General features: G+C 32.2%; 7 protein-coding genes across 14 annotated transcripts; 5 read left to right on the top strand and 2 right to left on the bottom strand.

Moving 5' to 3' along the window:
• The first annotated feature begins 17324 nt into the window (after window positions 1-17324).
• LOC137826049 (uncharacterized) lies at window positions 17325-22611 on the top strand. 4 transcript variants are annotated; one of them, XM_068631891.2, is made up of 7 exons: window positions 17325-18104; window positions 18199-18348; window positions 19720-19875; window positions 19968-20099; window positions 20188-20352; window positions 21151-21620; window positions 21742-22611. In XM_068631891.2, exons 1-7 carry the CDS (start codon window positions 17522-17524, stop codon window positions 22348-22350), a joined length of 2265 nt encoding a protein of 754 aa, XP_068487992.2. In that variant the 5' UTR covers window positions 17325-17521; the 3' UTR covers window positions 22351-22611. The 4 variants fall into 4 exon arrangements, 2 of the variants coding, with proteins under 2 accessions (XP_068487992.2, XP_090150681.1); XR_016515187.1 differs by having other exon boundaries at window positions 17415-18104; window positions 20196-20352; XR_016515188.1 differs by having other exon boundaries at window positions 17415-18104; window positions 20196-20352; window positions 21699-22611.
• A 2365-nt stretch (window positions 22612-24976) lies between these two features.
• On the top strand, window positions 24977-29479 carry LOC137826060 (uncharacterized). The gene is made up of 7 exons (XM_068631904.2): window positions 24977-25578; window positions 25986-26135; window positions 26405-26560; window positions 27242-27409; window positions 27520-27684; window positions 27922-28382; window positions 28630-29479. Exons 1-7 carry the CDS (start codon window positions 25032-25034, stop codon window positions 29236-29238), a joined length of 2256 nt encoding a protein of 751 aa, XP_068488005.1. The 5' UTR covers window positions 24977-25031; the 3' UTR covers window positions 29239-29479.
• A 1481-nt stretch (window positions 29480-30960) lies between these two features.
• LOC137826059 (1-aminocyclopropane-1-carboxylate oxidase) lies at window positions 30961-32665 on the bottom strand. Its single transcript, XM_068631903.2, has 4 exons — window positions 32322-32665; window positions 31964-32190; window positions 31505-31838; window positions 30961-31404 (listed from the first exon to the last, which is right to left on the bottom strand). Exons 1-4 carry the CDS (start codon window positions 32424-32426, stop codon window positions 31153-31155), a joined length of 918 nt encoding a protein of 305 aa, XP_068488004.1. The 5' UTR covers window positions 32427-32665; the 3' UTR covers window positions 30961-31152.
• Window positions 32666-39678: 7013 nt separating this feature from the next.
• LOC137826058 (1-aminocyclopropane-1-carboxylate oxidase 4) lies at window positions 39679-41174 on the bottom strand. The gene is made up of 4 exons (XM_068631902.2): window positions 40988-41174; window positions 40660-40886; window positions 40203-40536; window positions 39679-40110 (listed from the first exon to the last, which is right to left on the bottom strand). The coding sequence occupies exons 1-4, from the start codon at window positions 41090-41092 to the stop codon at window positions 39859-39861; spliced, it is 918 nt and encodes a 305-aa protein (XP_068488003.1). The 5' UTR covers window positions 41093-41174; the 3' UTR covers window positions 39679-39858.
• A 5420-nt stretch (window positions 41175-46594) lies between these two features.
• Window positions 46595-51137, top strand: MAG1 (Calcineurin-like metallo-phosphoesterase superfamily protein). Of its 3 annotated transcripts, none has more exons than XM_068631900.2 (4): window positions 46595-46724; window positions 48335-48503; window positions 49371-49508; window positions 50545-51137. In XM_068631900.2, the coding sequence occupies exons 2-4, from the start codon at window positions 48372-48374 to the stop codon at window positions 50845-50847; spliced, it is 573 nt and encodes a 190-aa protein (XP_068488001.1). In that variant the 5' UTR covers window positions 46595-46724; window positions 48335-48371; the 3' UTR covers window positions 50848-51137. The 3 variants fall into 3 exon arrangements, with proteins under 3 accessions (XP_068488001.1, XP_068488002.1, XP_090149624.1); XM_068631901.2 differs by having other exon boundaries at window positions 48332-48503; XM_090293498.1 differs by having other exon boundaries at window positions 48208-48503.
• A 582-nt stretch (window positions 51138-51719) lies between these two features.
• On the top strand, window positions 51720-53919 carry LOC137824438 (uncharacterized). The gene is made up of 5 exons (XM_068630085.1): window positions 51720-51943; window positions 52026-52096; window positions 52200-52280; window positions 52407-52450; window positions 53661-53919. Exons 1-5 carry the CDS (start codon window positions 51904-51906, stop codon window positions 53758-53760), a joined length of 336 nt encoding a protein of 111 aa, XP_068486186.1. The 5' UTR covers window positions 51720-51903; the 3' UTR covers window positions 53761-53919.
• Window positions 53920-55462: 1543 nt separating this feature from the next.
• Window positions 55463-57432, top strand: LOC137824242 (small ribosomal subunit protein uS13m). Of its 3 annotated transcripts, none has more exons than XM_068629786.1 (4): window positions 55463-55685; window positions 55778-56011; window positions 56300-56452; window positions 57212-57432. In XM_068629786.1, exons 1-3 carry the CDS (start codon window positions 55626-55628, stop codon window positions 56450-56452), a joined length of 447 nt encoding a protein of 148 aa, XP_068485887.1. In that variant the 5' UTR covers window positions 55463-55625; the 3' UTR covers window positions 57212-57432. The 3 variants fall into 3 exon arrangements, with proteins under 3 accessions (XP_068485887.1, XP_068485885.1, XP_068485886.1); XM_068629785.2 differs by having other exon boundaries at window positions 55597-55685; window positions 56796-57432; XM_068629784.2 differs by lacking the exon at window positions 57212-57432 and having other exon boundaries at window positions 56300-56728.
• Window positions 57433-71134: the final 13702 nt, after the last annotated feature.

Below are 71134 nucleotides of genomic sequence, written 5' to 3'. Positions count from 1 at the left end.
TATTTAATGATTTATAGTATTGATAAATTTTATATTCAATGTTCACACTTTGAATGTTAGGTTATGTTTTTGAAAAATTTAGATGCATGTAGACATTTTTTTTCCATAAAAGAATTAATGAATTAAGAGAGACACTTCATAGGTGTCTCAACCCTTATATAAATACCAAAATCCACCTAACTATTTATTTCTTAATATCATACAAGTTTCCAAAACCTATTTTCAAAAAACCTAGGCTACACAATCTCATCCACCATTTCCCATATAGAACATAATTATGTATCAAAACACTTCCTGTACAAAAATGAATTATGCAATAGTAAAAGCTTAGGCTAACAGATTTATGCATCAAGACCTGCATGCTTATTTAAGGCATGACTTCCTCCAGGGAGTTTTTGTATATTTTAGGATATCTCTATTTGAGTTGGGTATTGTCTAACCACTCATCTTCCCATAATTTAAACTGAGCCATCTCCCACTTGCCAAACCACATTTGAATCAAACCATCTACTTCCCTAATCTGAGAGGCTTGCTTTGGATAAATCATTCCACCATCCAGATTTATACTTATTTCGATCCAGTGTATTTAAGTTTAACATCCTCCAAGATCCATACTTCGATTCTAAGACGTCCTTCCACATGCCAACCTCAGGGGACCTCATTCTCCATAACCATTTTTCCAATAGAGCCTTATTAAATAGGTCAATGCGTCTAATACCAATGTCACCTTCCTCTTTTGGTTTGAATATGTTCTCCCAACTACACAAAGCAATTTCCCTCCCTTCTGTGTCCCATCCCCACAAGAATTTCCTCTGAATCTTTATGATTTCCTTGCACACACCATTTGGGGCTTTAAAAAATGATAAGAATAATGATATATTGTTGATAATTAACTGGTTTTATGAGGCTAACTCTTCTCGCTAAGGATAAGTTTTTACCTTTCCACATGTAGAGTTTCTTTTTTATCTTTGATAACACTAGCTCCCAAAAAGAGCATCTATAAGGGTTACCACCTACAGGTAGGGCTAAGTAGGTAAAGGGTCCATTAGGCTGTAGTAAAGGATTTCAAAGTACATATTGACCAAGTTTTTGTCAACATCAACTGCACCTATTTTACTCTTGTGGAAGTTTACTTTGAGGCCAAAACCTAATTCAAAATATCTTAACATAGCCTTAATAGTCATAATATTTTTGCATACTTGATTCTAAGACAAATAATGTGTGATCAACAAATTAGAGTAGATTCACCTCAACCTTCTTGTTTCCTACTTTAATTCCCAAAAAACGGTTTTTCTGGTCGCTTGGTTTACCAATCCGGATAGGCCTTGAGCCACGATTAGAAACAAGAAAGGTGCAATCGGATCCCGCTATCTTAGGCCTCTAGAGGGTTTGAATTCTTTTGTTGGGCTGCTGTTTACCAGAACGGGGATAGTAACAGATTCTAGACAGACTTTGATCCACTGAATCCATTTCCCATAGAATTCTAATCTTCCCATCATGTAGTACAAAAACTCCCAATTGACCGAGTCATACGCCTTTTCAAAGTCAAGCTTCACAATTACCCTGCTCCTCTTTTTTTCTCTTGTGTTCATCGACAACCTCATTGACAACAAGAACACTATCTAGTAGCCCTCTATTTGATAAAAAAAGTTGATTGTGACACATTTATGACCTTGTCAATGACACATCTATGACTTTGACAAGGTTGCAACCATTCAAAAGAAGTTAAGAACCTATCAAGCCTACTCTTTGCCTTTCAATTATGTTTGTACCGCGTGTATTTTCTTCCAATACTAGGTATATCAACCATCTCCATACTTTCGATGAAGTTGTTGAAGCCTTGGATTTCTCTCTTATTACTTCTGCCACAGTTTACCCCCCTCCTTTCTTATTGAATTAAAATCCCTCAATACGCACCAGGAATTGCAAGCTTTCCTTAGTCTTACAACTTTTAGTTCATCCTACATTTTCATTTTCTCTTGTAATTTACTTCATGAGTACACATTTACAATAACAACAGGTATAATAATCTCTTTAAAGACTCCTATGAACGCTATGGACCATTTTTTGAGGATGTGGTTAATGCACTGGAAAAAATTATTATGCCAAACCGTTAGAATTCCTCCTACCCCATTAAAAGGTTCGTTATATAAATACCCATTATCATTATCCCCCAAAGCTGACAACATTTTTCTTTACTAAAAGTTAGCTATTTAACTTCTTGTAAGCATAACATTTTTATACCTTCACTTCACAGGGTTCCCAAAACCTCTTACATTCATAGATATAATTTTCATAGATTACCCAGATTAACTCCATCGTCCCTTGCTGACTTTAACATCTTATCCCTGTTTTCTAAATCTTCTAAACTAACCAGAAGCTTCCCTTCATCATCCACATGTGGCCCCTAGATTTTTTTCCTAGTTCCCATAATCTAATCATTTCCATACTTTCATGTTTTAACCAAAAATAAATTATTACAATTACTAATGGCAACGTCAAACTTAGAATTACTAATTTGAGATAGAGTGGTGTGTCGTTTTATACAATTTTATATATATATATATATATATATTTTTTTTTTTGTTGTTGAGGATGAAGAACCTCCAAGTCTCTTTTACTCACCACCACAACTCCAAGACGAAACCTCCATTTTTATGTAAAAAATTCTTATAAAAAGAGACAAATCCTTCATTTTTATGTAACAACTTCTTTAAAAAAAACAAAGGTTAGAGTTTCATACATTTCAAATTAAAAATCTTCAAAAACCAAATATTTAATCTTGACAGTGATTAAAGTACATATATGGCTCGAGTTTAACATTTCATTCAAACTGTGTTATGTTCAACTAATGGCATATTTTTTTTCCTAAGAAATTTATACGAAAACAACTTATATAGTAATGGAAAATAAACTTTTTACAATAATTTAGAACTTTTAACAGAGCATGTTATTCTTTCTCACCATATGAACTTGCTTCTTTTAGGGTTTTTTTAAATCCTGACAAAAACAAAACTATCACATTCGGAAAAACTTGCCACGCCACGTTTGGCATGTGAAGTGTTCATTGCCTTCCATGTGCTATTTTGTGGAATGATATTTTTTTTGCATGTGAAGAAAAAAAAAACTTAATTAAAATGTTCTGTTGATGTAATATATTTTCAATTTTTATTTAATTATAAAAACATATTTGATGATAAATTTATGGATATATATTTGGGCGAGTAAAACTCTTGTTAGATGAAATTTCACTACAAGAAAAACATGAAACAGAAACTAATTTTAGAGATAAAAAATAATTAGTTGCTATAGTAATTAAATTAGATACTATTTTAAAAATTAAAAAAATGGTTTCTAAATTAGTTTATATTATTGTTAAATGGTTTCTAAATTGATACCTAATTAGCAACCAAAGTTTTAACTACCAATTATTTAGTTTCTAAATTTGGTAATAAAAACAGTGATTCCTAAATAGATACCAATTTAGAAACCATTTAACAATAATAAAAACTACTCTAGAAATAAAAAAAAAATTAATCTCTAAAATCGTCTTTAATTTAATTAATATAACAATTAATTATTTTTGTTATTAAAAATTAGTTTTTTTTTTATGATTTTTTTGTAGTGATTATTTAATTAAAAGGTGGAGAATTTTGATTATTGGGTGAGTCAATTCTCGTTGGACAAATACTTTGTTTGTCAGGAAACTAAAAGTTGTTGTGTATGTTGGTGCCATTTGCTGAACAAATATGGACTAATTGTAACATGTACTTGGGTGAAAAAATTATGTTGGTTGAGCAAGATACTGTTTTATTACCTCAGTTCATAGTAGACTAATCCTCAGTTCTTGCGTAGTGTAGTAGAACTAGGGTCGAATCTCTTAAATAAGATTTTAGTCTTATAGATAAAAAAAAAAGTGAAGAAAGTAAATTTTGTTAAAAGTGAATCAATTATTGTTAGTTAATGTATAACCCATTATGGGTAGTGTATTAGAAGTAGGGTCGAATATCTTAAATAATATTTTAGTCTAATAAGTAAAAAAAATAGTGAAGAAGGTAAATTTGGTTAAAAGTGAATAAATTATTGTTAGTTAATGTATAAGCCATTAAAATCTGTCTAACAATAAGTTTTTTTTTAATTAAAACTCTGTTCTAGTATCTCCATTGTACATGCACCAAAGATCACGTTAGTGTGGTTGGGTTGTGAAACACATGAATGAAATTAAATATGCTTTTATTTATTTGGGTCCAGAGGAAAAAGGCAGGTGCATGAATGGCTACTAGATTTTGTGTCTAGTATCTTCTTCATTGAGTGCATGGCTTTTGCTACTTTCTGGTGTAATATTTTCGTAAGGCTCACATTTTTTTGCTTTCGGAAAATGGATAAAACTTTCTAAAGTCCACATAACAAAAGTATAATATCCTAAAAAATATAATTTTTTTTAAAATAAAATAAAACAAATGTTCTTTATTCTTTTTTTCAAATTCCTACATGCACCTTCACATATATCTATTCGTGTACTACATAATAGTTATTGCACTTCATACAAAAACAATAAGAAAGTGATTCTGAATCTAATTAATTTTTTCAAAATCGATTTGTGAAGTAAACATTATTTTTATTTATATATTATAAATTTGATATTATTTTAATTAATGTACTCCAACCAAAGCTTAATTGATGCATGTACATCAAACATGGGTACTTTTGTAGTCTAATTGACAATAATTACATTTCACAAAAAGGTTAATTATTATCATAATGAAATGTAAAACCTATAAGTCAAACTTAACAACACGGATTTGAAAGATAGAAGAACATTGCTTATCTTCATCATGACAGCAGTGTCTTAATAAGGAAAGGAGATGAATTTTAGCACAAAATGTGAGAAAAGAAGTTTGAACGATTCATCTTGATTCTTGAAAATATTTTTTTATCAATAAAAAATAAATAAAATAAAATAAAGTATTTAAGATTCTAACCTTGTACAAAACTCAATCCCTATACCAATACAATGCTATCAAAACATCAGCAGCCAATGCTAGATTGATTAGCCTAAACAACATCTAATTTACTATAAGAGGACAACACATTTTAAAGATTAAAATAATTAGTTATTATTTAAATAAATTAAAAAATATTTTATAAATTAAAATAATTATTGGTATTTAAAGTAGTTTCTATTATTAATAAAAATTTATGAAATAGTTTTTAAATTGGTATCTAATTCTTATCTACCAAAGGTTTTAACTACTTACTATTTTATATTCTAAATTATTTTCTATTATTCTTTTAGAAACCAATTTAGAATCTAAAATATTAGTAATTAAAACTTAGATAACTAATTTAGATATCACTTTAGAAACTATTTTATCAAGTTTTATTAATTGGATTATAACTACATATTTGTTTTTGCATATTTTCATTTTTTTTATTGGTTTCTTAATCCGTTGATTCTTTTTCTAAAGTGTCATTGGTGGTTTTGAGTTAACAGCTTTTGATAAACTTTCGGGGTATCTCTTTTGAGAGTAGTTGTTGATCATTTTTGTTTTATTATGTAAAATGATTATATCATCTTTAAAATTGTTCTTATTTTTTTTTATTGATAAAAAATATAAAAAAAAACTTTCAAAATAAGAAAAAAAGTTTAAAATCATTTTTTGGTGAGAAGATTGACCTAGATTTAGACCATGGAGAATACCCCCAACAAATTTCTCCTTGCACCCTATCATTTTTTAAAAATACTATTTTATCCCATGATTTACAAATTTTTTTTTTTGAAGTATTTTCAAAATATATTTTTCAAAATACATTTTATGAATTTTAAGTTTAACATTTCAAAAGTTAAAAAATATATTCCAAAAAAAAAATTAGAATGATTTTTTATTCTATGAATTTTTTATTTTTAAAATATATTTTAATTAAAAATATTTTCTATTTTAAATCATAATATTAAAGATAATTTGAATATTTAAAGAAAATAGGATTAATGCATAAATACGGAAAGAAACAATCGGGAGAATGAGCACAGGCCCAAACTCTTACACACTTAGGCCCTGTTTGGATCCAGGGGAGGTACTGTTGTCGACGACAGAAGTCACAACAACACCTTGTTTGGATCCATGCATGGTTGCGGGTGAGTGTGGAAGGACGAAGAAAGTTGAGTGAATTCGCCTTCTGCTCAAAGATGAAGAGAAAGTTGCACTGTAGAGTGGGAGTGCCAAGTCATCCGAAGGAAGTTACAAAGTTGCCCTTGTTTTTGCTGGAATAAGAGGAACAATGGCCCTGCATGCATGCCACATGAAGCCATGAGATTCCTGACTTGGCTCAGGAATCGTTTGACTCTGTGTGAAACTGTGAAAGGAGAGTGAATGCAGTGGGTGAGGTAGGTGGGCGTGAAGCTGGCTATATAACAACATGAAGGTGGTTCCTCCATTCACAGAAAACCAAAGAAACCGAGCCATTAGAGAGTGCAAGGTAGTGTGGTTGGAGAGATTCCTATAAGCCATCATAGTTTGTGTTAGGATACCTTGTTCATCTCACGTCCTGGGTTGATCTGTGTGATTCATCTGGGTTCGTCTGAGGTGAGAGCTTTTTTTGGAATGGTGCATAATCGATTATGCCTCAATTAGAACCAGTCAGATAATCGATTATGGTGCAGATAATCGATTTTTCAAAGTTAGTAATCAATTATCTGTAAAAATTTACAGGCATAATCGATTATCTGTAGTGTTGAAAAAGGGTCATAATCGATTATTGAGTGCCATAATCGATTATGCTGGATTTTTGCCTACCAGCATAATCGATTATCCATGGATAATCGATTATCCTATGTGTATAACTGAGAGCATAATCGATTATGTTCTAAATTTTTTTGGAATTTTGTGTTTCTTAATTTTTTTTTATGTGATTTTCAGGCACTGTTCTTCATCCTATCAGTCATCCTAAGTCATCCTATTGTGCTGTTCTTGCTTATCTTCAGGTTTTTAATTTTTTTTATGTAAAGTTATTTTTTTTTATTTCTGTTTTATATTTATGTTTGGATGATTATAATTTTGTAATATAATTTGTTTAGAATTTAGTTTAGTTAATTATGTTAAGGAGTTAGTAAATTAATGTTGGTTGTAATATAATTTATTTAGACTTTAGTTTAGTTAATTATGTCAAGGAGTTAGTAAATTAATGTTATTATTTGATTTATTATTTTAATTTTTGTAGATAGTTATAATTTTTGTAAGATTTTAAAAAAATATTTATTTGTATGAAATGAATGATTTCCAGAATGGAAACAAAATTTTTTAAAGTTTAGGTGATTAAAGAGAAGTGAAAAAGTTTAGTTAAATATTGTTTATAAGAGAATAGATTTATTTATTTAAAATGATTGGACAAAAATTATTAATATTATCATTAAAATTATTAAAAAAATTGTTTTAGTTATTTTTGTTATAAGATTTAATTGTTTATAAGAATAAAATTAATGTTTTTAAAATGAATATTTTTACAATTTGAAATAGAATTTTGTAATTCGTAGGTTTTTTAAAAATTAATTGATATTTTTAGAAGTTGTATTTTTAATTGATATTTTAATAATAAATGTACAAAGTTATTATTTATTTAAAAATGAATTGTTTATAAAAAAGATTTACAAAATTTAATTTAGACAGAATAAAATTCAAAATTTTAAAAATATTTTTATAGGGTTTTCATTTTTGTAGATTTAACATTATTTATTAATGTTATAATTAAAAAAATTAAAAAAATGTTGTAGTAATTAAAAAAAACAGTCAAAGTGTTGAGTAAAAATATGATTTTGACTTAATTTTTTTTAATTTGTATTTCACATTAATTATTGGTGTTAGAATTAAATGTTATAAAAAAATGTTATAGTAATTTAAAAAGTCAGAAAAACATTACATAAGAAATATGAATTTTTAATAATAATTTTAGATAGTAATTAGTGTTTCAAAATTAAATTGTTTATAAGAAATAATATTTTTACAGAATGTTGTAGTGATTAAAGAATAAAATTAATGATTAAGGTACAATGAATATTTTTACAATTTGAAATAGAAATTTGTAATTAGTAGGTTTTTTAAAAAGTAATTGATATTTTAGAAGTTGTATTTTTAATTGATATTTTAATAATAAATGTACAAAGTTATTATTTATTTAAAAATGAATTGTTCATAAAAAAAGATTTACAAAATTTAATTTAGACATAATGAAATTAAAAATTTTAAAAATATTTTTATAGGGTTTTCATTTTTGTAGATTTAACATAATTTATTAATGTTATAATTAAAAACATTAAAAAAGATTTTTAGTAATTTAAAAAAACAGTCAAAGTTTTGAGTAAAAATATGATTTTGACTTAATTTTTTTTTAATTTGTATTTCACATTAATTATTGGTGTTAAAATTCGACTGTCTTTGTTAGTAGCTGGACATGTAATATTTGACTGTCTTTCTTAGTTATTGGGCATGTAATATTTGATTGTCTGTGTTAGTTATTGGACATGTAATATTTTGCTCTGTGAACTTCTACTTTCATTAGCAATGTAATATTTTGGTTTTTGAACTTGCATTATTGCTTTATGATATTATGTTAACTTCTGTTTAGTTATTTATTGTAGTAATTGCATTATAAATGACATCATCATCCCACAAACGTAACAGAACCCGTAAGGGTAAATCTCCAGCAGAAGATGTTGACATTCCTTCTCCACCAACGAGGATTCCAGAAGTTCTTGATTATTCAAGATACTTCAGTACTAGGCGTCAAATGGTGGTTTTTGAAAAGAACTTTCACGCAAGAGCAATATTACCACCAAAAGTGATGCATACTCCATTTTTTGCTGGTTCAGGATTTGAATTCCAAAATCTTCTGAATTGGCAATTTTACAACCTTTCCTTGGAATTAATCTTCCGTATTATGAGGATTTGGTAAGAGTATTTTATACAAATGCAAAATTCACACCTGCTGGTCACCTTGCCATTGAGATTTGCGGAAAAATGATACACATTAAAGAAATAGATTGGATGATCATTGCTCATCTACAATATGACGGTCTTAAGTTAACCCCAGGGACGATACCTGAGGAACTGGATTTTGATCGAGGTCTAGCATTATCGTCCATGATTCGTGAAGATGTTGAAGGTCAAAATCTGAAAAATGTCGGTAGTCTGAAAATGAATGACCGATTGTTGCATTACACATGGGTGCATTGCTCATCTACAATATGACGGTCTTAAGTAACCCCAGGGACGATACCTGAGGAACTGGATTTTGATCGAGGTCTAGCATTATCGTTCATGATTCGTGAAGATGTTGAAGGTCAAAATCTGAAAAATGTCGGTAGTCTGAAAATGAATGACCGATTGTTGCATTACACATGGGTGCATATCTTGTGCCCTCGAGGAAGCAACTGTGCACAACTGCTGAATGAAAATATTTTCATGATTGTGGTTAATCAAGAATAAGAATAATGTACGCATTAATTGGCCTCATTACATAATGCAACACATCATCAAATGTCGAGATAACAAGATGTCTCTCCCATATGCAAATTTGATAACGAGGATCTTGCAGGTGTATGGCTTTGATTTGTCCAATGAACAAGCAATAATGCTAGGCTGGAATCATTACTTTGGCAAAAAAGTATGACAAAATTAAATATATTCCAGGTCAATGGCATATGGCAACTTGGTAGACTCCAACATGCAAACGAAGAAGATGATGAAGAGGATGAATTGCCAGCACAAGATGTTGAAGGTGGTCAACCTGAGGAGGAAAACCCCACTCAAAGGGAATTGTTAAATCAAATTTTGTCCGGCATACAAAACATGAATACCCGAATGGACAAAATGGAGGTTACTCTGGCTGACATTCGACGTCATCAAGGTCATTGAGTGTGTTATTATTATGTTATTGTCATTGTTATTTTTATTTCTAAGTTTATGTTGAACATTGATGAATTGTGTTTGTTATTTTTGACGTTGACATTGTTATTGTTAAGGTTTTATACTACTTTTCATGCTACTTATTTACATAATCATATTGTTTTTAATGCAACTTTTTTACCATCTTATTACTTCGACAACATTGGTTAAGTGTCATTAATGTCTGCATATCACAACACGTCGTCATCTAGTTGTACTGGTTAGTGTGCAAAAACGTGGTACTTTTACCCATGCTACTGGGAGCACAAGTGCCTTCGTTGATCCTATTTGTGATTGTGGACAATTTGCTGTTTTGAGAATAGCGACAACACAAAAAAATGCTGGAAATTTTTTTTGGGGTTGTCCCAACTACAAGGTAAAATTTATTCAATTAGGTTTCAAACAAACTTAAGAATGTTATTTTAAACTTATTCATTGTTCAATTTTATTGTTTTCTTCAAAACAGATTAGAAGTGGCATGGTTCTAGGCTGTAATTTTTTCAAATGGTGCATTGAAGACGTTGCCGATGAAAAATATGAAATTATTATCATACAACGGAATAAGATATGTCTTCTAGAAAACCGTTTGAAGGTCTCCAAAAAAAGGATTCAAATGTTATTACTGAGAATGTCTTTTCTTTTTCTAATTAACATTATTATGTTCTTCATGTAATGACTTTATATTATATATTTTGACACTTACTTAATATTCATGTTATATTCTAAATTTCTATTTTCTTTTTAAAATATATTCATTTTGCTATTCATAATAATGAAAATTATTATTAAAATTAATTTTATATATATTTGTATATATATATAACATAACATAATTTATAAAATCATTTATAATATTAAAATTATGTAAATAAATTAACTTAAATAAAAAATAATTCTTAATTAATAAAATGTTAAATAATATATTTATACTTTAATTTTAAATTATAATTAACTAAAATATAAAATAGGATTAATCATTATTTATTCTTTTTTTATATACAAGGGTAAAATTGTAATCTCACAAACTTTACTATTCAAAATAATTTATAATATTCTTACAACTATCACATCACTTACAGTTTTCAATAAACTTTTCTCACACATCCACTCTAACATACCCCAATCCAAACAACCTCAACTTTCTTCACACTTTCTTCACACTTCCACTCCCACTCACCCTTAACTTTCCACTCCCCCACATCCTTTAATCCAAACACATCCTTAAAGAGAATTAACACAATTCTTTTTCTGTCCATATAAATTAAAAATGAAATATTTTAACGACAATGTTTTTAAGAACTTTTTTAAATGAAAGTGTATATAATTTATTTTTCAAAAATGATTTTTACTATTTTAATTTTTTTTATCTCTTTCCATGTAATTTACTTTTATTTTTAAATTGAATTGCATTATTTTTTAGAAGATATTATCAATACTTAAACTAGACTCGTATCACAACATAAATTATTTATCATAAATATAAAATATAGTTCATATGTAAAATATATATTTATTTAGTACAAATTTGAAATATTAAAATATTTATTTATTATAAAATTTTATTATATAAAATAAACATTTATTTTACAATTTCACTAGTTAAAAAAGAAGCCCAAGAAGAATAAGAGAGGAGATAAAACGAACTAAAATATAAATTCTTTAAATGTCTTTATTATTTAAATGTAGAATTTAACATTTTCAAATAGGACATAAAACAAAAATATAGAAAAAGAACAATCGTAATTATCATGTTTATGCTGACCAAAATAAAATTGAAAATAAAACAACAGAATAAATTCTGAGCTAGTAAAAAATAAGACCAAATCAATTATTCACCTTTTTTTTAACTATTCTACTTATAGCAAACTAAAATGCTTTTTTATGCAATAATTAATAATAAAATATTTTAACCTAAAGTTTTCTGCATATTATTACCTAAATCTTTCACTAGGTGGATTTCAGTTTTAAGTGAAAATGGTTAATTTCATGATGTCAAAACAAGTGTGCAGTGGCGAAAATAGTTATTTTTTAAGTTTCATAAAAAATTTCAAAATATGTAAACATATACCAATTCTTTCCTTCATCTCGAGTTTTATTCTAAAATAAAGGAAAAAGGAGAAAGATTATTCCTTGAATTTATACTTTTTGAAGAAGAACTGTGATGCATATACAACATGCATATGAAACACGCCAATATGTAAAAGCTTCCACAGTTATAACAACAAAAAATTGTGATATAACAATTAAAACTAGTAATCATAAAAGGAGTCAAACATTCGAATAAACCTATTGAGGAAAAAGGAAAAATGTATAATAAATAGGAAAAAATATGGAACACTGTTCCTCATTTGGGAAACAATTTGAGATAGTACCATTTTTAAAAAAAAAAACCACTAATACTAAACTTATATTATATTAATATTTTTAAAGGGTTAAGATCTCATTTATAGAAAATGTCACTCAAGAGGATTCATTTGTGAGCATAATTTTTTCCATTAACACTTAAAAGAATGGAATCTTTTTTTGTAAATTAAAATTATTTAGATAGAAGTAAAAAATGTATATTAAAAGAAGTTAATGTGAAAGAATTTTTACAATTTTGGTTATGTTTGGTAAGAAGAAAATGGCAAGTTACATAAAAATTCAAGAAAAGAAAGATAAGAAGATGAAACTTTAGTAAGCATTCTTCTTCAAGAATCCTTCATGCCTCCTTACATCTCTCTCTTTAAAAAGTGCAAAAAGCAAAAAGAAACATAACTGGAGAATTCCAAAAGTGACGAATTAAAGAGGGTGTGTGTTAATTAATTGTTTCTATTTTCATTTTTTTTTTCTATATCTCACTTTATATAAGGTTGCTCTAAATAACTTAAACTCTTCCAACTAGGATTACAAAATAAAATAAACGAATATGAAAATATCTTTTAGTTATTTATAAATTTTTTATTTATTTTAGCACTTATTTATAAAACAATTTCAAAGTTTAATAAATTTTAAATGAGAAATTAATTACTAAAATAACATTAATATGTTAACAAACTATTTTTAAAACAGAAACTTTTGTCAACTAGATCGATATTTTTATGAGTTCAAATTCTCTGTTGATTTTTTGTTGTTGTGATTTAAAGTGTCTTTAAAATAATCTGATTCTAATATATTAAAATAACTTTTAAATTATTTTAAAATATCAAAAATCAATATATTTTAAACACACGGAATAGAAACAACACAAAATATTCACTAGAAAATTCAAATTCTAATTTTACATTATGGCTTTAAATGGAAATTAAAAATATCACCATTCGACATATTAACCTTATATTACTGTGTGCAAGAAAAATGATAAAAAATGTTTTTTTTTTCATATAATTTGCTTTGTCGACTTCAACTTCTTTTCTTTTAATATAGTAGGGTTAATTCCATTATAATTTTTTCTTTACCTTTAAAATAGTTATATATTTTTTTATTCTTGATTTTTTAAGTGAAACGAGAGTTTTTAGTGTATCATAACTAACACTACAAGAAAATAGAAACCAATTTTTAGAGACCAAAATAATTAGTTGCAATAATAACTAAATTAGAGACTATTTTAGAAACTAAAAAAAAAGTTTGGTTTCTAAATTAGTTTCTACTATTGTTAAATAGTTTCTAAATTGGTATCTAATTAGCAACCAAGGTTTTTGCTACCAAATTTAGAAACTAAATAATTGGTAGTTAAAACCTTGGTTGCTAATTAGATACCAATTTAGAAACTACTTAACAATAATAGAAACTAATTTAGAAATCAATTTTCTTTTTTAGTTTCTAAAATGGTCTCTAATTTAGTTACTATTGCAACTAATTATTTTAGTTTCTAAAAATTGGTTTTTATTTCATGATTTTCTTGTAGTGTAATCTTCTAACTCAATGACTAAATATTTTGAGGTACTTGTTTCTAACTTTTTTTGATAAAAACTTTCACTTTAGACATCACTATACAACTTGACATCTCAACTAGACTGGAGCAACAATAATTATCTGTCATCACATGAAAAAATATTATTAAAAAAAATACAAAAATATAGAGAGAATATACCAAAACTCATTGCTAACAAAAACGATATATATATATATATATATATATATATATATATATATATATATCATAAAGAATTCTAATAACTGACTATATGAAAGTCTATTATACCAATGAAATAAATATTCTCTATGAATAATTAAATTAGTCAACTTATGAGTAGATGCATTTTCTTCACAAAAAATATGAGACTTATTTTTAATTGGTTAAGATAAAATTAATATTAATCTTCATATTTAAGTTATTGTTACTTTGAAATTGTAGGGTAAATTCCCTATCTAGCACCATTTACACTTTTATTTTCCTAACTATCACCCTTTTGTTTTTATTTCTCTATCTAGCACCCTTTTGTTTTTATTTCTTTATCTAGCACTCTTTTATTTTTTATTTTCCTATCTAGCACCATTTCATAAATAAATAAATAATAAATTAATTTTTTTTTTATAATTTTAATTTTGAATGCATTAAAATATAAGTATTTTTAATGTTTAAAATAGTTAGAAATATAATTAATGAATAAAGAAATGACTTTTTACAAAATAAAAATAAAAAAATAATAAATTAAAAATTTTTAGTTTAAAATTATTTTTTTAAGAATGAAGAAAATAAGAAATTAAACCCTACAACAACATAAAAGTTGAATCTATAAACATAAATTAGTATTAATTTTATTATTATTGATGATGTAATTATGTTAATTTCAAGTAAAAAATATAGGACATAATTATAGAAAAACCAGAGTCAATTAGTATTAATTAATAGTGGACACACAAATAATATTGAAGTGTCTACCCTAAATGCAAAATCCTAAAAAAAACTAATGCAAATGCTACACTTAATGCTTAAAAATGAGAAGAAAAAAATGCAAAAATAAATAAGTATAGAAAATAAAAACAGCAATAATAAAACAAAAACAAAAAACAAAAATAAATAAACAATAACAGAAAAAAATAATAACTAAAACACATATAAGATATAAAATAAAGACAAAACAAAATAAGATAAATATACAAGATATACAAAAAAGTAAAAATCCAAACAAGATAAAGATAAGAGATATAAGACGATACTAAATAAGTAGATGTTGATCATAAAAAAAAAATGAAAGATGATCATTCATTTAATATTTTCTTTAATGGTACATTAAATAGTTTGTGCGAAATGAAATATAATTAATGACGAGAAGTGCACAATCCAATAATGTTGGGACATGTTCTTTTTGTGTCATGGTGTTTGACAATATGAACATTTGTTTGTTCGATCATGGTATTCTCTTATGTCCATATCAGTCCTTATTCGACTTGACTTAGGTATCCCCTTTGAGGTTATTTTCATGTTGGGACTTTGGCATAGTATTTGACCAGTGTATGCATGTTAATACTCTTCATCTCTTAGGAGTTCCATCAAATAGTCTTTCGTAACATGAAAGATTTGTTTCAATGTTGCTGTTTTTATTTTCTATATTTATTTATTTTTATATTTTTCTTCTTCTCATTTTTAAGCATTAAGTGTAGCAATTGCATTAGTTTTTTTTAGGATTTTGCATTTAGGGTAGATAAACACTTCAATATTATTTGTGCGTTCAATATTAATTAATACTAATTGACTTTGATTTTTTTATAATTTTTTTTAACCAAAGAAGAAGACTAATATATATATATATCAGAAAAGACAAAGAAAAGAGACAAATTACACACTAGGCTTCTAAAAATACACTTATTTTTATAAAAAAAATTATGTCTTGTATTTTTTACTTGAAATTAACATGATTACATCATCAATAATAATAAAAATAAATACTAATTTATGTTTATAGATTCAACTTTTATGTTGTTGTAGAGTTTAATTTTTTATTTTCTTCATTCTTAAAAAAAATTTAAACTAAACATTTTTAATTTATTACTTTTTTTTTATTTTGTAAAATCTCATTTCTTTATTCATTAATTATATTTCTAACTATTTTAAACATTAAAAATACTTAAATTTTAATGTATTCAAAATTAAAATTAAAAAAAATTTATTATTTATTTATTTATTTTTTGAAATGGTGCTAGATAGGGAAATAAAAAATAAAAGGGTGCTAGATAGGGAAATAAAAATAAAAGGGTGCTAGATAGGAAAATAAAAACAAAATGATGCTAGATAGGAAAATAAAAGAGTAAATGGTGCTAGATAGAGAATTGAGTCTGAAATTGTATGCCTCCATATAATGAATTAAAATATAATGAATTAAAAGGAAAAAAAATGTATATTAACTACTATTAACCTCTAACTAGTGTAAAATTTTACCACGCAATATTTCTTTCTTTATCTACACTCAATTTTAAGTTAATAACATTGTCACTCTCCTTTCTTTATCTACACTCAATTTTAAGTTAATAACATTGTCAGTCTCCTCTCATCCCATTTCTTTTTCATTCTATCATAACTTCTCAGGAAATTCCTAACAAAATTCCAAACACATAATTGGTTCCATCAATTTACAATAACAGTTCTCTGCAGCCCATGGAGCAACAACTATTTTTCTGCTTTATTTTTTTTTCCAAATTTTGTTGTTCAGTCACACTGAGAAGTCGAAAAGAATAAAAAACCAAAGGTCATTACAGCTACCATTACTAATAAACAGAAAAATTGAAGAAAAAGAATCAACAGAAAGAACAAAAAATGGAGGTTGTACTTTTTTGTAGTACAAGTAACCCTTTATTTTTCTTTCGAATCCAATAAACTCAGTAGGCCACTCCCAACAATTTGGAGTGGTTCAGTGATAATATTAATTTGAAAAGCGATTTAATAAAAAAAACATTTTTGAGACTGATCTCAAACCAAATAATAATTCTTTTACAATATTATATATATATAAAGTTTGTTTAACAAAGGAAAAAAAATCACTCTACAATTTTATTTTATTATAATAAAATAATAAATTTATTTAAATGTGAAAGGAAGATAATCCAATATCAACTTATTATTACTCTATATATATATTTTTATTTATGAGTTCTCATATGTTCACAATCTAACAACAAATTATTCCATAATATAATTAATAGAAGTAAAAAAAATGAGAAATACTCTTTTATTGTGAAATGTGGACTAATAGAAGATGTAAAACAAAAATGTTGTGAAAGTAATATTTTTTTTTATATTTATCTTCCTTCCTCTTAAATCATACAACTCATACTAAACAAAATGTAAGACTAATAACATTTGTATATTTTTTAATAAATTACTAAAAAAATGTATTTAAAAAAGTGTAACGTAGATTATTTCTTCATCATAACCATATGAATATATGTTTTCTTTTTCTCTTCTTTGGTGTTTGCTACAGTGTCATAAACTCAGAGTGGTCCATTCATGACAGTACTCTCAAATTATACTTCCCGTGTCAAATAGAAAAGTGGTAAAACATGTGAAGTTGAAGCATCAGTGCTACAATGGTCTCCTCCTGCCATGTTAAATAACACTACATACATACAAACATAATTCTCATATTATTTCAAGTTCAAGAAGGATGGATCCTGGAAATTTTGAAAATTTTGAAAATTCTGAAAGTTTTGAAAATTCTGAGGAGGATTTGACGAACTATTCATCAGATAAATTGAGTGACTGTGTGGCAGAGTTCACATTGGAAGGGAAATGGGATAAGGTTGTGGACATGTACAAGCGTGTCCCAGAGTGTCACACGGCAATGATTAACGAATCCGTGGGCACTGCACTGCACGTGGCCGTGGATTTAGACGAAGAAGCTGTGGTTTATGACCTTGTGAATGAAATTACCAGAGACAGACATGAAGAGAAGATCAAGGCACTGGAAACGGTGAACGATCGAGGGGATACTCCTCTGCATGTAGCGGCTTCGAGGGGTTTCACAAAGATATGTAGGTGGATCATAGGAACGAAGGAGGAGAGGATTTACTTGGTGAGTCGAAAGAACAAAAATGGAGAGACACCTCTCTTTGGAGCTGCCATCAACTGGAAGAAACAAGCCTTTGCTTATCTTTCTAACGTTTCCGGCCACAGCGCTCCCTTGCAAGATCTTGTGCGTCACAATGGTGACACTATTCTTCACTGTGCTATCGAGAGAGAGTACTTTGGTATGTTTCTCATACCTATCTTCTTTTAGACCACATTATTACATTATATTAATTCTTTCATTAATGTGTATATGTTTTTATGGATATGGCGCAGATTTGGCTGTCATAATAGTGCATTATTATGATTTCCTTAGCACACATAAGAATAAAGAGGGATTAACCCCTCTCACAGTCCTTGCTACTAGGCCCTCGGCCTTCAGAAGTGCTACCAAACTTTCATGGTGGAAGCGAATCCTCTACCACTGTAAGTATTCTGGAAAATATTATTTTACTGGTTTGTTATCTGTATGTTTTCTACTATATCACCATCCAAGTATTATTATATATCTACGATGTTAATATATCGTATCTATACACCGTATTTCATGAAATGAAGTAATATTTAGATACTTGTATCAGTGTAAACTATCCATTTTACTTAAAAGCTACTATTTTATCAGTTTTAATCAAATAAAAGTTTAAATTCTTTTAACTTTTTATGAGCAATGAATAAATAATAATTAAAAGACAACAATTCGGGTATCTGAATCTTTATACAAATATCTTCAACCTCTGTATGTAACTAACAAGTTCATAATCACTACAAATTCAAAAATACATCATAAAAACAAATCCACACTGCTTCCTACACAAAAACAGCTTAACCAAAGGCTAAAAGTTACATAATTATGCAGTATACAGCACCAAAAACAGAACAAGAGCTGCATAATTATGCAGTATGCAGCACCAAAAACAGGACCAGAAAACTTTCTCCCTTCCAATTGGCATCCGTTTGCTTGGTTCTTGATGACCCTTGTAGCATTAACACCAGTGCCCCCTGCTAGTGCCAAAAGAACTTTTCCTAGATCCCCTTCTGCTTCCTAAAGCATTTAACAACTGCATGACCTCGTGGAGAAAGTCATAGAAACCCCATAATGATGCTCCCATACACACAGAATCTCTCTGTCAGCACCCTTTCCATACCATAGCTGCTTAGCATTACCAACTGCTGCCTCATAGATTAGCTTCATAACCTCTAGACCAGAATCATGAATCCAAAATTGAAGCTTCAAAAGCTGCATACCAACTACCCCCACGCCATTTGCTTCCTCTAGGTGACACCTCTGCATGATACCTCCCCTGCACCTACAGCCGTTAATCCCAACTCTGAGGTTCTACAAAATTGCACCAAATTCTCCCAAGAAATATTTTCCTCACTTTAGCTTTCAATTTCTTGCTGCTCCAGATTCACAGAGCGGAGCTTTTACAGCTGTCAAGTGCTTAAACTCACCCAAAAAACAGCATAATGCCTTTACTTCACCAAACCAAATGATAAATCAATTTGTCCAACAATCATCAAATGTCCATCGTTTTACTAAAATCATGTTCATGTATATAAAATAAAATTAATTTGACAACTTTCAATGGTAAAATAAGAAAAACTTTCTAGTTTCAGATTTAAATCAGGTTAATTACAGGCGTATGCTTTATTTTGTTTAGAAAAGAGAGGATTATTGATCCATTAGCTTGATTAGTGATATATAATTTTTAAAAATGATCACACTTACTAATCGTAAGTACAATAATCTGTAAAATTTCTATGTACATTGCAAATATTTTTTTCTTTTGTCAAAAGGTATGCTTGTGGAACAAGTGGACCCTGAAAAACAAATGAAGAAAATTTTGGAAAAGATGAAGAAGCAACCAGAATCTGAGGAACTGAATTATCCAAAGAACTATGTCACATTATGTGACTTCTTTGCTATATTCAGAGGTCTTGCTGCTCCAATTGGTAACGGGTTCTGATTCTATCTTCTCTTTTTTTCTTTCTTTTCTGGGGGACTAGTTTCTCAATACTCAATGTATTTCTTACACATTTTTCAGAAAAACCATCAAAGAAGAAGCGTAAAATCGTATTTAAAGCTGCCGAGGTTGGATATTTTCCACCAAATTATGAAACCAGTCAACACTTTTTAAGGTCTGCATATGTACATACTCTTGGGCTCTCAGGAGTAGGTATGTGTTCTTGGTGCTAATTTGTTGATCTATTGCTAGCTAATGGTTTAATTAATAGGATTGATCTGGTTTGATGTGCTTTTTTAAGCATTAAAGGAAATAAGGAACACGAAGAAGAGGCATGAATGGAGTGGTCAACTCTTGAAGGCACTATTGAAAAGACCTTATGCAGCATTCACAGGAAGTGGGGGTGTCCCAACTGATATTCAAGTTGAAGCAGATATGTATAATGTTTATAACCAGTATAAACAAGGTATGTACGTATGCAAAAACCAACTCTCTATCTTATGCTAACTATATTACGTGAAATTTATGTGTTTTCTATCACTCTTCTTAGATTAATTATATAGAATCTGAGTTAGGCTTAAATACACTTTTCAATAATTTAAATACACAATTGTTTCGATGTTTTTGAACTAGCACCCAGTGTCTGATGGATGAAGCTCAAGTCAAAATCTATGAAGAAATAGACTTTGTTTAAAGAAATAATTACATAGAATGAATATGAAAGGATTAAGAAATACTAAACCTAAGTAGTTAATAAATAATAGTTAGATACTAATTTAGAAACTACTTTATAAATTTTTATTAATAATAGAAACTATTTTAGATTTCAATAATGTTTTAGTTTATAAAAGATTTTCTAATTTAGTTAATATAACGACTAATTATTTTAATTTTTAAAATTAATTTTTATTTAATAATTTTCTTGAAATGTATATAAACCTAAGTTTATTAGAAATCAGAAAAACTATTATGTAGTGTCTAACACTAGTAAACATCTAGTTCATCGTCCAATAAATAAAGGGTCTAACATGGTACAATCAACAAATGAATAAAAGATGCTGTAAACTTGATACGCTATACGATTTATAGTCATTTCCATACCTTCAAAACTAATTTAAAAAATTGACAATGATGAATAAATTTAAAAAGCAATCTCCTTAAACATGCTTAGAAGTTTTATTAATAAAATTCTTTTGTCTGTAAAATATGTATGTGAAGATAAAGAACAACGTTTACCTTTTCTGGTTTGACTTCATACTGACAGGTGAAGCTAGTGCAGCTAATGAATTGAGATGGTTGGAAAAGGAAGAAAAAGAAATACAGGCTATAGACAAAAGATCTTTAAGCCCAAGTGACACAATTAAGAAAGAAAGTGATAAAGTGGCTGAGAAGAAAATTGACAAAACGGAGACAGCATTTCTGGTTGCAGCAAGAAATGGCATAGTTGAAATGGTGAATGAAATTTTAAACCGAATTCCAAGTGTCATCCATAACACTAATTCACATAAAGAGAATGTGTTGCTGGTGGCAGTGATGAACAGGCAACCCTTTGTTGTTGAGAATTTGAAAATGAAGATGCAGTCAAAACCAGAAGTTTGGAATAATTTAGCTCTGACAGTAGATGAAAATGAGAACACCATATTGCACTGGGCAGCATATGCTCCAGGGGGCGACAAGTCTCCACAGATAGCTGGTTCTGCCTTGCAAATGATGTGGGATATAAAGTGGTTTCAGGTATACACAAACAAATGTTACTTTGAGTTGTCAACACATCAAGATTGTTGTTTTAATGTTTTGTACATTGATTACTAGGGTATTTCATAGAATGAGCCTTTATTGTTTTTCATTGGAGCAGTATATTAAAAGCCTTGTGCCACAACACTTTTACTTTAGAAGCGACAATCGGGGGAAAACTGCAGGGCAAATATTCGAGGAAACACATAAAAGCCTGATACATGAAAGTGGCAATTGGCTGAAGGAAACATCTGAATCTTGTTCTGTTGTGGCTGCACTTGTTGCTGGTGTTTCCTTTGCTACTGCCAGCGCCATCCCCGGTGGCACCGATGAACAAGGTAGGCCTCGTTTAGAAGGCAAGCCTGCATTCGATATATTTGCCGTTGCTTCACTTGTTGGACTTTGCTTCTCTGTCACTGGACTCATAATGTTCCTTACCATTCTCACTTCTCGAAAGCAATCCAAAGATTTTCGCAGATCTTTGCCATTCAAAGTTCTTCTAGGCCTGAGTTCTCTCTTTGTATCCATTGCTGCAATGTTTGTCTCTTTCTGCTCCGGTCATTATTTTCTGCTTAGTCACAGATTCAAGATGGTTCTATACCCCATTTATGCAGCCACTGTTTTACCAGTCATTTTCTATGCTGTGGCACAGTTTCCACTATACTTTGATCTTATCACGGCCATTCTAGCTACGGTGCCATGGACAGCTGATAAAGGAGCCAAGTTATAGGATGTGTTGTGCTGGATTCATCATTCATGCAATTGTCATTCAAATCAATTTTCCCTTTTGATATTTAAGAGTGATTGTGAGCTTGTTTTCCGGGTAAATATCAAGCAAGTTTGGTGTGAATGCATTTTTTTTAGCTATGAAAAATAGCTTTTGAATTGTAGCAAGGTTCTGTTGGTTTCTTGGAAAGTTCCGATTGAGGAGAAAAGTTTCTGAACAGTAATGCTTTAAATAAATTTGAGTTCAACCTTACATTGAGAGAAATGAGAATCACAGCCTGCAAACTGTTTTTCAATTTACATTCTCTTTACCAAGCAGTGATACAAAAACAATTTTTTAATAGACAATTCTTTCTTTTTTTGTGTTGTCTCTCTTATTGTTTTGTCACGTCTTCTGTGAACATATTATTTTTCTGCAAATAATATGTTATCAAGATCCAAAAACTATTTTAATGCTATTCCCTTCCTAATCTTCATATCAACAATGGTGGTCGCCTTCCGACTATACATAGATATTTTACTCTCTTTTTTCTATTTACGTTCAAATAGACTATTATATATGTTCTGCTATGCCCATGTCCTTGTATATAAATTGGGACCTGAAACTTTCACTTCCATCAAACTTTATACTACTATTCCACAAATCACTTTTATTAGTCTTTTTTTCAATAATTTAATTTATGTTTTAATTTAATATTTTATTAAATATATAGTTGATAAATGCAAGCAAGAGAAAATGTAGGTTGTCAAAAGTAAATTTTTCCATACAAATTAGCTTATATGACACACCAACCATGTCATTGCTGATAAGGGACCCTCACAATTAAGTGATGGTTGCTTCTTACTGCACCTCCATAGGTTAGGTTATTGAGTTCCCCTCATAAGTTTTTTTATTCCAAAAATGTTTTTCTGTAAAAAAAATTAAAGTGTAGTTTATATTTTGAATTACATAATTCAGAAGTCTCTTCAAATCAATGATTAACTTCCAAATTACTTAATACATAAGTGTTTTTTCAGATTTGATATTAGTTTCTGAATTATATAATTTAGAAGTTTTGTTCTAGATATGAGATTAGCTTATGGATTATGTAATCCAGCTATTCTCAAATTCAGAAAAAGACTTTCGAATTATGTAATCTATAATATTATTTCTTTTAAAATATATTTTGCATTACATAATCTAGAAACTATTTTCGAAATCGAGATTAGCTTTCTAATTATGTAATCTGAAATATATATTATTTTTTTTAAATTGTTTCTGGATTCTATAAATCTAGAGAAACAATTCCAGATCAAAAAAATATTACAGATTATGTAATCTGGAATGTTTAAAATAAAACAAAAGACACTCAAATCAATGACAAACAAATGCAAGAAAATAGTGTACCGGATAAGTTAAAATGAAAGAAGAAAGAAGATGTAAAAGATGTGTGAAATTTTAAAGATTAATTTATTTTTAACTAAAGAACAAAAATGTATTTTTACATAGTATGGTGCCCACGACCCACCTTAACTGATCATTGACTGTTTCTTCCTGCACTTCCATATGTTCTTCTTCCACTTCCATAAATTTTTGTATTTCCAAAAATATTCCTTTGTAATATTCTGGATTATGTAATCTTTTTTCAAATTCGTAATTAGTTTCCAGATTACATAATCTGGAAGTCTTTTTAAGCTTATGGATTATGTAATCCAGAAGTCTTTTTTCAAATGCGTGTTCGGATTACATAATCTGGAAGCTACTCTATGGGGGTGACACAAGAAGAATAAAAAAGTAATTTCATATTTTGTGTGGAGGTGACAGAAGAATATATGGAGGTGCAGGAAGAAATAGTCCCGATCATTTTCTAGGTTTGGGATCGTCCTGCCAATGGACAATATAGTTTTTTTCAAACCAAAACCCGGCCCATAGAGAAAAGACCTTCCTACAAATATGTTTATTGTACCATTGTGATTGCTTTTATCCTTATTGTGCTTGATGTTTTGGCTAATTCTAATTTGAGGATCAAAACTTTCTAATAGTATTTGATATGCAGAGTTGATGACTTCATTGTCTTGATTGTTCATTCTTTGATTATTCTATCACAGTAATTTTAAAGTAAAATAATTCAGACCACCATATTTTAACACTAGTTAAAGTTATGCACCAAAAATACCATTTTTCAGCACTTTAGTCTATTGAAAAATGGTTAGGTTAACAGCAATTTGTTCAGTAACAGTGAAAAGAGGCTAAAGAAAAAGGGTCCTGACAAATCAGCCGGTCGAAAAAAAAGGAAGAAGTTTATGGAACTTGTACTTTACCAGAGCTACTGAAGTGAAATAAGTAATGTTTGTTTTTTCTTAAGAAACCAATAACACTTATGTGACCCCGCTGGCGAAAAAAAGAGAGAAAAAGAGCCTAAGATGAAGTGTGCGTAGGTTAGAATATTTTCTTTTCTTTCCTCGTTCACAAAAGTCTCATTGAAGATTGGTCCATCCATAACAACCTCCAAGATCTTACTATCTCCAAAAATTATTCTTCCCTTGTCACCTAGAAAAAGTGACATGACATAACATAACATAACATGTGAAGTTGAAGTATCAGAGTCCTTATTTGGTATATATAAGACGCATGCAGAAAATAGTAACGCATTATTTCAGTAGTTGAGACAAACATACATTCTCGTTAATTGAAGTTCAAGAAGCATGGATCCTGGAAATTTTGAGGAGGAGTTGTCTTACAATTCATCAGATGAAGTGAGTGATCAGCTGGCGGAGTACACATTGGAAGGGAAATGGCAGAAGGTTGTGAAGATGTACAACAAAGTCCCAGCATGTCACACGGCAATGATTAACGGTTCCGTGGGCACTGCATTGCACGTGGCCGTGGATTTGGACGAAGAAGATGTGGTTTATGACCTTGTGAATGCAGTTATCGGACACAGACATGAAGTGAAGATCAAGGCACTGGAAATGGTGAACGATCGAGGGGATACTCCTCTGCATGTTGCGGCTTCGAGGGGTTTCGCAAAGATATGTAGGTGGATCATAGGAACGAAGAACGAGAGGATTTACTTGGTGAGTCGAAAGAACAAACATGGAGAGACACCTCTCTTTGGAGCTGCCATCAACTGGAAGAAACAAGCCTTTGCTTATCTTTCTAAAGTTTCCGGCCACAGCGCTCCCTTGCAAGATCTTGTGCGACACAATGGTGACACTATTCTTCACTGTGCTATCAGGAGAGAGTATTTCGGTATGTTTCTCATACCTATCTTCTGTTCCTGCTATATTTTATATCACTATTTCGATATGTTTAGACCACTATGTTATAGTTTTATCCGAACATTATGTAACATATTATCACATTATATTAATTCTTAATAAATGTTGGGGGCTTGTGGATATACTTGGAGGCTATATATTCTCATTACTATATATATATTGTTTTTGTTGGTGGTATTCCAGCGTTGGAACACTTTGTATAGAACAAGAGGAAGATAAATTGAGATTGAATTTGTTGTTGAAATGATGTAGATTAACAACACGATATATTCTTTACTTAGGATTAGCAACTTTACTTAATATGTTGTATTTTTATTTTGAAATAACAGAACGCTCTATATACTGAATAGTATATATGCTTTTATGGATATGGTGCAGATTTGGCAGTGATAATAGTGCATTACTATGATTTCCTTAGCACACATAAGAATAAAGAGGGATTCACTCCTCTCAAACTCCTTGCAACCAGGCCGTCGGCTTTCAAAAGTGCTACCAAACTTTCATGGTGGAAGCGAATCCTGTACCACTGTAAGTAATATTAACATCACGAACTAGGTTGAAAGGGCCATGTTTCCAAGTATAAGTGTATTCTAATTTCAGATTTAAAATGGTGTATGTTTTGTTTAAATATATGTTCACAGTAACTTGAGACCTAACTTGAGACCTCCAATTTATAATACTATAAAAAGTGTTCAAAAAAATTATTACATAAGTTTTTAAAATGTGCATTTTTACTGTCATAAATACGAAGTTCTATCTATATATACATATACTGCTTACTTTTTTGTGTGTGAAAGGTATACTTGTAGAGCCACTGGATCCTGTGAAACAAATGAACGCGAATCTGGGAAAGATATTGGACAATCCCAAGTCTGATAAAGTGGATTATCCAAAGAACTATGCCACACTATATGATTTCTTTGCTCGATCGTTTAGTGTTATTGCTCTATTTGGTATGTGAACACTTTCATTCTGCTATATCGTCTATCTTCTTGTTTTCTTTATGTCATCTAACTTTATTCTTTTCTTTACTAATACTTAATATTTACTCAAACCTACTTTATTACACACGTCTTCAGAGACAGTATAGTTCAGAAAAAGGGCTAGCGGTTTAACTCATACAGAAGGAAGTTTGGTGTGTTTCATAAAACAAATAAATTAGTTTCTGAACTATATTAGAGTAGCTTATTAAAAACTTGTTTTTATTCAAATTGAAAGTTTCTTACTAAAATAACTAATTATAGTGTTTTTTTTTTGTTTTCTATATCTATAGTATTTACGTTTTATAAGTTTTTCACATAATTTATTTTCATTTTATCTTTGCTGCCCTATTATAACTGTTATATTTAAACCTTAAAATTGAGTAACTCATATTATAAGAGTTGGTCTATTATTATTTTTTTATCATCAAAAGTTAATATATTTTGAAATTTATATATATATTCCATTGGTTGGTATGCCTGGCCCTTGAAACAGTGATTTGTACTAGATTATAATTCTTTTAGTGTTTAAATGTTGAGGGAAGATTTTGGAGTGGATCAGTTAGAGTAATACATGTAATTAGTTGGAATATCCTTTTTTTTTACTGGTTTCTCAAAGCTAAATCTATTTCTGACGCATTTTTTTTGGTCAAGGAAAAATGCCCTCGACAAAGAATCAGCATGACTCAGAAAACCCGTCATTTAAAAAGTGTACCATTGAATTGGGAACTCCCCGGGTTGGACTTTTTCCTCCAAATTATGAAACCTCTCAACAATTTATTAGGTCTGCATATGTACATACTCTTGGCCTCTCAGGAGTGGGTATGGATTCTTCATGTTATTTTCTTGATTTATTACTAGCTACTTGCTAAATATTGATCTAGGGCAAGATGGTTTAACTAACACCATTGATAATACACCTGCTTTTTAAGAATTAAAGGAAATAAGAAAGACAAAGAAGAGGCATGTATGGAGTCGTCAACTCTTGAAGGCACTATTGAAAAGACCTTATGCATCATTTACAGGAAGTGGAGGTGTCCCAACCGATATGAAAGTTGAAACAGATATGTATAATGTTTATAGCCAATATAAACAAGGTATATAACTCGGAAAATTATAGCTTCAAATTTAAAGGATTAATGGTTCTTTCTTTATATCAGAACCAAATCCTTTTGTAGAACTTTTTATAATTTCTTGAAGCTTCTTATTTCGTCTTTTTATAAGTTCAAAGGTGAAAACCCTGAATCATTATATTTTATTATATGTATATGTTCAATTTATATAAAGAAGTACAACAAGCTCTACTTTTCCTTGTTTGGCATTGGTACTGACAGGTGAAACCAGTGAGTTAGGATGGTTGGAAGGAGAAAATAAAACAGATGTTGATGACAAAAAGACTGTAGAACGAAGTCAGACCATGAAGAAGGAATCCGATCAACTAGCTGAAGAAGAAAAAATTGACAAAAAGGAGACAGCCTTTTTGGTTGCAGCAAGAAATGGCATAGTTGAAATGGTGAATGAAATGTTATATCGAATTCCAAGTGTCATCCATAACACTAACTCAAAGAAAGAAAATGTGTTGCTTGTGGCTGTGCTGAATAGGCAACCCCTTGTTGTTCAGTGTTTGAAAACGAAGATGCAGTCAAAACCAGAAGTTTGGAATAACTTAATTCTGACAGTAGATGAAGATGAGAGCACCATGTTACACTTGGCAGCATATGCTCCTGGCGGCGATAAACCTTGGCAGATAGCTGGTTCTGCCTTACAAATGGTGTGGGATATAAAGTGGTTTCAGGTATACACAAACACAAAGTCTTTTTACTTAATTTAATTTTACACTTTCTGAGTTTGATCTTTAGATCTAGTTACATTATTTTAAAATAACTTTTCTAGCACACATAATAATACAATGTTATTATAAATGTAGAGTGGCAATATTTAGAGAGAAAAGATTGCATGAAACGGTAGAAAGAGTAGATGAATGAAAGACAATTACTGCAATATTTATGGTAATGTTGATGTTTTGTTTTTCTCTGGAGCAGTATATTAAAGGCCTTGTGCCACAACACTTTTCCTTTAGAAGTGACAAGAAGGGGAAAACCGCAGGGGACATCTTCGAGGAAACACATAAAGAACTGATAGAGGAAAGTGGAGAGTGGCTGAAGGATACGTCTGAATCTTGTTCTGTTGTGGCTGCACTTGTTGCTGGTGTTTCCTTCACTGCAGCCAACAGCATCCCTGGTGGCACCGACGACCAAGGTAGGCCTAATTTAGAAGGCAAGCCTGCATTCGATGTATTTGCCATTGCTTCGCTTGTTGGACTTTGTTTTTCCGTCACTGGTCTCATAATGTTCCTTACCATCCTCACTTCTCGAAAGCAAGCCAAAGATTTTCGCAGAGATTTGCCACTCAAACTTCTTCTTGGCTTGAGTTCTCTTTTCGTATCCATTGCTGCAATGATTGTTTCTTTCTGCACCGGCCATTTTTTTCTGCTTAGTCACGGATACAAGACGGTCCTATACCCCATTTATGCAGCCACTTTTTTTCCTGTCACATTCTATGCTGTGGCACAGTTTCCTCTATACTTTGATCTTCTAACAGCCATTTTAACTACGGTTCCACAATCAAGTGATAAAGGAGATAAGTTGTAGGACCTAACCTAAGCTCTATCATATCATTTCAGTGTGGCATTATGTTTAAATGTCATACAAATCTTTTTTTGTTTGTATCACATCCTTGTTGTCTGGATATCAAAGGTGTGCATTTATATGTAAAATGTGAGCTAGGAAGAAAGTTCTGAATTGTAGCAACGTTTCCAGTTTGCGATTTTGGAGAATTGTTTCTGGACATTCTTAGTGTAATTAATAATACTCAAATAATTTTGATTGCAACTTCAAAGGTAATGTTATGTTCTATGTTTAAGTTTTTTGTCACATTGTCTACCATAGGTAGGTTAAGACTTTCATGTTTAAGTGCGTGGTTGCACTAGAATTTATTTTGACTCTTAAAAGTAAATTTAAGGATTGAAAAAGTTTAAGCAAATGTTGGTATTTTATGATATGATAACATAGCATGTAATTTTTTATCAAAATATTAAAAAAAAAATAGATCACTCATCACTATTAGTCAGTATAGAAGATATACGTGTATATATATACACACGGAAAGATTGTCGTCTTTTTTTATTCTTTTTGGAAAATCAAGGTTCTTACTTCAACTCATTTTACATATTAGAAAGTGTTGGAAAATACGATGGCTTCTAATGGCCTTTAAGACTAACTTGGTTAGAAGAGAGATTCCTCTTGTATGTGTGAAGAAGAATAGGAGACAACAAGACATTTGTTTTTTTACTGTAAAATTGCTTGACTAGTTTAGATCCAGTGTTATATTGATTCTATTTCACATTTCTTGTATTTTAAATTATGCAATGTCCCAGTTTATGTAAATGTCGTTTGGAGAAGTGTTTATGTTGCAGTTATGAGTGAGATTTAGAGGCATAGAAACAAACACATCTTTGAAGATGAGTAATTGATCATTCTGAAATTCTTTCTTTGGTTCAACTAAATGTTTGGTTCTGAATTACAACTAAATTTTCTTCTGCTTATTTTTCTTTTTATGATTAGTGTCTTGATTATGACTTAAATCAAGAGCTTTTGTTAGTTTGTGTAGGTTGATGTTGTGTTGTTTTTCTTTTATTGTCCCCTATTGGTTTGAATTGGCAGCTTTTGGTAAGTTTATAAGATCTCTTTTTCCTTTCGAAAGAAGTATTTGTAAAAGAGTTAAATCATCCTTAAAGTGATTCATATTTATTAATTAAATTCGACAATATTTAACTTTTACTTTGATTCTCTATTGTTAGACATAGAGTGTTCCTTACCATCCTCACTTCTAGAAAGCTACCAGAGATTATCGCACAACATTGTCACTCAAACTTCTTCTCGGCTTAAGTTCTGTTTTCTTATCCATTATTGCATTGCTTGTTTCTTTCTGCACTGGCCATTCTTTTCTGTTCAGTCACAAATACGGGAAGGTCATATTGCCCATTTATGTTGCCACTTGTTTTCCTGTCCCTTTCTTTCCCCTCGATCAGGTGTCACTCAACGTTGATCATCTGGCTGCAATTTTTGTTAGGGTGCCAAAGGCAAGGGATAAAGATGAAAGTTTATAGGAGGACATTCTTCCATATCAGTGTGGTGTTGGATTCATGTCTTATCATATCATAAGCATCGCCAAATATTTTTTATTTCTCGCTTTCTCATGCAACTTTCCTGTTTAAGCATAGAGTGTAACCATTTTGGTAATGACACCCAACTTGAAACTTCCCTTTTTATTTTCCAAAATAATGGAGCAGATAAATAATACTAGAAATCAACTACCAACAAAGAATAATGACTTATATATTATAAAGAAAGTAAACAAATCAGGTGTTGTAAATAAGCATTTGAATAATTATAAAATAAATATTTCTTGCAGCATACTGCGGTCTTTTATCCATTTTTCTATTTAATTGTTCTTGAAGTGTATCGTGTTGGTTGAGACTTGCATGTGATGGAGTTGGAAGTATTCTAAAAAGAGTTGAGAGCCTTGATGGCTTGAAATCTTGGTTCCTTTGGTTGGAATTTGACCGTAGCATAGAGCTTCATGTAATCCTCAAATACAAATGTTGGGTACAAAGGGTCTCTCTCCAACAATGGTGGTGCAGGGTAGATAAGAGCATCACTGCCAGGGTTGTAGAATGAGGCCACCGACATTCTCGTCCCATCACTTCGAGCATTCACACGATGCTCCACACTCTTGTATTTCCCATTACTTATTACCTGTGAAATGTTGCATCACAATTACTATAACTACAACTTAATCAAACAAAAAACCTATATATATATATATATATATATATAGGTAGCATAGCATATATACCTCAATTTGGTCACCAAGGTTAACAACAATGGAATGTCGCATCGGAGGAACATCCACCCATTGGCCATCTTTCAGAAGCTGAAGCCCACTGACCTTGTCGTCTTGCAAGAGAAGGATTATCCCACCCGCATCTGTATGGGCACGAAGACCCTTCACCATTTCTGGCTTTGGGCAAGCAGGGTAGTTTGCCACCTTTGTCCCAAAATTAGGACCTCTCGATCCATAAAACGCCTTCTTCAAGTACCCCTTCTCCAATCCAAGATTTTCACACAGCACCTCTAGCAACTCCTCTGCTAGTTTCTCCAGTTTCTCTGCAAACTCCTTCATTGCATCCCTGCATCATTACCTCCTCCAGTTAAGACATGTCAAGTGCACACAGTGATGCGTGTCACACTATGAACAATATGTCAAGTAGCATGCATGCATATTCATGTATCTCTTAGTTTTCAATTTGTTTACCTGTACTCTTGGGTGAGATCAGGAATTTCAGAGATGTTGGAAGTTGGGAGATGGCGCAAGAAGAAGGTGCTCTCCCAGTCCATGTCCTTGAGTTCATCTTGGACACACTCTAACCCCTTACTTCTCACTGCCTCGTTGAACCTCTTCTCCATGCATTTCCTATAATGCTCTTTTGTTAGCCTTTCCACCCTGTCCAGAAGTTCCTGGGATATTCCGTGATTCACCAACTGCAATCAGGAAAGCATCTTAGTTAGCATAATTCAAATGAACAACATCAACAAAACTTTAGCTTGCAAATGTATGGAGACTTATATGTTAAGAGTGTGAGAAAGCTCTTATGAGCCAGTTCGTGGGGTACCTCAAAAAATCCCCAGTTTTTGCAAGCATCTTCAATCTGCTCTAGGGTAGCCTTCTTCTCCTCACCATTGAGATTCGCCAAGTTGATCACGGGGAAGTTCTCCATCTCTCGCACCTTTTCTTTCTTGTGTTCCAATGAGGAATCTTAATAATGTATGTGTTTGTTTATGCATATTGGGATGCTAGGTGTATGGCTTTTATAGTAATTGAAAGAGTTTAGTGAAGACAACAGGACATATAAAAAATTCTACTGCCTCATGAATCATGAGATGCATGCTTTCTTAATTAGACCAATCAATGCCGCATGGTCATTTTGAATCGTTGAATTGTCCAGTTTTGGTATTGTTGGACTCATCTTGAGGGAGGCGAAACCAATCTTGCATTTTCCTTAAATTACTATGGTGTTTCAGCACGTGGTTTCTTAGAAGATGGAACAAGTAAATGAATCTCTAAAATCTGTTATTATATATCTTTTTATAAAAGCTTGTCAAGTCCTTATTCAGATATCTAACAAATGCTTAATTAACAATAGATCTGTCACGATATTATAAGACGCAATTGAATTTCTACAACTTTTATAACGTGTTATAGTTTTATATCTCAGATGTGATTTTTCAGGCGTTGACTGAGTTACTAGTTATAGTTTCTGCATTTCTACACGATTTCTTAGTTTTCACACACATTTGGGTGCCATTGCTTGAAAATTATAACCGGACAATTAGTTTTTGAAAAAAAATTATTGATGAAAACTAAAAACGGAAGCAAAAGATATCATTTTCTGAACTTCTTGTCTTTCTCTTTTGATTTCAACACTTGACTAATGGGAGCCACCGAACAAGATAAGGTGTTACATCTAACTGATAGGACATTTGTGTTTTGCATTATTTGAAAACTTTGTTTTTAATGGGAAGATGTTTGTTGTAGTCAGAATATGCTAATCGCCATCTTTAGCGTAATTTGTTTGTCTTAGCACATAAAAATTGAATTTAAGTGTCCGAAGTTAAGTCCAAGATGTAAGTTGAATATGGTGTTTTAATTATGTGGAACAAGGAGGCTGCCACGGGTATGCGTACTTTTTACGTTACTGTTTCAGGGGTGGAAAAAAACCTAATCAATAACATAAGTTAGAAAAAAAAAGTGAAAGAAAAACATAATAAATTAATTATTTTTTATTAACTAATATTATTTATTTTTTAAAATTAAAGGTCTTTCATTGAAGATTGATGTAAAAAATAAAAAGTTGTTTAAATTAAGATTTTAATTAACTGAAAAATATTTTTACAATAAAATCATAAAATAAAAAGTAGTTAAACTTCTGCTATATTATAATTTATAATTTTTTCTTATAATTATGCTGATAGAATTTCGTTGAGAATGAGAAATATTAGTATATAAAAGAAAATTTAATGTTCTCTATAGAATTTAGACTAAGTAAAATGCTAGTGAGTAAAGAGAAAGAAACCTTGCTATCATAAAAAAAAATGAGAATGAAATCTTATAAGAAACTATTCTGATGTATAAGTATAAGGGATATAATGTTCTATAGTTTTATTATTCTATGTGCAAGTTCCATATATTTATATATTTAGGGGAAAAAGTATTTAATTCCTCTATTTTTTTATATAAATACAAATTTTAAAAATATTAATTTTATCTTTAAATGTTTTCAAGTAGACAACATTTAAGTTGATTCAAATTAGTCCTTGAATTTATCACTTTTTTGAATTGACACCTTGAACTTTAATTGCATTCTAATAGATTCTTAAGATTTCTTTTGGCAATAGTTATTTTTATCAAATTAGAGAAACATAATTTATTTTCAATATAAATCACATTTAATTCTTTGGTTAAAATTCATGTATTTATATATTAAGATATAATTTCGAAAAACTAAAAGGTCATGAGATAAAAAAAAAAATTATAAAGAGTGGTTTATTTCTAAAATTAACTATGTTTTAATGTAGAAAAATGTGATTGTGAAAAATAAATAAATAAATGACTATGTTTTAGAATAAAACGATTTAGAGTTTAACCCAATTCTATACGAGAGACTATTTAAAAAAGGGGTAAATTTTAAGGATTAATTATGATAAAATTAATTAAGTGACTATTTTCAAAATAAGTAATTAAAGTTTAAAGATCAATATTGGAATAAAATTGAAGTTGATAGTGTTTATTTGGAAACAAGATAAAGTTTAAGGATTAATCAAGAAAATAAAATTTAGATAATTTGTTTTTAAAAATATAGAAGATAAGAAGACTAAACAAAATATATATGAAAATAGCATATCCACCCATATATAATGTCATATATGAAGTTAATAAGATTATCTATTCATTATATTAAAACTATTATCATATAATTAACGTGTTACTAGTTTTAGGGAAGACCAAGGTATGCAATTTTTGAGAGGTCTAAACGATCAGTATAGCAATGTTAAATCCTATGTCCGTTTAATGGAATCCGTCCCACCTATACCAAAAATATTTTCTTTAGCAGCCCAACAAGAATGACAATTGAGTAGCAATGCTTTGATAGCTAATACAAAGAATGCTCAACCCATGGTAAACAAGAGTAATGTGCAGTCTTATGTTGTTTCTTGTTTTTGTGGCAAGAATGGTCATAATGATAGTGTGTGTTTTATGAAACATGGTTTTCCCAATCAGGATGGAAAAAAGGCCAGTCATAATAGTAATAGAAAGGTTTGCACACACTACAATAAAACTGGTCACACTGTTGATACATGCTATAAGAAGCATGGTTATCCACCCGGTTACAAATTCCAAAATGGTAAGACTTATTCTGTCAACAACATTGCCACTCAAGAGGAGTATGATTCTAACAACAATGAGAATGGCGATACTCATTTTACTCATCAGCAATATCAAATCTTAACCAACCTTCTCAAGCAAGCAAACACTTCTGCTGGACAAGCTCAAGTGAATCAGGTTGGATCTTTTGTTGCTGGTACAAGTCAACAAGACAGGGACTCTACCTCTACAGGCAACACACATACCTTAAAGAATCCTTTACTAAATAAATATACTTGGATTTTAGACTCTAGAGCAACAGATTATGTATGTTTTACTTTATATGATTTTTCCACCCAATGGCCACTATGTTACATCAAATTACTCTGGAACTGTTAATCTCAATTACAGAATTAGTCTTACAAATGTTTTATATGTTCTAGCTTTTTCTTTCAATCTTGTCTCTATATCCAAACTTATTTCTTGCCTTCAATGTGATTTAACTTTCTGTTCTAACAAGTGTATCATACAGGACAGTAGAACCAGAGACAGGATTGGTTTAGTTGATTTGATTGGTGGCTTATACTGTTTAGATAAATCCATTACACAACATGTTTCTCCTTTCTTGAATTATGTAACTAAAATTGTTGGTCTTTGGCATCAAAGATTAGGTCATCCTTCTGATGAAAGACTAAAGATTTTACAAACCTATTATCCTGATATATATGTTGAAAAGTCTTATTTTTGTGATGTTTGTCATCAAGCTAAACAAAAGAAACTTCTTTTTTCTCTTAGCACTACTCATTATGCACACATATTTGATTTAATTCATATGGATATATGAGGTCCTTGTTCTGTTATCTCTATGCACGGTCATAGATATTTTCTCACTATAATTGATGATTTTTCCCGCTTTATATGGATTTTTTCTATGCAAAATAAGTCTGAAGTTAGAGCTAATGTTGTGAGTTTTGTTTCTTACATTGAAAACCACTTTCAAACAAAAATCAAATATATTCTTCGTACTGATAATGGTGTTGAATTTGTGATGAAAGATTTTTTTTGCTTCAAAAGGCATTTTACATCAAACTTCTTGCATAGAAACACCCGAGCAAAATGGTATTGTTGAACAAAAGCATCAACACATTTTAAATGTTACAAGATCTCTCATTTTTCAGTCTAAACTCCCTGCTAATTTCTGGAATTTTGTTGTCCAACATGTTGTTTTCTTAATTAATTGTATTCCTACTCCTTTGCTCAATAATGCAACACCATATGAAAAATTGCATAGAAAGTAGTGTGACATTTCTGACTTGCGTATCTTTGGTTGTTTGTGTTATTCTTCTACTTTTGTTGCTCATAGAAAGAAGTTGGACAGTCGTGTTGTTCCTTGTGTCTTTCTTGGTTTTAAACCACACACCAAAGGTTTTATTTTTCTAAACTTAAAAAGTCACAAAATTGAAATTTCCAGGAATCTTATTTTTTATAAAAGTTGTTTTCCATATCTTTTGAAAAATGAAGAAGATCCCAACAGCCTTTCTCTTCCCATTCCACAACACTATGCTCAAACTTATGATGACATAAATATGCATAATGACCATGGTTCTCCTCATAAGAATGATGATGATCTTTGTGTTGATAACAATGATGTTCCTACTGCTACCCTTAGAAGATCTGACCGTAACAGGAGGATACCAATCTATTTGCAAGACTTCCAGACTAGCAGTAATCAGGTTAGTACCAAGTATCCCATACAAACTTTCATTAAATTTAATTCCTTATCCTCTAATTTTAGACATACCATAATGTTTATTTCTTCTCATGATGAGCCTCAAAACTATGAGGTTGTCATTCAGAATCCTCTTTGGGTTCAGGCAACGCAAAATGAATTAGCAGCCCTTGCAGCCAATCAGACCTGGAGTATTACAGATCTTCCCCCTGGAAAATATACCATTGGTTGTAGATGGGTTTACAAGATCAAATATCACTCAAATGGTACCATAGAACAATATAAAGCCAGGCTAGTAGCAAAAGGCTACAACCAAATGGAGGGCTAGACTTCTTCGATACATTTGCACCAATAGCAAAGTTAACCACTTTAAGGCTTCTCCTAGCTCTTGCTGCAGCAAAAAATTGGGATCTTAAGAAATTGGATGTGAACAATGCCTTCCTTCATGGTGACTTAAATGAAAAAGTTTACATGAAGCTTCCCCCTACAACAATAGAAATAAAGTGTGCAAACTTCAAAGGTCTCTTTATGGCCTCAAGCAAGTCGGACGCTAATGGTATGTCAAACTTTCTAATTTCCTCAAATCACATAACTATAATATCTCTACTGTTGACCACTCTCTTTTCTTGAAACATGATGGAGAAAAAATAACTGCATTCCTTGTCTATGTGGATGACATAGTCTTAATTGGGAACAACCTTGCTGAAATTAATCAAATCACAACCTTGCTTCACCGCATCAAGAATTTAGGGAATCTTACATACTTTCTTGGCCTAGAAATTGCAAGGAACAACACTGGTATCCACCTTAGCTGCGAAAATACACCTTAGATCTCCTTACAAAAACTGGTATGCTTGCTTGTGCTCCCTCTCTCACACCCATGGCACATACTTTTTGTCTTACTGCTGATAAAGGAGAAAGGCTCAATGAAGAAGAAGCTACCTCCTATAGAAGACTGGTAGGACGCCTAATTTACCTTACCAATACACGCCCATATATTACCTATGCTGTCAACCACCTCAGTCATTTTGTATTTGCACCTACCAACATTCATTCTCAGGCAACTCTCCATGTTCTCAAATATCTAAAGGCCTCTTCTGGTGCTGGTCTTTTTCTCCCTAACAATACTCCTATACAAATCAAAGCGTATAGCGATTCTCATTGGGCCACTTGCCTCGAGACCAGAAAATCCATCACGGGTTTCTGTATATATTTGGGTGAAACTTTGATCTCCTGTAAATCAAAGAAACAACAAACGATTTTCAAGAAGCTCCTCTGAAGCTGAATATAGAGCATTAGCGGCCACCACCTGCGAAATTCAGTGGCTTGTCTACCTCTTACAAGATCTTCGGATTCCCTTCATTCAGCATGCTCTCTTATATTGTGATAGTCAGTCAGCAATCCAAATTGCTCACAATCAAGTTTTTCACGAACGAACAAAGCATATAGAAATTGATTGTCATGTAGTTCGTGAAAAACTCAATTAAAGATTGGTCAGGTTGCTCCCTATCTCCTTTTCCATGCAAACTGCTGATTTTTTCACGAAGTCCTTTCCGCATAAGATGTTCAAGACCCTATACTCGAAGCTGGGAATGAAAAATATTTACTGTTACTGTTGTATCATTTTGTTAAAATATCATTTTGTTACTGTTGTATTTTAGTTACTGTTGTTATTCTAAGTGCTTTTTCTGTTTTCTGTTTTTGGGCCCTTTGTGGGTCTTTGGACTTTTACTAGTGTCTATATTATTTTTTACTCTTTGTAAGCACAAAATATTGTACATTCATTTTTTGGTTAATGAAACCCTTTTTTACTCATCTTTTCTCTCTCTCGAAGTTTCTTCTTCTGCTTTCTCTAAACTTCTCTATGCTCACGGTTCTTGTTTTGGCACCCTTTCTTTTACTGCAATTGACCATTTTCATGACATGTCTGTCATTTTCATAAGTATTCAAATTTCGCCATGAGTCATTTGAATTCTAAAATATCTTTCAAGCATGGTTTGAACCTCGATTTTGGAAAGGACTTCGTAAACACATACACGAGATTTTCCTTCAAGGTTATCTTCTTAAATTCTGTCCTCCCCGAACTCAACAACGTCTCTTACAAGTGTAGTCTAACATCTATGTGTTTGTCCTCTCGTACTAGATTTGATGATCAACTAAATATATAACATTTTAATTGTAACAATGAATAGTCATACATACAATTTTGTCCAATATACAATTTTTTTACAATATACAATTTTTCAGCCATCCTTTTTTACCACAGTGTTGAAGAAGGTAACACAATGATCATGTATGATAATAACTTAACTATTAATTTTTTTTTTAAGAAAATGAGTCATGCATAAAAATACAAAAACATATTTGACACCAATAAAATAACTACTCCCACTTGATAATTAAATATATTATTATTTTAATCATATTTCTTTTATATTTAAATTTATTAGTATATATTATTGTAGAGGTGTAAAGTGAGAGTATTTTGTTATATAGGTGTCAAACTAGTATTTTTCTTTTCATTTCTAGGAAATATTGCAAAGGAGTGAAGTGATGTGTTTTAAAACCTAACATCAGGTTACAAAATTTAATGAATAAAGTCTTAAAACATGACACATTTAATAAACTTGGAGAGATAGTGAAAATGTCAGATTTTAGTAAAAGTATATTAATTATATATTAGTATAAGGAAAAGAATGCAGAAACTTATGACAACTTCGTTCAATAAAATAATCAATTAGTTTTCCAATTACATTAATTTTATTATTATTTCCTTGGGTTAGATCGCTACCGCGATAATCTTGGCCAACTTGGAACGCCAGTTCTTATTTTCCAAATATATTGGAGTAAACAAAAACACTAGAAATCAACTATAATATTTGAGAAGGGGGAATACAACGTTTATTATTAGAAAAATTACATAGTAATAAGCATTTGAATAATTAGAAAATAAATATTTCTTACAGCATATTGCGAGTTTTTATCCATTTTTTTATTTAATTGTTCTTGAAGTGTATCGTGTTGGTAGAGACTTGCATGTGATGGAGTTGGAAGTGTTCTACGAAGAGTTGAGAGCCTTGATGGCTTGAAATCTTGGTTCCTTTGGTTGGAATTTGACCGTAGCATAGAGCTTCATGTAATCCTCAAATACAAATGTTGGGTACAAAGGGTCTCTCTCCAACAATGGTGGTGCAGGGTAGATAAGAGCATCACTGCCAGGGTTGTAGAATGAGGCCACCGACATTCTCGTCCCATCACTTCGAGCATTCACACGATGCTCCACACTCTTGTATTTCCCATTGCTTATTACCTGTGAAATGTTGCAGCACAATTACTATAACTACAACTTAATCAAACAAAAAACCTATATATATATATATATAGGTAGCATAGCATATATACCTCAATTTGGTCACCAAGGTTAACAACAATGGAATGGCGCATCGGAGGAACATCCACCCATTGGTCATCTTTCAGAAGCTGAAGCCCACTCACCTTGTCGTCTTGCAAGAGAAGGATTATCCCACCCGCATCTGTATGGGCACGAAGACCCTTCACCATTTCTGGCTTTGGGCATGCAGGGTAGTTTGCCACCTTTGTCCCAAAATTAGGACCTCTCGATCCATAGAACGCCTTCTTCAAGTACCCTTTCTCCAATCCAAGATTTTCACACAGCACCTCTAGCAACTCCTCTGCTAGTTTCTCCAATTTCTCTGCAAACTCCTTCATTGCATCCCTGCATCGTTACCTCCTCCAGTTAAGACATGTCAAGTGCACACAGTGATATGTCACACTATGAACAATATGTCAAGTATCATGCATGCATATTCATGTATCTCTTAGTTTTCAATTTGTTTACCTGTAATCTTGGGTGAGATCAGGAATTTCAGAGATGTTGGAAGTTGGGAGATGGCGCAAGAAGAAGGTGCTCTCCCAGTCCATGTCCTTGAGTTCATCTTGGACACACTCTAATCCCTTACTTCTCACTGCCTCGTTGAACCTCTTCTCCATGCATTTCCTATAATGCTCTTTTGTTAGCCTTTCCACCCTGTCCAGAAGTTCCTGGGATATTCCGTGATTCACCAACTACAATCAAGAAAGCATCTTAGTTAGGATAATTAAAATGAACAACATCAACATCAACATAAGAGTGTGAGAAAGCTCTTATGAGCCAGTTCGTGGGGTACCTCAAAAAATCCCCAGTTTTTGCAAGCATCTTCAATCTGCTCTAGGGTAGCCTTCTTCTCCTCACCATTGAGATTCGCCAAGTTGATCACGGGGAAGTTCTCCATCTCTCGCACCCTTTCTTTCTCTTATCACTTCGGATAGTAATCTGAGTTTGTTTGTGTGTGCAGATTGATTTAAAACTATGTATGTATTTGCTATTTATACAAAAATTGAAGTGTATAGTAGAGCTGAAGAATATGAAGAATGGTGTTAGGTAAGCCACATGAATGTCGTTATCATTTAATTTTGTGTCATTGAATTGTCAACTTTAACTCGGATTGGAGTTATCTGGAAGTTATCTTTCAAGCCTTTTATACTGAGGTAGATTCTAGATACATCTCAAATGTATATTAGGTTAGTTTAGATCATTTCTTAAATAAATGACGAATAAGAAAATATTTGTTAATTTTTATAAATGAGTATTGTCATTAACAGTTAATTATTAATTTATTACTTTCATATTGTTTAGTTCTTTTATTGGTTTTACTCACTTGTTAGTTTTTTAGGAATTGAAAATGAATTCGAACACTGTTATGAATTTATCCAATTTTTATAATTATATATAGGGAGGTTGATACGTGCATCCTCATTCCATTCTAATACTCATTCTCATTTATAATTTATTTCTAAGTTATATATTTAATTATTTTTACTTTTTTTTATAATTATTTTACCTTTATTTAGTTTTTATTTGATATTCTGATCCAATATTTATAAAATTATAATTTTTTTAGATTGAAGAAAATAAAACTTGTTTCTTTTATATATTAAATATTTAATAATATCATATTTTTTTATCTTTTTTATTTTTTATAAAAAAGACTATTTAATTAATATTTAGAACGAAGAAGGACAATAAAAACATGGATACATATATATTCTTTTCTTGATGGAACAAAATTTCATATTTATTGAGTGTAAAGATATATAAGAGATAATTTTTTACTTCTAAATAAAGATCGAAATATTCAAACTTATCCTATACTTACTTTGTTGTGTTTTGTTCAACTAATTACTATTCTTCTGTACCAACAATTAATGCCTTTCACACTTTGGAGCTTCTTTCTTTTAAAAAATCACTTGCTTAAATTTTTAAAATTTTTCAATGTGTTAGTTTAGCTTTATAAAATAATTAAAAGCTAACAAAATATGATTTAATAAGAAATTATTTAAATACTTTTTCATATAATATGTGTATTTATATTTATATTTTTAGTGCATTCATATATAATCAATTGTTTCATCGACTGAATAATTTTTGCAATCATAAATAAACAAATTAACTTCTATTCTATATATTAACCTATTATCATTAGATTATTTTACATGAGAAACGCATTTAAATATGTGACAAACCGGATCATTACGATCATTCTTATAAAATGGATTGTGTTGATTAATACTACTATTAATAATTTTGTATTAATATCATGGATAAAATTATCATACGTAATTCAAAATAATAGTTGGTGTTATATATTTAAATAAATCACGAAAAGCATAATTTAAAAGATAAAATTATGAAAATTAAATCAATATAAATGTTGCACAAAAAAATATATAATCACATGTTTAAACTCTGCCTAAGAAAATAATCACATGTTTAGACCATGTTTAGCCGTCTCAATTGAACTTAAAAAAAATCTAACATTGTTTTAATTGGACGGCTGAACGCCATCAATCCATTGTCACACCAAAACTTCTATTTATTTAATACATTTCCTTTTGGGTATCTTTCTAATCCTTAATAAAAGTTTACTTAAGGAGTCAACTAAACATGATTAAGAAAGTCAAAAAAATTGACCACTTAATTGGAAGCTCTTGCCAAAGTAACACTGAAGAGTGTAATTTGCTTTCAAGTTGTTTCGAGAACAACAAGAAGAGAAGTAATTTGGCATTTGATATGTTATACACTTAAATTGAGTGGTCAAATTGTGTTTGGATTTTGCATCTTTAAATTGGGTAAGAAAAAAAATAGTAGTTTTACATAATAAAAAAAATAACAGTTAATGTTTTAATATATTTATATTTTGTAATTTTATTTATACACAGACGTGTGTGTACCGTTGATTATAGAGTTTTTCAATAAATGATTGAAATTATTTATTTTACATTCTAAAATAATTGTTCACTTTAGTGGGGTGAAAGACTTATTAATGTTTAGTTGCTAAACTAAGATAATTTATATTTTGTTTTTTTCATTTTTTATAGTTGTTTTAAAAATTTTGAAATTACATTTTTAACACTCTCTACTATTATTGATATTTTTAGCAACTTTTGGTTTATATTTGTTAAAAACTCATAGTTTTTGTATACATGAAGCTAAGACGTTTTTCGTATCAGACATCGATACTCGTAAGAAACATGTTGATAAAGTATCAAATTCAATAAATATTTGTTAGATTTTTTACAATTCTAACATGGGTCTAACACAAATTTAAAAGGAGAAATACATTGATTTTCTAAAAACTTAAATTTATTGTATAAATTTTTATTATAATTATAAAAATAAGGAATAAATCATTTGAAATCAACCATGAAAAATATTTTTCTGTTAAAAAAAACTGAATCGTATAATTATATAATATATAGATTTGTGTCCTCGTGTCTTACATTTTAAAAATTATACGTATTTCTGTATCCGTGTCCGTATCGTATTAGTGTATGTGTCCGTATTTGTGTTACATGGTTATGGTTATGTATGTTGCACATTATAAAATAAATCCTTGTGGATTTTGTAGTTTTAAACAAACAAATTTAACCGATGAAAAAGAGAGTGCAGTAAAAAGTATGGTCGAAAGTGGACATTGCTTAAACTCCTCTAGCTTTTTTTTATATTATTTTATTAGCTTGATTTGTTTTGCTTTTTAAAGTTTTCCGGGTTTTCTATTTGGTTTGACTAAAAAATATTTATATATTTTCATTGAAGCTTATATTTTATTCAATTTTATCTTTTAAAATCATGGTTTTTTTTTTAATGGAGAGACTAAAGTAAATTAACGTAGAAATTATATGACAAAGTCTTTTCTTAAAAGATGACAATATTTTAAAACAAAAATTATAGGCAAATGCTTCCTACACCCAATCATTTTTTTTAACCTTCATCCAACATATTTTTTTAATTTTTAAAAATGTCCTTTATTCTGGAAATAAAAATATGAAATTGAAAATAATATATTTTAGAAAAATAAATCTGGAAGTGGTTAATGAGTTTCGAAAATAAAAATCTGGAAACAAAAATTAAAATTCTATTTCGGACAGAAAAATCTGGAACTGAAAATAATACATTCTGGAAAAAAAAATCTGGAAGAGAAATTATTGTGTTTCGGAAATGAAAATTCGAAAACAAAAATGAAAAGGTTATTCCAGATAAAAAAATCCATAATATAAAGTTTTGTTTCGGAAAAAAAAATCCAGAACACATATTTCGAAAAAGGGAGTTTGAAAGGTATTTTATATGCACTTATTTTTTTAAGGACAGTTTCGTTTTTTTCACTGGAATCGGGTGCAGGAAGCAATTGCCAAAATTATATAAAGATTATCTTATGCTCAAAGCCCACCAAGAAAAAGAGTAAGAACTTACTGGTCTCATATTTTGAAGTCCAGTCCAAAACAATACTAGGAAGAGGAATTGTTGGTCAAATTTTCAAATTCTCCCTGCATATCTATACCTTCTTTTCACACCTCGTATTTTCTTTAATTCCAATTCTAGGGATTTTTTTTCACTTTTTTTTCCGTGTATATCGGATTGTGTAACACCCTTTAACTATAATATGTATTCTGGATTATATTGCATTATGCATAAGTTATTTTTGGATATTGTATAATCTATAAGTTATTATTGAATCAGAAACTATGTTTCAGATTCTATAATTTGGAATGGATTTTGTGAAAGAAAAAATTATATATTTCGGATAGTAGAATTTGAAAGATTTCCAGATCCATAAATATTTTATTGAATTCTGTGTAAACAGAAAAAAATAACATTGTAAAATCTAAAATGTATTTTTTCACAAACAAAATGGTTTGTGAGTTTCACCTATGAAAGTGTCTAAATAAGCTATGGAGGTGTAAATAGAAACAACTATCAAATATGGTATAATTTTGGCTTTCAAATGCATTCAACACAACTAACTTCGTATTAAAAAAAATTATAGTTTCTTAATAACTTACCCAACTTTTCAAGTTGATAAAATTTTAGGTTATTTCTTTCAATATTCCTAATTTATTTTCATGATTAAAAGATTAAATTATCAATTATTTTTATTATTGTTGTAATCGCCCATATGTATATATGTATTATATTATTGTTTTTATAATGTATTATGTTATGAATAGATTAGAAAAGAAATCCATACAAATTATACAATTTAAAATTACTTTTTTTATATAAATGTTTTTAATTGTATAATTCATAAGATATTTTTAAATTATACAATTTAAATATTTGTTAAAAATTAACTTATGAATTATGCAATCTTTACCTAATTCATATTTTTTTTTGCAATATTATGAAAAAATAGATTACACAATTATAAAGTCCAAAAATAATTCCTAAATTGTAAATCCGCACATAAAAAAAATTAGATTTGTTAAATTTTTTTTCATGCTAAATTTTTTTATTGTATAAATCAAGAATCAATTTTCTTTTCAAATATTTTTTCTTAAATAAGAAGGATAAAATGTAAATTTTGATATGAGATAGGAATGAAAAAAGTATCTAAAAGTTATTATAATTTACGGTGAACCTAATTTAATTTAATTAATTTCGTAATTTTTCCAAAATCTAATGAACTATAAGTTCTTTTAATTATTTTAGCTTGATTAAACTCAATTGCAACAAAATGATCAATAATTAAAACAATAGCAAGAAAATAAAGCTTTAACTTTTTTATTTCTGCGAGTTGTCAGACTATTATTTAATTTTACCATTCATTTTAATCACATGAGTAAGTCTCATTTGATTTAAATTTATTAATTCTTCTTCAAATTAAAATCAATAAGAGTTGCTCCGCAATCTGTTTTTTTTATTAAAATTTTAAAAATAACCGAATACACTAATTGTACTATTAATTATTAAAATAACATTATTTTTCCCATTAGAGAAACTGGAAAAAAAAGTCTTACAATTGTTCGAAAAAGTAAATTTTAAATATTTAATTCATAAAAATTATTATTAACTATAAATTAAAAATAAAATTAAGAAATATGGGAATTTAAAACTTTTAAAAGTTATGAAAAATAACTAAAAATAATATATATTTTTTATTTTATTTCAATAATAATCTAACAAAACGTTTACCAGAAATTCAAAGAAAAGAAGTTGCAGACAGTAACTAACCTTTTTTACAAATAATAATTAAAAGTCGCTTATAAACTTTTTATATTTCACCTTTTACTTTTATCTAAATATATTGGTACTAGTTAAGCTAAATTATATTTAATTTGAGAAAATTAATATGGCCTTAGTATTAATCAATACCCATAATACTATTATTATTACATAATAATAAATAATAATCACAACTAATGATTTAATTAATGGGATGAAATTCTTAGTTAGCATATGTTGGTGCAGGTGCAGGTGCCGGTGTTAGAATTGGGGTTTGCGTTTGGAATTGTAGCGAGCAACTTCGGTGGAGTCTTGCTCTACCTTCTCTCGATCTCACCCTTCTCCAATCTGGCGTTTTCTCTCAGGTTCTCTCTCTGCTTCAATCATCTTTTCATTTTCTTTCTTCACCCCTTCGCTTATTATCATTTTTTTTTTCATTCTATGACACTGATTATTTATAATCGATCGTATGCGTTCTTATTTTAATTTCGAATTTAGGAGTGTAGATTGTTGTTTTAGGGATCTGATGCGTTTCCTTCACTCTGATCTATTTTTCGATTTCCAGACACTCAGTTTGAAGAGAGATTTATAGGCTTGTGACTCATGTTTCTATTCGTTTGATTAATATATTTTGATTTAGTTTTTTTGGATCCCTCAAATTCTGCATGAATCTAATCCCAGAAAATGGAGTTAGTTTGCCTAAAGCCTGTTTTGGGTTTCCGAATTGGGTAATTAGTTTGCTCTTCACTTTTGGTGAGAAAATGAAGTTGAAGCGAATTCAAATTGAGATAGATATAGCTGCTTGGTAGCAAAGGTGGATTTGTTAATGTGAAATATGGCTCTATTATGTTTATAGGCGAATGGATAATTGTATAAATTGAAGGAAATGTTTTTAACTTCGTTTCTGAAGTTCAGCTTCTTGCTGTACAAGTAATAGACTATTAGACTTTAAGAAATCAGCAACTGGGTTGTTTTTTCCAGCCAGGCATTCTCAGGGTCAGATTATTTTCCTTTTCAAGCAAGATAGTGGTTTTTGGGCAGGAGACGTAAGATTAATATAATGGTATTTGTATATAAAATAGGCCATTAGGGATCAATTAACACTGGATAAGTTTTTATTGGATTGTTTTTCTCACAAATTCTATATTCGGATTAATAGTTTCTGGCATGTGAATCACACCCATAAAAAGTTGCAAATACCTTTGAAGATTAAGGGACTAAATACTTCTCACATTAACAATCCTGTTTTTTGGGCGACATGCAAGACCTGAATGGTATGAAATTTCATTTCATCATTCAGATATATTAAAATTACTTATAAAAATTGAAGGGGTTTCTCTTGTGTCTATTTGGAGGGTTTGAGAGTCATAAAAAGAGAGGGACTCTTTTTTGCAGGTGCCCAATTTGTGTCATTATTTGGTGCTTAGGCTAGAGAGGAATGCCATAGTTTTCAAAGATAATTCCTTCAAACTACATCAGCTTTGGGATAAAGTATTCTTCTAAGCTGCTTTGTGGTGTTCAGCCAGTAGATATTCCATAGTGGGTTCTTTATCTGCCTGGAGAATGTTAAGCTTTGCTTTGTTAATTACCTTGCTTAAGTTGTTATAGGCTTGTTTTGCTTTCATTCTCTTTTAGGAGGATATCTTATCCTCTCTTATACATGCTCCTCTTGTCATCAGAAATTTTCTTTTTTCCATTTAAGATGTGGGATAGTTAGCCCCCCTGGACACAGGTCAAGTGATTGGTATTTGGGTTGTTGTAATAAAATATAATGATAGAAATGGAATTTATTGATTGATAAGAGATTTGATGAAGTTTTGATCGGTTTTCATTCTCTTTTCGAAGCAGGTTATATGCAAGCAAACTAACGTTTATATGAATATCCGATTACCGGACATGGTAAATTGTGTTGGAGAAATTGTTTTAGCAGTTAATAACTGTTTCTTTGTATATGGGCAATTAATTGTTTCAGCAGGTTCCCCAAGTAAACTTTTGGTTTTTGATTCTTGAGGATGGTGCTCGTTTTGGCCCTGGGGGATTTGCACATACCCCACAGGGCACCTGATCTTCCGGCAAAGTTCAAATCCATGCTTGTCCCTGGCAAGATCCAGCACATAATTTGTACTGGAAATTTATGTGTTAAAGTACGTCCATCTTATTGAAATAATTGTTTTTGGTTCAGTTTTGACTCTTGCCATGCTTTGTTTGAATATAATCAATATTCTCTGCTTTATAGTTTTCAACTTCTTTATTATGAATGAACACAGGACACAGATTAGAAGATCTGAAATTTTCATCTTCCCTTTTATCTTTTGACAAGTGAAATATTCTCTAAAATCTTGTAGTTGTAAGATTTGAGTTCATTTGGAAAGTTTAGCCCTCATTACAATGTGTAACATTTAGCCGTAGAGCACATTAAATTTTGTTTTGTCAGTGTCTGCGTTGTCTATTTTATCTTTGCCATTGTTCATGATTCATAAGTAGAAAATTGACGAGTGTTGAACAATTAGTAAATTGGGGTAATCCTGGGTGCCTGTATGGAAGGTTTGTAATGGTTCCTTTGGCCAGTGGCATGGTGTTGTGGCCTAGTGGGATGCTCCTTGATTTTTTCTGTTACGCATTATTTACTATTTCCAAAGGGCAAGCTGAAAGACTGTTTTCCCCACACCCTGTTCTCTATTTATATATTATTGAACATTTTCTTCAGTAGCCTAAAACATTTTTATGTGCATATAAAACTGATTATCAAGCCTGTTAAGATCAGTGAAACTGTGTTATTGATGACAACAGAATGAATTAAATAATGATTTACTATACTGCCACTGGTAGCAGGGTTACTGTCACAATCTTGTAGGACAACTTCTGTTCATACATTATTTACCCCCTTTGTATTGCATCAATTATCTATGTGCACCTGATAAAAATAATTCATTACATTTGTTATGATTCTATTTTTTATATATTACATATTTTATTCTGTTTTTAGTTAATTTTACTTCATTTCTGCTCAGGAAATTCATGACTACTTAAAGACTCTTTGTCCAGATTTGCATATAACCCGCGGTGAGTATGATGAAGAGACGAAATATCCAGAGACCAAAACACTAACCATTGGCCAATTTAAGCTGGGACTGTGCCATGGTCATCAGGTCTGATTTTGATTCTTTTGCCCAGCTTTATCTAAACTGGACCTAAGAAAATTGGGAGCATGGATGAATCATAAGGAAATTACCTTTTGATGTATCAATAGAAAAATGAATGGTTAGTTAAGATAACTTGGGACTTGTTTGCGATGAATTAGAAGGTTTAAAATATCAATTACAACCCACATAAAGGTTAATTTATTTCACTGTCCATTGAAATTTATCTCATCTTACAAGCCAACAATCCTAGAGCGAAATGTGTAGTGAATGGTAGCCTTCATTGACACTGTATTGCCATCACACAAACTTAATCAGTTTTCAACATGCCCCCACGTTCTACATCCTTTCACCATTTCCCCTATTATTTCCTGTTTAAAGAAGAGCACACAACGATATAATTAAGATTTATGAACAATTGATTTCTGTCGAACATGGCTTTAATGGGAATGGGTAACCAAATGAGATGACGGAAGAGAATAACATTATAGTTATTTAAATGAAACATTTAGCAATATTGGGGCCAATTTAAAAACAATAAAACCATAAATCCTACTATAACAGATCAAAATCCAGGAGTATGGATGGCCACAAACAGTGGTTTCTGGTTAGAAGAATTCATTTGCTCCATTTCCCTTCTAGGTTTTAGCGGGTAGGATTTTCAAGGCAGTTTTTGGGTGCTGCATTTGAGTGTTTTGATCAAAGGTTTGTGGGTTGGAGTTGTAAGTCATTCCTGCTGTATGTTACTTTGCTACAGCTAACAACTTTAATCTCAGCTGAATGATATACTTCACTCTGCTACGCTGCACTTGTATAGGTTTATTTATAGTCTCTTTCCCATCTTTCTTGATGGTGTTTAAGTTTAACAGTTAGAGTTTAGATCTGTTATATTTTATTGTTCCAGCTTCAACATTTCCATTCAACCGTATTCCTCCTGTGATTAGAATTTTTTTGAAACTGTAATTGCTTCTGTTTAGTAGAAACTTAAATCGTGCTATATAATGCATTGATATATGATAACTATGAGTCTTTAATGATTGTGAAGGTTATTCCATGGGGAGACCTAGACTCACTGGCAATGCTACAGAGGCAGCTTGATGTGGACATCCTTGTCACAGGTCACACCCATCAATTTACAGCTTACAAACACGAGGGAGGTGTGGTTATAAATCCAGGTTCTGCAACCGGTGCCTACAGCAGTGTCACTTATGACGTGAACCCAAGTTTTGTCCTTATGGACATCGATGGTCTGCGAGTTGTGGTTTATGTGTATGAACTTATTGATGGAGAGGTTAAGGTGGATAAGATTGATTTTAAGAAAACATCTACAAGCCACTCTGCCCATTAAACACTAGGATTTTGGACCTGGTCTCTTCTATCTTTCTCTCATTTTGTTGTTTAGTTTTTTTTTCCTCTTTCAAACTTTCCCAAGGGTGTACTGCTTTTAGTTTTATTTTGTTTTGTATGTACACTTGTATTTGGCCAAATCATAGGATTGTTAGGATTTCATTAATTTGTGATCTGTGCCAAACTTAATGACTGATTGATCAGTAACAGCTTTGTGTATTACTCCTTTTACTAGTTATTGGCCAAGAGCCAAGATGATATGCAACCAAAACAAAATTGGCTACATTATAATTTTGGTTTTTCTTTAACATTTTATGAGTATTTTGGTTTTGTTATTTCCCCCCTATGATTTTAGTCTCCAGATTTTAGAAAATTTGCAATATTAACCAGATTTCAATTTTGCATACATTAATTTCTTTAAATTACTTGAATTATTCTTCATGATACTTTAAATGGATATATTAGCTTTTTATTCAGTTAGATGAAAATAACGAAAACGTATTTAAGGTACTGGAGGATCATATAAAAATTACAAGTTTTCTATAAGTTAAACTAATAATTTTGTAGAAGTTAATACCGTGAAACGAAAAACAAAATGGAAATCGCCGATATAAGAATATAAATATTATTATAGTGAATAAAATCTTATTATAAGAAGGTATTATGGAAGAAATTAATTTGGGAATTGAGAATAAAAAATTTGGAGAGTGAATTAAGATAAAAAAAATAAAACAATTATAATAATAAATAATTTAAGAGTTTGGAAACATAAATAAATTTTAAAGTATGAAAGTGGATATATTGAATTTGTTGCATGTCAACTCACCCAGAGGTTAACTTAAATACTTAACTTTTACGATAACATGCCATTTTGTTACTTATCATCATGAAATCATAATAACATAGTCATATTTAAAGTTAACAAAAGCCTTAACTAGAGAGACTAGAAAAAACTAATAAATAAAAAATATAAATAAAATCAAAACTAAAATACTCCTGTATCCATTTAAAAGATAGATTTAAGAAAACGAAAATAACGATTATACTTTGCTTGCGAATGGATCCTCGAGTGTGGCACAAAGTTGCAGCGATTTCAGGTGCAATTCCTTTCTCTCTTTCATAACAATTCATATCCTTTTCTTCACAAACCATAATTCACTGAATCTGAAACATAAACAGGTGTTGCGGCACTTGGATTGGGAACCTACGGTGCTCACGTTTTCAAACCCCAAAACCCTGCTTACAAAGATGTCTCTTTCTACTCTCAACTTTCTCCCAATTCATTTCCACTTCTATTAAATCATAAAGCTTGGTTTTTTTGGTTCCTGTTTAAATTGAATTTTGTATCTGAAGGTTTGGCACACTGCATCGCTTTACCATTTGGTTCACACCGCTGCCTTACTTGCCGCCCCAATTACAAAACACCCCACTGTTGTAAGTTCTCCTTGAGAAATTTTCCTACTTGCTCTTCCCTTGTGAACCCTTTGATTGTTATTGCTATGATCAGTGTTTGTGAAATGAAGACTTCATTTTTTTGACTCACCGTTTTCTTCTTTGCAGTTTGGAGGCCTTCTAACAACTGGGATTTTAGCCTTCTCTGGGACGTAAGCTTTATCTCAAACCTTACTATTTCAATGCCTATTTTTTATTTTACCAGTGATGTCTTCTTTGTGATGCTTATTTTGGGACTAGAGAAAATGTTTTTCGACTTTTATTTTATTTTTCTTTTTGGGAGGGGAGTTGATATGAAAAATTAAATGTGGGCTTAGTGAAAGAGGTTGATCTCAACGTGGGAAGGGAACGCCTGCATAATTTTATGTTAATGATGTAATCAACTATAATTTCTCTTACTGAATCAACGTTTGGGTCCAAACTCTAAAAATATAATCTCTAATTTTGGAGTTAGGGATGCCGAACAATGGAAGGTTAACCCAGTGCTTCGCAAGATGAGCAGGATACCGGTTATCTCTGTAGAATTATGCTAAAATCGTATCATATTCTTGACAATGTTGTGGGATGTGACTAACCTATAATACCTCAACAAAGTTAAATTGTCCACCTAGGTAGAAGGGTGATGTGAGTGTGTTCTAAGATTCTTAAGGCATACCTTTTGAGTGCGGAAAAAAAAGGAAAAGCTAGCAATTTGGGTTTTTGCCTGCCCAAACCGAAGAATGTAGCTGTTTGCAAGCATGTGTAGAGCATTTCAATTCTCCCTATATGTGACCAGTGAGTCCGAGTCAGCCCAAGAAATACACAGATCAGGGTGAGTATTCTGAGTTGATTGAAACCTGGGAAATTCTAACGTCTATACTTCAATATCTTTGGGAGGTAATCCAATTACCTATAATATTTTGGTGATCCAAAATATTGTTTCTGCATCTCCGCACCACAAAGGAGCACAAAGTTCTAGAATTTACATCCCATTGTTTGAAGCAGTTATTTTCAGACTCTGTATCCAATAGCTGTGTTCTTATTTGATTGATTGATATGCTAAGCAGGTTGGATGGTTTTTTAACTTGTTTATTCTTGAGCACAATAACTTATGCCTTGAATTTTTGTTGGCAATCAGAAAACATGATACTGTGGATTTTTTCATGTCTTGTGTCAGATTTTGAAATATGTTGTATCAGATTTTAAGTGAATTGCTGCCATTTTAGAGCTGTTGCATAGAATACGCCCTTTCTCCAATTAATTACGCTGGCCTATAACAATATTTTGTTGCTGCATATTTTTGGTTTGAAATATTGGTAAAAAAGTGTTGGAATGATGAAGGATCACTAAGCTGTATTCATGTTTATGATGTTGAATTTTTAGGTGTTATACTGTCGCACTTCTTGAAGACAGAAAATATTCAACTCTGGCTCCATTTGGTGGCTTTGCGTTTATAGCAGCTTGGGGTAGCTTGTTTTTCTGATGACATTTTGGTTTGTGCTGTTACGGCATCTATCATTAAGTTTATTAAAAAGTAATCTCTGAATCAACAGTTATCAGCCCATATTGTACTTCATATTTGTAAATCTTTTACGTTTGTCTTGCCAATGGTTCATGATCTTGAAATCAGTGTTTCTACCAATGATTTTCTTAACAGATTGAAGATTTTCTGTTGACTGTTGAAGCTAACTCTATGTCCTTAGCTGAAGGGGGGGAAAAAGCACGACCTACATAAATTTAGCTATAAAACATAAATTATAACATTGCTTTCTAAGATTTATGAATAAAACAAGAAAAAAATGATTGTATAGATGTTTGAAAATAGAAAACAGATTGAACATAAAGTGGCTGCTTTGTAATTAAAAAGTGAAAAAAAAAAACAATTAACCGAGTTATTTCTTTCACAAGACTGGAAAATGAATTTAGCTTTTTTCAACACTGACTTTGGGTGCTCTCTGGTGCTGTAGTGGGATGTTCATATGGGTATGCTTGATTATTTCCATAAAGTTTGTGTTTACCAAATGGAAAATAGGCAACATTTTATGTTTATCATTCCGAAGAGAGAAATTAAAAAATGGAATGAAGAGTGCTTTCTAGTTGATCCATCACACCATCCATGTAACATGTTGGGTTGTGATTCAGTTGCATCAACAATAGTGGAAGCACCTAACTATTCTGGGTCTGGTGGATGGTTAGGAATTGCAATATGCTTAGCATTAGAACCTTCAAATATGCAGTCTTCTTCTCAATCACATGTGAGTCTATATTCCATGGGAAATGAGGAAACAGGGGCATGTAAAGCTCCTGGTGGTGAACCTGACTTGATTTTCCCCATAGTATCTAAACATAGCCACTCAGTTCATGAATGCAATGAAGAAAAATGCCTTCTTCAACTGATATTTTATGTCTAAGGCATGGAAGCCAAGTATAAGGAAGTGTGGGTGCAGAGTTATATTTAAGGAAGATATTCAAGAATGGTGCAATTAGAAGCAATCAAGTGGTACCATTACATCAAGACTAACACAAATGATTATTTGTAACAGTTATATTATTTAAGTTTTTTATTTCAGCTAATTTGCCTTGCCTGCCACTAAATTTTTTGAGTTTGGACAACAAATTTTATTGCTGAGAAAGAAAGTTTGTTGAAGACATATTGATAAATTTTATATTTGCATGTTTTGAAGTAGGCTCCAAAATAAGTATGAAAATTCCCAAATCTCATAAAAACGAAGTATAAAATGTAAGACAATAAAGTAGACGAACTCAGTGTATCTTGGACTTGTAGTCTTGAGATGAACTACTTTGTGGTTTCAACTACTGAAGAATAAATATAATATACTTATGCAAAGAAACACATAATTAAAAAATCATTAACTTAAATTAATTTTTATTTTGACTGGTTGATTTACCTGGTCGATTCTCTCGGGTAATATTAAAATTATTTCATAAATATTAAAAACAAAATTATAAGATGTGATTGATTGTTTAATTTTGTTTCTAAAAAAATTATATATATTGATTTTAATATACAAAATATTAAATTATTCTTTGTCCCGTAATTATCCGGTACCATATTTTTTTAGTAATTAAAAAGTATCTTAATTAAAAATTATAAATATTATTAAATTAAATACTCAGAACTGAGATTATTACAATATAATTTCAACAACATATTTAACTTTTTAAAAAAAATTATCATTTTGTTTAGAAATAAAAAAAAAATCAAAGTTTTGATGCTCCATTTGCACCGCTACCACTCACTCCACTGCAGCATCACCTTACTGAAAGAACAAACATAGAATTGGAAAACCTAGTCTCTGTCTCCTTAGTCTCATCTTCAAATCCACCATGTTCGGCTCCGCGCGAATCTTTTCTGACGTCGCTCTCCGCCTCCGCCAAAACCTATCGGTAATTTCTCCTTCGGCTCAATTCGCCTTCGCCTAGGGATTTGTCGAACATTCTAGAGCTTCACGTTGTCCCTTTCTCTTCCGTTTTTGCAGTTTCGATGTGTGCGCGTGCAGAACATCAACATCGGAGGCGGTATGGGAGGCGAGATCCCCGACAACAAGCGTCTGGAGTACGCTCTCCAGCACCTGCACGGAATAGGGCGCTCGAAAGCGCACCACATCGTGTGCGAGCTCGGTGTCGAGAACAAATTCGTCAAGGATCTCAGCAAGAGGGAACTCTATTCAATTCGCGAGTTGCTCTCGAAGTACTTGATCGGAAACGATTTGGTACTTTCTTCCCACCATTTAAACCCCTGTTTGCATAAATTTCTCTGTGTTGATTTGTTAAAAAAAGAAAAGTAAATTGCACCTACTTTTCTCATTGGTTGAAAGCAGTATGTGTATTGGTTTTCAGAGAAGGCGGATGAAGAGCATATATAAAATGTGTAGTGTATAATTCGATTTTAACTTATAAAATAGGTTTAATTTATTTTAACCTTCTTATTTTCTACTTGTATGTGTTTAAGGAGAATTTTTATCTGAATGGGCTTGTTTGTTTTGTTATGTGTGTTTCAGAAAAAGTGTGTTGAGAGAGATGTGATAAGGTTGGTGGGCATTCAGTCCTACAGAGGGATCAGGCATGTGGATAACTTGCCCTGCCGTGGACAGAGGACTCATACGAATGCACGCACCAGGAGGAGCCGGAAAACTTTCTCTGGATCAAGATAGGTACTGCTTGAGAAACAGATGAGTTTGAGATGATGAAATAAGTTTAGAAACTTAGCTGGTTTAAGTGAAATCAATGTTGAGATTTACATGTTCAATATGCCTTTGGCGGGTTTATCTTTTCTTTGCAAGAGCTTTAATGGTCTTATTCTACATTTTGATGTGTTTCTCGTCTTGGTTGATTGGCTAGGGAATATGCTTTTTTTATTTGAAATTTTTTAATCATTTATGCTGATATTGGTTGAAATCACTAATTTATTTTTACCATCTTATTTTCTACTTGTATGTGTTTAAGGAGAATTTTGATCTAAATAGGCTTGTTTGTTTTGTTATGTGTGTGTTTCAGAAAAAGTGTGTTGAGAGAGATGTGGTAAGGTTGGTGAGCATTCAGTGCTACACAGGGATCAGGCATGTGGATAACTTGCCCTGCCGAGGAAATAGATGAGTTTGAGATGATGAAATAAGTTTAGAGACTTAGCTGGTTTAAGTGAAATCAATGTTGAGACATGTTCAATATGCTTTTGGCGGGTTTATCTTTTCTTTGCAAGAGCTTTACTGGTCTTATTCTACATTTTGATGTGTTTCTTGTCTTGGTTGATTGGCTAGGTAATGTGCTTTTTTTATTTGAAAATTTCTAATCATTGATGCTGGTATTGGTTGAAATCACTAATTTATTTTTACCTTCTTATTTTCTACCTGTATGTGTTTAAGGAGAATTTTTATCTAAATAGGCTTGTTTGGTTTGTTATGTGTGTGTTTCAGAAAAAGTGTGTTGAGAGAGATGTGGTAAGGTTGGGGTGGGCATTCAGTGCTACAGAGGGATCTGGCATGTGAATAACTTGCCCTGCCGTTGAAATAGATGAGTTTGAGATGATGAAATAAGTTTAGAGACTTAGCTGGTTTAAGTGAAATCAATGTTGAGATTTACATGTCTCTTAGTGAGTACCTGCCAATTAATACTATTATTTCAGTACTTTTCTCTAGCTTGTTTGTGGCTATTGGCACAGTATCTCTTTTTCTTCCTCATCTGCAGCTGCAGCTATCAATTATTTTTCCAATTTTCCCTTCCAAAAATACTTTGATGGAAGGTAGTAATAGGATTTGACCTCTAAAATACCCATTTTAATGAATCAATTTTTAAAAATGGGAAATATTTGAGTAATATTTTAATTTGGTTTATTTCCATCTTTTCTTCTTGCCTTTTTTTTTTATCTTATTAGGACTTAGGATTTTACTGATAATTTATTGTAATATTTATTTTCGGGTAATATTATATAAAATTATTAGTAACATTATATAAAATGGAAAGGACAGTCTAATTTACAACGAGAAAGATGTTATAATTTATAAAAACAAGAAAAATACAAATAGTAAAGAATAAGATATCATTAAGGATATGTTATGAGTAAATTACGATAAAAAAGAGGGTATATTAAATGCTAGTGAATAGTTTGTATAATTGATTTCATTAAACATATAGAAGTTAAATTTTGGCAAAATCTATTTCTTAATTTCCTTCTCACTTAAGTAGTCCAAATCCTAAAACAATAAAAATGTACTTCTAAATTACAAGGTTTCTAATTCTAAATATGTTAAAGGTTTAATAACTCTTTTTTTTTTACTTTTATGATTATTTTCTTAATTTTGTCTCACTATTTTAACCGTTCTCAATTTGGTACTATTTTTTTAAAAAAATAACTCAATATAATATCTTTTGTCAAATTGATGGCAATAACGTTATAAGAAAAACACATAAATAACAAATGATATGTCTTCAATCAAAGTTTACTTATTATGGAAGTGAAACATTAAACATAGAATCAATACCACTTACTGTAGTAACATTGTCAACAATAATTTAATAGAAAAAATCACATTGACTTAATTATTTTAAAAACCTGATCAAATAAAATATTAAAAATAATGGAACAAAATAGAAAAAATAATCATAATAAAGGGACTATAAAAGTTATTAAACTAATTTTAAAGACCTAATAAGAACAATCCCGTGGTGGATGCACTCTATGAGAGGTTCATTTAGCAAGTCCATTAAGTCAATCTTAACATCCATCTTTTTTTCCAAATTTTGTAACTATTTATGAAACTTTGCAAGTTTTCTCCCACACCAACCAACTTGTGCAAGAAACTATATATTTATGAATGGTTCACAATGGGTGATTGATAAACTCAACAAACATTTACAATGATAAACTCTAAATCGTTTTGATAACTTATTATAAAATGAATTAAGATGAACAAAAGAGGAAAAAAAAAAGACAAAAGATATGAGATTTAATATTTCTTTAATTTTTTTTCTTACTTAGATCAAAGCAAAAAGCATGAATATATGGTTTCCCGAGGCGTGAGTAATAACTATCCATAAGGACTTATCCGCGGTGTATTGCGCAAGTTCTCCAGGATACAACAGGAACTTTGCGGAAATTTTTTAGGATCAGAACTAGCAAGTTTCTCTTTAAAAGAGTAATACCCAAATAGAACCCAGAAATATTATAATAATAAAATAATGAGGAGAGAGAAATTGAAAAGGAAAAATGGAGAAGGAAGAAGATGGTGAACGGAGGGTTTGAAGAAGATGAAAATGTGAGTGTGTGAGATGCGTTTTCTGAAACAAATGGGATGCAATATTTATAGATGGAGAAAACACACTGTCGCATCTTCAAACCCTAAAGGAGCGATCATGGCCGCCAGAGATGGAGGAAGACCCGCGGGAATGGAGGAGCCAACCACCCACGAATCTCGCAACGTTTTCAAGATTCCACACGACCAGCAGAGCAAAGGCGTGAGTGTTCCCAGTCGTGCGGCTACGATTCATGATGGAAGGGGCAACGTCACGCGATAACCTCGGAGTAGATCCAGTCTTCGTCGAACCTCCGCGATCTCCTCCAACGTCACTGAAGAATTTTAGGGTTTTACCACATACTCTGTTTTCAGTTTCACACACTCTGTTTTTCGTTTTTATTTTTCTATATTAGGTTCTGTTTTACAACAATCCCCCACATATTGCAAAAGATAAAACATAGAAATATTGAAAGAAAAGATTATGGGTTCATCTAGGATGTAATGCATCAGATCTAGTATAGCAAGCTATATGAACCAGTCTTAGATTGATGAACGTAACACATAGTGTAGTTGGTATAGTGGTATAGCAAGCTATATGAACTAAGACATTTAGTATGTGTTAGAGGTTTATCAATCACAATACACCCTCATATTACTTGCTATTGTCGTTGTGTTGCGTTACTAGGCCATGCGCGTGCCCGATATTCATGAGTGCTATAGAAATCTTGTTAAGATCTCATGCAAGCGGCCTCATTTGACACTCATATAGGTGATTTCATCAAATGTATGCTGCAAATCATACACCACCCATAAGGGATATGAATATCATTAAAACTTTGTAAATCATTAAAACTCCTTTACCTCTGAATTTTAACCACAAAGTTTATCCTCTCGATTATGCAGTATCTAACACTTTCACACACCATAGGAATGGACAAAATTGATTTAAAATCAATATTAGTGCTAGCAGAACTAACAAGTGACTTATTTTTACCCATATGAACCTTATTCATGGGATCTCCAATCACAAAGGTTGGGTTTCCATCACTTGTTTGTTTGCAAGTGGCTTAAGTCCCATTCCCCTCGATGTTTCTAAAATCATTTTTCTCCCTAGGGGTTTTGTTAGAGGATCTGCCAAATTCCGTTCTGACTTGACATAGTCAATAGAAATCGTTCCACTCTTTAACAGTTGTTTCACCAAATTATGTCTCAATTGTATATGTCTATTCTTTCCATTGTAGCTTTTATTTTTAGCTATAGCTATTGCCGATTGGCAATCACAATGCATTGATACAAATGGGGTTGGTTTCATTCCTAAAGGAATGTTTGCTAAGAAGTTTTTCAACCACTCGGCTTCACTACCAGCCATTTCTAGAGCAACAAACTCAGATTCCATTGTTGATCTTGCAATAATAGTTTGCCTGGCTAACCTCCATGTAACTGCACCACCCCCAAGTGTAAATACATAACCACAAGTGGACTTTGTCTCATCTGAATCAGAGATCCAGTTAGCATCACTGTACCCTTCTAGCACAACGGGAAATCCACTATATTCAATGGCATAATCCATTGTACCTCTCAAGTATTTCATGAGTCTCACAAGTGCATCCCAATGATCCTGACTAGGACATTGAGTGTATCTACTCAATCTACCTACTGCATAAGCAATATCTGGTCTAGAAAAGTTCATTAAATGCAATAAGCTCCCAATTATCTGGGCATACTGAGTTTGAGAAATATATTATCCTCTGTTCTTCTTTAATTTAGAGTTAGCATCATAAAGGGTACTCATTGACTTAAAATCATAGTAACCAAACTTCTTTAGAAGTTTCTTAGTGTATTTTTCTTGGGATAGTAATATACTATCTCCCTTCCTTATGATTTTAACTCCTAGAATCACATTTGCTTCACCTATGTCTTTCATCTCAAACTTAGATCCAAGAAACAATTTTGTTTGAAAAACTATATCATTGCATGTACCAAAGATTAGCATGTCATCCACATACAAACATATAATGACATATTCACCATTTTCAGATCTAGAATACACACATTTATCAGCATCATTGGTAGAAAAACCTTCACAAAGTAAAACATTATCAAGTTTTTCATGCCATTGTTTTGGTGCTTGTTTCAAACCATACAAAGATTTTAAAAGTTTGCATACTTTTTCCTTTTGACCTGGAACTACACATCCTTTAGGTTGAGTCATATAAATTTCTTCTTCTAATTCACCATTCAGAAAAGTTGTTTTAACATCCATTTGGTGAATTACTAACTTATGGATAGATTCTAAGGCTAGCAACACACGGATAAAGGAAATCCTAGTAACAGGTGCAAAAGTATCAAAGTAATCTATGTTATGTTTTTTAGTAAACCCTTTAGCTACTAATCTTGCCTTATATATGGATCCATCAGGATGATACTTCTTCTTAAAGATCCACTTACAACCAATAGGTTTTTCTCCTTTAGGCAGATCTACTAAGGTCCACGTATTATTTTTCTTAATTGAATCAAGCTCAGTTTTAATGGCGTTATCCCAATGTTTAACATCAGGAGCACTAGTAGCTTTTAAAAAACTTATTGGATCATTCTCAACTAGATAAGTATAAAAGTCATCTCCAAAAGATGTTTCCTTTCTCTGTCTTTTACTTCTCCTAACATCCTCACTCAAGGTATCACTAGCACTATCTATAGGTTGTTCAGATGTACCATTACTCTTTAGCGCAAAGATGTGTTAAAAGAACTCAGCGTTTTTCGTCTCTACTATAGTGTTACGTTCAATTATATCACTATTAAGAACTAGAAACCTATAGGCAACACTATGTTCTGCATATCCTAAGAACATACAATCAGATGTTTTAGAGCCTATTTTCCTTTTCTTAGGATCAGGTAACATCACTTTAGCTAAACACCTCCACACTCTTAGGTATTTCAGATTAGGTTGATAACCTTTCCATAACTCATAGGGTGTTTTACCAGTTTTCCTATGTGGTATCCTATTTTGTAAAAAACACGCAGTAAGCAGAGATTCACCCCATAAATTATCAGGAGCATTAGAACTAATAAGCATGGCATTCATCATTTCTTTAAGAGTCCTATTTTTCCTTTCAGCTACTCCATTAGACTTAGGTGAATACGGTGGGGTTACTTCATGAATAATACCTTCTTTTACACAATAATCATTAAATAAAACATATTCACCACCTCTATCTGATTTAATTCTTTTAATTTTCTTATTCAATTGATTTTCTACTTCCGCTTTATAAGTTAAGAACATGCCAAAAGCTTCATCCTTATGTTTAATTAAATACACTTTGGTGTATCTAGAAAAATCATCTATAAAAGTTACAAAATAATTTTTACCACTTCTAGACATGGTTTGTTTTAAATCAGCAAGGTCGGTATGAATTAAACCAAGAATTTCAGTTTGACGTTCTACAGAGTGACATGTTTTCTTCGTTATTTTAGATTCTACGCATACATCACATTTACTACTTTGTTTGTCATTCATGTTGATTAATCCTAATCATTGCAATTTTATAACATACGAAGAATTCACATGTCCTAATCTAGCATGTCATATATCATGAGTCAACAATATAAGCAGAAAATTCAGATTCATTCATAATTTCATAAATGTTTAATACAAAAAGGCCTTGATCACAATATCCCTTTCCCACAAAAACATTGTTTTTTGTCATAACAATCTTGTCAGATTCAAATGACACTTTAACCCCAACTTTGCTTAGCAATGCCACAGAGACCAAATTAACTCTAATTGATGGCACATGTAGCACATCATTCAAAGCTAGAGTTTTACCAAATGTGAGCTTCAGAAGAACTTTTCCTTTTCCTAGGACAGGAGTTGTCCTGGAGTCACCGAGATATACTTGTTCTTCTCCATCCCCCACACTTGTGTAGGAGGTAAACACATTTCTATTTGCACAGGTGTGTATGGTAGCCCCATAGTCTACCACCCATTTGCTCACATTTGTCACAAGGTTTACTTGTGAAACGACTGCCACAATAGTATTTTCCCCTTCGGGTAGATTTGCCTTAGGAGGATCGTCGTTTTTGGCCCTATGTCTGCACTGAGGTGTATGATGACCTAGCTTTCCACAGACAAAGCAATTACTCTTTTTCTTGAAAGTGGGGTTAGTTCCACTGGGACAAGAGAATTTGATATATTTCTTTTTATGATCAAATTTTTCTCATACCTTTTTTGAGCTAGTTTGTCTTCTACCACGTTTGCTTTGGCAGACAAACTTTTGGCCTTTGCAACAGCGCAATCCTTCCTGTTTGTGTCTTCGATGATGATGTCGGTGATCAGATTTGATAGTGACTTCTGTTTTTGTTTATGCTTCAGTTGTTGTTTGTAATCCGTCCAAGATTGCGGAAGCTTTTCGATCAAGAGTTTGGACACGAATTCATTCGGCAAGGTTATGCTTTCAGTTTTGATATCTTCAATCAGCTTGTGATATTCGTTTATTTGGATTTTGATGTCTTTGCCTTCGATCATCTCCCAGCGGTAGTAGTTTGCAATTACGAACCTTTGTCTGACAATGTCTTCGACAGTATATTTGAGGATAAGAGAATCCCAAATATCTTTCGCATTCTTATAAGAAGTAAAAACATCGAACAGATCATTAGATAACACACTGAGTAAAGTGTGACGACATATCTTATTTGCATGGATCCAATCGTCAACTTGTTTCACAATCGTGGTTGAGTCGAGTTTGGAAGTTGTAAGTACAAGAGGAACTCCGTACATGTCCAATAAGGTGAACACGCGTCCTTGCCAACGTCAAAAATTCTGATCAGTGAAGACTTCAATTTTTTAGACATCTGGAAATGGTTTCGCAAAAATGGTTTGCGTTGCGGAAACAACATTTAGTGTTCCCTGAGCAACGTTGTTGTTGTCGTTCGTATTTTCAGCCATAAGTCCTTACGATTGTAGTTAAAAATTGGCTTTAAAACGAACAAAATTGGTATGCCGAGGCGTGAGTAATCACTGTCCGTAAGAACTTATCTACGGTGTATTGCGCAAGTTCCCCAGGATACAACAGGAACTTCCCGGAGATTTTCGAGGATCAAAACTAGCAAGTTTCTCTTTAAAATAATAATACCCAAATAGAACCCAGAAATATTATAATAATAAAATAATGAGGAGAGAGAAATTGAAAAGGAAAAATGGAGAAGGAAGAAGATGGTGAATGGAGGGTTTGAAGAAGATGAAGAGGTGAGTGTGTGAGATGCGTTTTCGGAAGCAAATGGGATGCAATATTTATATATGGAGAAAACACACTATCGCATCTTCAAACCCTAAAGGAGCGGTCATGGCCGCCAGAGATGGAGGAAGACCCGCGGGAATGGAGGAGCCAACCACCCACGAATCTCGCAACGTTCTCCAACGTTCTCAAGATTCCACACAACCAGCAGAGCGAAGGTGTGAGCGTTCCCAGTCGTGCGGCTACGATTCAGGGTGGAAGGGGCAACGTCGCGCGATAACCTCAGAGTATATCCAGTCTTCGCCGAACCTCCGCGATCTCCTCCAACGTCACTGAAGAATTTTAGGGTTTTACCACATACTCTGTTTTTCGTTTCACACACTCTGTTTTTCGTTTTTATTTTGCTATATTAGGTTCTGTTTTACAACATATATATCACTACGTACACTTATTCTAAGTTTAGTTAAAGAGAAAAAATGTAAAACAAAGAACCAAAAATATTATAATAAAAAAAAACAAAATAAAACTAATACATTTATAAATAAAAACAACTAAAAATTAAAAAAAAAATTTAATATTAATATTTTTTAAGTCTTGTATCTATATAATTTGTTGTAATACCAATAATGACACGAAGACACGAAAAGATGCTCTTACCAATATGCTCCAAAAGAAAACGTCTTAAATATAATGTTATCATCATGTGAATCAAACTTTGTGTTGGGTCAAATTCACTGTTTAATAAGTGCACACAAGGGATGGAATAGGTTATGTTATGTTCCTCTATTCTCGTTTTTCACTTTCCCTTTTCTATAGTGGTCTTATATCTTTCCCACGGAAAATCTCTATCTCTTCAACTACACTCTTACTAGAAAAAGTTCTTTTCTTCAAACTAATTACAAAACTGGTGCTGTTTTTGGCTACATCACCATAGAAATAGCCGATATTTCTATGAAAAGTGATTTTTTTATTTAAAAGTTACGGTGATAAATTAATTTTAATTTATGAAAATATTTATTCATTTTCTGTTAAAAATTACACTTTACCGTATTTCAGCTAGATGCCTATGATATGCTGCGACCATTGTAGTAATAACCGTCTACTGGTATTAGTCAATAATTATAATATAGTTTTTATTTTAGTTATAGATTTATTATCATTCATTCCACTTTCATAAAGTGAGTTTCTAAATAATAGATATAAAACTCTCGAAAGAAGAAAAAAAAGTTATTGACATAACACTTGATGAAAAACTGAAATTCATATACTGTAGGGATTAAAATGTATAAGAAAATTGTAAGAAAAAAAATATTTCTTATTCTCTTGTGTATTTAGCATAGTAGACAAAATGTGATGTTACAGTACTATGAGAGTGACAGAATCCGAAACCAGAAGATGACATGTAGATGTTGTTGTCAAAAGGATCCCAATTTGATGTGTTTAGCAGTATACGTGCTCTAACTGGACTCAGAAGAAGGAAGCATGGTAGAAGACAATGGCCATAATGAATGTTCAGAAATTGGAATCTATGAATCACTGTTAGGAAGAACAGAGCATGTGACTTAGAGCTAAAAGACAAATTAGGGTTGCAGGTGGAGAGAGAAACCGACTTCTGTAACAGAGCTTCTGCACTGCTTGAAGCTACCAGGTGGCGCACCACCCACTCTATTTCTCCATTTTTTATGGAACAACCCTTTTTCCTAGGTTGTTTACACTCTTTCTAGTTATGTAATAATGTTCAAAAAATAACTGTTATATATTTTGATAATGTTGTTATTTACATGATAAACAGAGGACACGTGATTAATAAATTTATAAGATGAAAAATATTCTTGCACAAGATCGAAATCATCTTCATGAGATATATCATATTCAATTTCCTGTTTCTTATTATTTATAAAGAAGAAAGAAACTAGAGTGTTATATTCAAATAAAAAAAAGGTACTCTTTTAAAGAGTAAGGAGAAGATCTATTCAACAAATTATCATTTAAAATTAATTTAATCGCTCTTATATAACTTTTTTTACATTTAAATTAAAAAAACTACTTTGTTTGGAAAGTTCTTGGAAAATAAAATATTAAATATTTATAGCGAAATTGATAATTATTTTACGTAAAGTAGCATATATGCATAGAATACATGATATTTAGTCACGTGGGTTTACGTTGGCTGACCCAAACAAGGACATATAGGAAAAAGTATATATAGAAGAAGGTGCAGTTTTAGGTTATCTGAGTCCTACTTTGATGTGAAGAATCTCATCTATGATTTATGCCTAATTTTTCTTTTCCACACCTCTCCTTCTAAAAATAGTTGCTACGATAAGATACCCATTTCAGTGTAGTTCTTAGCCCAAATATATTGTAACTATTTGTACACTCACAATACTTACTTCTAATATCTTCATACGGATTTTTTAAAAGATTTCTCAACATTATTTTGCCATATGTGGAAAACGTGAATAACACCAACAATATTTGAGATATTTCTGGCTCTAAAATAATCAAAATCACCAACACTAGTAGTATGTGGAAAACGTGAATAACACCAACAACCAAAAATCCTCTAACCTAAAAACTCAACAAGAATTTTGCATATAAGTTCTATTTATAAACCCCACAAAATAACTATATCGCGTTATTTCTTCCTTAAGAATTTCGACATATTCTTGTTGTGGAGACATTTCTTTTGAAGAATATGAATTCCTCTAATTTAAGTTCAATTTTAAGTAGATTCTGATCAAGTTCTTGTACTACCAGATGGCCGTAAGGCCGACTAGACCGGATAGACGACAAAACCGACTAGACGACAACAGGCGAAGCTAAACGCGTAATTAAGCATAAACAACCCAACTTAAATGATAAGCACGGTTAAGGCTCAATTGGGCCTTCGTTTGGACCCTAAAGCAGGCCCACAGCGGCCATAGCCCACCTAGAGCAGTATAAATAGCAGAAGAGGCACATCACCCAAGGTAACTATTCACTCCCCACTCTTCTGGTACTTAGCTCTCGGTCTGACTTGATCGTCGGAGTGTCTTCGCAGGTACTCCCCCCATCGTGTCCAAGCCGAAGATCCAGCTGGAGGAAGACCAACCGGAAGACCGACAAGACGAGAAGAACAACACAAGACATCATCAGAAGAAGTGTTCTGCAAGGTCAGATCTTGTAGGAACATTTTGGCGCCCACCGTGGGGCCGAGAAGACTAACCCCACGAATTATCCGCATGGTGACTACGAGGAACATGACGGGTAACGACAGGAATGCACACGAAGAAACCAGCCGTCCAGACCCTATGACGTTAATCTTGAAGATGCAGCAGGAAATGGAAGCTTTGAGGAAGGAGAATGCTCAGATGAAAGAAAAGCTTGCTAAGAAGCCGGAAATACCGGAAGCTATGGATAATATCCCCTCAAGAGATCATGCGAACACGGATACACATGAGGCCGGGAGCTCGTATCAAGAAAACGTAAGGCCGACCTCAAATAATGCGCTAAACACGGCGCCTAGAAGAAGCCCCTTCACTGAAACCATCCTTGAAGTCCCCTTGCCGGGAACCTGGAACAACCCCACGTTGGACAAGTATGATGGGTCCACGGATCCGGATGAGCATGTAAATGCGTACCTGACACAGGTCGGCTTGCATACGGCGGAAGACGCGTTGTGGTGCCGAATATTCCCCACCTCACTTAAGGGGGCAGCCTTGAGCTGGTTTACTCGACTGCCAGCTCAATCCATAGATTGCTTCGACACACTTACGGCTAAGTTTGGAGCACAGTTCACTACCAGCCGACCACACCACCTCACCTCGATCGCCTTAGTGAATATTCGGCAAGAGAAGTCGGAGACCTTGAGGGCCTTCATGAACAGATTCAGCAAAACAGCGTTAGACATACGAAACCTAAGTCCCGAAGTGGCGATGCACCACATGGTGACTGCGCTGAAGCCGGGACCATTCTCGGACAGTTTATGCATGCAACCGGCCGCAACATTGGATGAGTTGCGCCAAAGAGCCACCAAATACATGCAGCTGGAGGAATTGAAAGAGTTTCGGAGTAGAGCTCAAGCGCCCGACGAACCTGAGAGGAGGAGAGACAGAAGCAGGCCAACACATTTTGGGAAACCCAGAGACTTACCCAGGGGACCACGTTTCAACCGTTACACCCCCTTGACTGCCGAAAGTTCAAAGGTCTTAGAGGAAGCTCTCAATGCAGATCTCCTGAAGGCACTAAGCAGGACTCCTACTCCGTTGAGTGCCGACCAAACCAAGCATTGTCGATACCACCGCAATTTTGGGCACACAACGGAAGATTGTTGGGCACTGAAGGATAAAATTGAATAGCTCATCCAAGCTGGTCATCTGCGACGCTTTGTCCAGACAAGCCGAGAGGAGAGGAAAAACGAAGTTGATCTGGAAAAGAGAGAAGGGCGTAGGGACACGCAGGCAAACGAGCAGAGAGGTCGAAGAGGCCGGGACGGCCGAGAAGGACGAGGAGCAAGAGATCATCGAAGAACCATGCCGGTACGGGGAGTCATAAACACAATCGCCGGAGGTTTCGCGGGAGGAGGAACTACATCATCCTCCCGAAAAAGACACCTCCGGGCGGTCAGTTCGGTGTGCTCCATCAGCAGAAGCAACAGGAGAAGCCTGCCTCCCATGCTTTTCACGGATTCGGACTTCAGAAACATAAACCCGAAGCACGATGACCCTATGGTAGTCACCATCGAGGTAGCCAACTTTGTCATCATGAAAACTCTGATAGATCAAGGGAGCTCTGTGGATATCTTGTATTGGAAGACCTTCCGAAAGATGGGCATATCTGACGACGACATTGTCCAGTATGATGAACAAATCATTGGCTTCGCGGGGCAGAGAGTCAACACCAGAGGATACATTGACCTGGACACCAAATTTGGAGAAGGAAATCGAGACTGTCGGACGATCAAAATCAGATACCTGCTTGTCGACGCCGAAACGTCTTACAATATTTTGATCGGGCGATCCTCTCTCAACAAATTGGGAGCTATAGTCTCGACACCTCACCTGGCCATGAAGTTCCCAGCCGACAACCCGAGTAGGGGCCGAGAGGTGGTCACTCTCCATGCCGACCAAAAAACTGCTAGAGAATGTTACGCGGCAAGTTTGAAGATTCTGCCACCGCGAACACCCACCCGGAGGGCCGAGGTTCATCATATATCCTTGAGTAATGACTTGGATCCAAGACCTAATGACGAACCCCAAGTGGAACCCAAGGAAGAGGTGGTGCCGTGCCGAGTGGGCCGAGCAGGTCAGAATACACGTTTGGGATCAACCTTAGGAGAAGAGGGAAAGAACATTATCACAGCTGTCCTATACAAAAACACAGACTTGTTCGCATGGTCGGCAGCCGACATGCCGGGAATAGATCCTCGCATAATCTCGCACAAACTATCAGTCTGTAAGGAGGCTAGGCCGGTAGCCCAGAAGAAGAGAAAGTTCGTGGGAGAAAAAGGACGGATAGTCGAAGAGGAAACCAGGAAACTACTGGATGCTAGGTTTATCCGAGAAGTGCATTACACCACGTGGTTGGCAAACATCGTCCTGGTGCAGAAGAACAATGGAAAGTGGCGAATGTGTACTGATTACACCCATCTTAATAGGGCATGTCCAAAAGATGCATATCCATTGTCAAGCATTGACCGGCTGGTAGATGGCGCAGCCGGTCACAAAGTGTTAAGTTTTCTTGATGCATACTCTGGGTACAACCAAATACGCATGAATCCGGCAGACCGAGAGAAGACAGCCTTCATTACCGACAAAGCCAATTTTTGCTATGAGGTCATGCCTTTCGGCCTCAAGAATGCTGGAGCCACCTATCAGAGGCTCATGGACCAGATGTTCCGAGATCAGATAGGAAGGACCATGGAAGTATATGTTGACGACATAATTGTAAAATCCGATAGCGTGGAACAACACGCCAACGACTTGGCCGAGGTCTTCCAGCAGATAAGAAAGTATAACATGCGCCTTAACCCAGAGAAATGCGTATTTGGAGTTGAAGGAGGCAAGTTCCTAGGTTTTATGCTGACAAGCCGAGGAATCAAGGCGAATCCGGACAAGTGTCGGGCCTTGGAAACCATGAGAAGCCCGGAAAACCTGAAAGAAGTTCAGCGGCTGGTGGGAAGACTGACGTCCTTGTCCAGATTTATGCCTAGATTAGCGGATAAGATCAGACCAATCTTGAGGCTCATGAAGAAAGCAGAGAAGTTCACATGGAGTGAAGGTTGCGAAGAAGCTTTTCAAACGGTAAAAAAGGCGTCGGCCGAACCGCCTATTCTAAGCAAACCCGTCCATGGGATCCCTCTACTGGTCTACCTGGCCGTGTCGCCGGAAGCCGTAAGTGCCGCCATAGTACAAGGCACGACAGAACAAAAACCAGTCTACTTCATTAGCCGAGTACTACAGGATGCGGAAACCCGGTATCAAATGATCGAGAAGGTAGCTCTAGCCCTCGTCCATGCCTCCAGAAGGCTACGACAATATTTCCAAAGTCACGAGGTTATAGTGCGAACCGACTTCCCCATCAATAAGATTTTGCAAAAACCCGAGTTGGCCGGAAGAATGATTGGCTGGTCAGTCGAGTTGTCCGAATTCAGCATTAAATACGAACCACAAGGACCTATCAAGTCCCAATGCTTGGCAGACTTCACTTCAGAGTTACAGCAATGCCAAGAACCTGAAACCATATGGGTCTTGCATGTCGATGGCTCCTCAAGTAAGAAGGGTGGGGGAGCCGGAATTGTTCTGGAAGGGCCAAAAAATATACAGATTGAGCAATCGTTGCGTTTTGGTTTCCCTACTTCGAACAATCAAGCAGAATATGAAGCGCTCATAGC

This window comes from Phaseolus vulgaris, chromosome 8 (assembly GCF_051622355.1).
Source record: "Phaseolus vulgaris cultivar YP4 chromosome 8, ASM5162235v1, whole genome shotgun sequence".
Lineage (NCBI taxonomy): Eukaryota > Viridiplantae > Streptophyta > Magnoliopsida > Fabales > Fabaceae > Phaseolus > Phaseolus vulgaris.
Note: the sequence above shows the minus strand (reverse complement) of the source record. Positions and strands in the feature narration are given on the sequence as shown.

Coding starts and splice junctions, on each gene's coding strand:
- LOC137826049 (XM_068631891.2), top strand. CDS start 17,522: ATGGATCCTGGAAATTTTGAAAATTTTGAAAATTCTGAAAGTTTTGAA. Junction 20,100..20,187: donor TCTTGGGCTCTCAGGAGTAG/GTATGTGTTCTT, acceptor TGCTTTTTTAAG/CATTAAAGGAAATAAGGAAC. Junction 21,621..21,741: donor GGGATATAAAGTGGTTTCAG/GTATACACAAAC, acceptor TCATTGGAGCAG/TATATTAAAAGCCTTGTGCC.
- LOC137826060 (XM_068631904.2), top strand. CDS start 25,032: ATGGATCCTGGAAATTTTGAGGAGGAGTTGTCTTACAATTCATCAGAT. Junction 25,579..25,985: donor TATCAGGAGAGAGTATTTCG/GTATGTTTCTCA, acceptor GATATGGTGCAG/ATTTGGCAGTGATAATAGTG. Junction 26,561..27,241: donor TAGTGTTATTGCTCTATTTG/GTATGTGAACAC, acceptor TTTTTGGTCAAG/GAAAAATGCCCTCGACAAAG.
- LOC137826059 (XM_068631903.2), bottom strand. CDS start 32,426: ATGGAGAACTTCCCCGTGATCAACTTGGCGAATCTCAATGGTGAGGAG. Junction 32,191..32,321: donor AAAACTGGGGATTTTTTGAG/GTACCCCACGAA, acceptor TCCTGATTGCAG/TTGGTGAATCACGGAATATC. Junction 31,405..31,504: donor ACCTTGGTGACCAAATTGAG/GTATATATGCTA, acceptor AACATTTCACAG/GTAATAAGTAATGGGAAATA.
- LOC137826058 (XM_068631902.2), bottom strand. CDS start 41,092: ATGGAGAACTTCCCCGTGATCAACTTGGCGAATCTCAATGGTGAGGAG. Junction 40,537..40,659: donor GATCTCACCCAAGATTACAG/GTAAACAAATTG, acceptor GTAACGATGCAG/GGATGCAATGAAGGAGTTTG. Junction 40,111..40,202: donor ACCTTGGTGACCAAATTGAG/GTATATATGCTA, acceptor AACATTTCACAG/GTAATAAGCAATGGGAAATA.
- MAG1 (XM_068631900.2), top strand. CDS start 48,372: ATGGTGCTCGTTTTGGCCCTGGGGGATTTGCACATACCCCACAGGGCA. Junction 48,504..49,370: donor CTGGAAATTTATGTGTTAAA/GTACGTCCATCT, acceptor ATTTCTGCTCAG/GAAATTCATGACTACTTAAA. Junction 49,509..50,544: donor GACTGTGCCATGGTCATCAG/GTCTGATTTTGA, acceptor ATGATTGTGAAG/GTTATTCCATGGGGAGACCT.
- LOC137824438 (XM_068630085.1), top strand. CDS start 51,904: ATGGATCCTCGAGTGTGGCACAAAGTTGCAGCGATTTCAG. Junction 52,097..52,199: donor AAAACCCTGCTTACAAAGAT/GTCTCTTTCTAC, acceptor TTGTATCTGAAG/GTTTGGCACACTGCATCGCT. Junction 52,281..52,406: donor TTACAAAACACCCCACTGTT/GTAAGTTCTCCT, acceptor TCTTCTTTGCAG/TTTGGAGGCCTTCTAACAAC.
- LOC137824242 (XM_068629786.1), top strand. CDS start 55,626: ATGTTCGGCTCCGCGCGAATCTTTTCTGACGTCGCTCTCCGCCTCCGC. Junction 55,686..55,777: donor GCCTCCGCCAAAACCTATCG/GTAATTTCTCCT, acceptor CCGTTTTTGCAG/TTTCGATGTGTGCGCGTGCA. Junction 56,012..56,299: donor ACTTGATCGGAAACGATTTG/GTACTTTCTTCC, acceptor TGTGTGTTTCAG/AAAAAGTGTGTTGAGAGAGA.